We start from the raw sequence: 71354 nt of genomic DNA on the forward strand, positions 1-71354 counted from the left end.
AGTCCATTTGGACCAGCCAAAAGTGCCCCCAAAGGAAGGCTTTGGGTATAAGGGAACTCCCCAGGGGAGCCTTTACGCAGCCCCACATGCAACTGGACCCTCCGTATTCGCTGTTCATGAGCAAACCTAAACGTAGCCCTAGCCGGCATCGCTGACGACTGAAAAATCAGGCCCCAGGAAATGCGTTGCGAGCCCTTTTCGCCCATCCAAAAGTGCCCCCAAAGGAAGGCTTTGGGTACAAGTGAACTCCCCAGGGGAGCCTTTACGCAGCCCCACATGCAACTGGACCCTTCGTGTTCGATTTTTCCAAGCAACCCTAAATATATCCCTAGCAGGCATGGGAGAAGACTGAAAACCTGTGCCACAGAAAATGCGTTACAAGCCCCTTTGGACCATCCCAAAGTGTCACCAAAGGAAGGCTTTTGGTACACGTGAACTCCCCAGGGGAGCCTTTACGCAGCCTTACATGCAACTGGACCCTTCGGGTTCGATTTTTCTGAGCAACCCTAAATATATCCCTAGCCGGCATGGGAGAAGACTGAAAAATCAGGCCCCAGAAAACGCGTTGCGAGCCCCTTTGGACCATCCAAAAGTGCCCCCAAAGGAAGGCTTTGGGTACAAGTGAACTCCCCAGGGGAGCCTTTACGCAGCCCCACATGCAACTAGACCCTCCGGGTTCGATTTTTCCGAGCAACGCTAAATATATCACTAGCCGGCATGGGAGAAGACTGAAAAATCAGGCCCCAGAAAACGCGTTGCAAGCCCCTTTGGACCATTCCAAAGTGTCACCAAAGGAAGGCTTTTGGTACACGTGAACTCCCCAGGAGAGCCTTTACGCAGCCACACATGCAACTGGACCCTCCGGGTTCGCTGTTTCCGAGTATCCCTAAACATAGCCCTAGCCGGCATCGATGACGACTGAAAAATCAGGCCCCAGGAAATGCGTTAGAAGCCCCATTCGCGCATTCAAAAGTGCCCCCAAAGGAAGGCTTTTGGTACAAGTGAACTCCCCAGGGGAGCCTTTACGCAGCCCCACATGCAACTGGACCCTCCAGGTTTGATTTTTCCGAGCAACGCTAAATATATCACTAGCCGGCATGGGAGAAGACTGAAAACGCGGGCCCGAGAAAACGCGTTGCAAGCCCCTTTGGACCATCCAAAAGTGCCCCCAAAGGAAGGCTTTGGGTACATCTGAAGTTCCCAGGGGAGCCTTTACGCAGCCCCACATGCAACTGGACCCTCCGGGTTCGCTGTTTCTGAGCATCCCTAAACATAGCCCTAGCCGGCATCGAAGACGACTGAAAAATCAGGCCCCAGGAAATGCGTAGCGAGCCCCTTTTCGCCCATCCAAAAGTGCCCCCAAAGGAAGGCTTTGGGTACAAGTGAACTCCCCAGGGGAGCCTTTACGCAGCCCCACATGCAACTGGACCCTCCGGGTTCGCTGTTTCCGAGCATCACTAAACAGAGCCCTAGCTGGCATCGATGACGACTGAAAAATCAGGCCTCAGGAAATGCGTTGCGAGCCCTTTTCGGCCATCCAAAAGTGCCCCCAAAGGAAGGCTTTGGGTACAAGTGAACTCCCCAGGGGAGCCTTTACGCAGCCCCACATGCAACTGGACCCTCCGGGTTCGCTGTTTCCGAGCATCCCTAAACATAGCGCTAACCGGTATCGATGACGACTGAAAAATCAGGCCCCAGGAAATGCGTTGCGAGCCCTTTTCGGCCATCCAAAAGTGCCCCCAAAGGAAGGCTTTGGGTACAAGTGAACTCCCCAGGGAAGCCTTTACGCAGCCCCACATGCAACTGGACCCTCCGGGTTCGATTTTTCCGAGCAACCCTAAATATATCCCTAGCCGGCATGGGAGAAGACTGAAAACCCGGGCCCCAGAAAACGCGTTACGAGCCCTTTTCACCCATCGAAAAGTGCCCCCAAAGGAAGTCTTTGGGTACAAGTGAACTCCCCAGGGGAGCCTTTACGCATCCCCACATGCAACTGGACCCTCCGGGATCGCTGTTTCCGAGCAACCATAAACGTAGCCCTAGCCGTCATCGGAGACGAGTGAAAAATCAGGCCCCAGGAAATGCGTTACGAGCCCTTTTCACCCATCCAAAAGTGCCCCCAAAGGAAGGCTTTGGGTACAAGTGAACTCCCCAGGGGAGCCTTTACGCATCCCCATATGCAACTGGACCCTCAGGGTTCGCTGTTTCCGAGCAACCATAAACGTAGCCCTAGCAGTCATCGGAGACGAGTGAAAAATCAGGCCCCAGGAAATGCGTTGCGAGTCCCTTTGGACCATCCAAAAGTGCCCCCAAAGGAAGGCTTTGGGTACAAGTGAACTCCCCAGGGGAGCCTTTACGCAGCCCCACATGCAACTGGACCCTTCGTGTTCGATTTTTCCAAGCAACCCTAAATATATCCCTAGCAGGCATGGGAGAAGACTGAAAACCTGTGCCACAGAAAATGCGTTACAAGCCCCTTTGGACCATCCCAAAGTGTCACCAAAGGAAGGCTTTTGGTACAAGTGAACTCCCCAGGGGAGCCTTTACCCAGCCCCACATGCAACTGGACCCTCCGTGTTCGCTGTTTCTGAGCATCTCTAAACATCGTCCTAGCCGGCATCGAAGACGACTGAAAAATCAGGCCCCAGGAAATGAGTTGCAAGCCCTTTTCGCCAAACCAAAAGGGCCCCAAAGGAAGGCTTTGGGTACAAGTGAACTCCCCAGGGGAGCCTTTACGCAGCCCCACATGCAACTGGACCCTCCGGGTTCGCTGTTTCCGAGCATCCCTAAACATATCCCTTGACGGCATTGAAGACGACTGAAAAATCAGGCCCCAGGAAATGCGTTGCGAGCCCTTTTCGCCCATCCAAAAGTGCCCCCAAAGGAAGGCTTTGGGTACAAGTGAACTCCCCAGGGGAGCCTTTACGCAGCCCCACATGCAACTGGACCCTCCGGGTTCACTGTTTTCGAGCATCCCTAAACGTAGCCCTAGCCGACATCGAAGACGAGTGAAAAATCAGGCCCCAGGAAATGCGTTGCGAGCCCCTTTGGACCATCCAAAAGTGCCCCCAAAGGAAGGCTTTGTGTACATCTGAAGTTCCCAGGGGAGCCTTTACGCAGCCCCACATGCAACTGGACCCTCCGCGTTCGCTGTTTCCGAGCAACCATAAACGTAGCCCTACCCGGCATCAATGACGACTGAAAAATCAGGCCCCAGGAAATGCGTTACAAGCCCTTTTCGCCCATCCAAAAGTGCCCCCAAAGGAAGGCTTTGGGTACAAGTGAATTCCCCAGGGGAGCCTTTATGCAGCCCCACATGCAACTGGACCCACCGGGTTCGCTGTTTCCGAGCATCCCTAAACGTAGCCCTACCCGGCATCGAGGACGAGTGAAAAATCAGGCCCCAGGAAATGCGTTGCGAGTCCATTTGGACCAGCCAAAAGTGCCCCCAAAGGAAGGCTTTGGGTATAAGGGAACTCCCCAGGGGAGCCTTTACGCAGCCCCACATGCAACTGGACCCTCCGTATTCGCTGTTCATGAGCAAACCTAAACGTAGCCCTAGCCGGCATCGCTGACGACTGAAAAATCAGGCCCCAGGAAATGCGTTGCGAGCCCTTTTCGCCCATCCAAAAGTGCCCCCAAAGGAAGGCTTTGGGTACAAGTGAACTCCCCAGGGGAGCCTTTACGCAGCCCCACATGCAACTGGACCCTTCGTGTTCGATTTTTCCAAGCAACCCTAAATATATCCCTAGCAGGCATGGGAGAAGACTGAAAACCTGTGCCACAGAAAATGCGTTACAAGCCCCTTTGGACCATCCCAAAGTGTCACCAAAGGAAGGCTTTTGGTACAAGTGAACTCCCCAGGGGAGCCTTTACGCAGCCCCACATGCAACTGGACCCTCCGGGTTCACTGTTCATGAGCAAACCTAAACGTATCCCTAGCCGTCATCGGAGACGAGTGAAAAATCAGGCCCCAGGAAATGCGTTACGAGCCCTTTTCACCCATCCAAAATTGCCCCCAAAGGAAGGCTTTGGGTACAAGTGAACTCCCCAGGGGAGCCTTTACGCATCCCCACATGCAACTGGACCCTCCGGGTTCGCTGTTTCCGAGCAACCATAAACGTAGCCCTAGCAGTCATCGGAGACGAGTGAAAAATCAGACCCCAGGAAATGCGTTACGAGCCCTTTTCGCCCATCCAAAAGTGTCACCAAAGGAAGGCTTTGGGTACAAGTGAACTCCCCAGGGGAGCCTTTACGCAGCCCCACATGCAACTGGACCCTCCGGGTTCGCTGTTTCCGAGCATCCCTAAACATAGCCCTACCCGGCATCGCTGACGAGTGAAAAATCAGGCCCCAGGAAATGCGTTGCGAGCCCTTTTCGCCCATCCAAAAGTGCCCCCAAAGGAATGCTTTGGGTACAAGAGAACTCCCCAGGGGAGCCTTTACGCAGCCCCACATGCAACTGGACCCTCCGGGTTTGATTTTTCCGAGCAACGCTAAATATATCACTAGCCGGCATGGGAGAAGACTGAAAACGCGGGCCCGAGAAAACGCGTTGCAAGCCCCTTTGGACCATCCAAAAGTGCCCCCAAAGGAAGGCTTTGGGTACATCTGAAGTTCCCAGGGGAGCCTTTACGCAGCCCCACATGCAACTGGACCCTCCGGGTTCGCTGTTCCTGAGCATCCCTAAACATAGCCCTAGCCGGCATCGAAGACGACTGAAAAATCAGGCCCCAGGAAATGCGTAGCGAGCCCCTTTTCGCCCATCCAAAAGTGCCCCCAAAGGAAGGCTTTGGGTACAAGTGAACTCCCCAGGGGAGCCTTTACGCAGCCCCACATGCAACTGGACCCTCCGGGTTCGCTGTTTCCGAGCATCACTAAACAGAGCCCTAGCTGGCATCGATGACGACTGAAAAATCAGGCCTCAGGAAATGCGTTGCGAGCCCTTTTCGCCCATCCAAAAGTGCCCCCAAAGGAAGGCTTTGGGTACAAGTGAACTCCCCAGGGGAGCCTTTACGCAGCCCCACATGCAACTGGACCCTCCGGGTTCGCTGTTTCCGAGCATCCCTAAACATAGCGCTAACCGGTATCGATGACGACTGAAAAATCAGGCCCCAGGAAATGCGTTGCGAGCCCTTTTCGGCCATCCAAAAGTGCCCCCAAAGGAAGGCTTTGGGTACAAGTGAACTCCCCAGGGAAGCCTTTACGCAGCCCCACATGCAACTGGACCCTCCGGGTTCGATTTTTCCGAGCAACCCTAAATATATCCCTAGCCGGCATGGGAGAAGACTGAAAACCCGGGCCCCAGAAAACGCGTTACGAGCCCTTTTCACCCATCGAAAAGTGCCCCCAAAGGAAGGCTTTGGGTACAAGTGAACTCCCCAGGGGAGCCTTTACGCAGCCCCACATGCAACTGGACCCTTCGTGTTCGATTTTTCCAAGCAACCCTAAATATATCCCTAGCAGGCATGGGAGAAGACTGAAAACCTGTGCCACAGAAAATGCGTTACAAGCCCCTTTGGACCATCCCAAAGTGTCACCAAAGGAAGGCTTTTGGTACAAGTGAACTCCCCAGGGGAGCCTTTACGCAGCCCCACATGCAACTGGACCCTCCGGGTTCACTGTTCATGAGCAAACCTAAACGTATCCCTAGCCGTCATCGGAGACGAGTGAAAAATCAGGCCCCAGGAAATGCGTTACGAGCCCTTTTCACCCATCCAAAATTGCCCCCAAAGGAAGGCTTTGGGTACAAGTGAACTCCCCAGGGGAGCCTTTACGCATCCCCACATGCAACTGGACCCTCCGGGTTCGCTGTTTCCGAGCAACCATAAACGTAGCCCTAGCAGTCATCGGAGACGAGTGAAAAATCAGACCCCAGGAAATGCGTTACGAGCCCTTTTCGCCCATCCAAAAGTGTCACCAAAGGAAGGCTTTGGGTACAAGTGAACTCCTCAGGGGAGCCTTTACGCAGCCCCACATGCAACTGGACCCTCCGGGTTCGCTTTTTTCTGAGCATCCCTAAACATAGCCCTACCCGGCATCGCTGACGAGTGAAAAATCAGGCCCCAGGAAATGCGTTGCGAGCCCTTTTCGCCCATCCAAAAGTGCCCCCAAAGGAATGCTTTGGGTACAAGAGAACTCCCCAGGGGAGCCTTTACGCAGCCCCACATGCAACTGGACCCTCCGGGTTTGATTTTTCCGAGCAACGCTAAATATATCACTAGCCGGCATGGGAGAAGACTGAAAACCCGGGCCCTAGAAAACGCGTTTCAAGCCCCTTTGGACCATCGAAAAGTGCCCCCAAAGGAAGGCTTTGGGTACATCAGAAGTTCCCAGGGGAGCCTTTACGCAGCCCCACATGCAACGGGACCCTCCGGGTTCGCTGTTCCTGAGCAAACCTAAACGTAGCACTAGCCGTCATTGGAGACGAGTGAAAAATCAGGCCCCAGGAAATGCGTTACGAGCCCTTTTCGCCCATCCAAAAGTGCCCCCAAAGGAAGGCTTTGGGTACAAGTGAACTCCCCAGGGGAGCCTTTACGCAGCCCCACATGCAACTGGACCCTCCGGGTTCTCTGTTTCTGAGCATCCCTAAACATAGCCCTAGCAGTCATCGGAGACGACTGAAAAATCAGGCCCCAGGAAATGCGTTAGAAGCCCCATTCGCGCATCCAAAAGTGCCCCCAAAGGAAGGCTTTGGGTACAAGTGAACTCCCTGGGGGAGCCTTTACGCAGCCCCACATGCAACTGGACCCTCCGGGTTTGATTTTTCCGAGCAACGCTAAATATATCACTAGCCGGCATGGGAGAAGACTGAAAACGCGGGCCCGAGAAAACGCGTTGCAAGCCCCTTTGGACCATCCAAAAGTGCCCCCAAAGGAAGGCTTTGGGTACATCTGAAGTTCCCAGGGGAGCCTTTACGCAGCCCCACATGCAACTGGACCCTCCGGGTTCGCTGTTCCTGAGCATCCCTAAACATAGCCCTAGCCGGCATCGAAGACGACTGAAAAATCAGGCCCCAGGAAATGCGTAGCGAGCCCCTTTTCGCCCATCCAAAAGTGCCCCCAAAGGAAGGCTTTGGGTACAAGTGAACTCCCCAGGGGAGCCTTTACGCAGCCCCACATGCAACTGGACCCTCCGGGTTCGCTGTTTCCGAGCATCACTAAACAGAGCCCTAGCTGGCATCGATGACGACTGAAAAATCAGGCCTCAGGAAATGCGTTGCGAGCCCTTTTCGCCCATCCAAAAGTGCCCCCAAAGGAAGGCTTTGGGTACAAGTGAACTCCCCAGGGGAGCCTTTACGCAGCCCCACATGCAACTGGACCCTCCGGGTTTGCTGTTCATGAGCAAACCTAAACGTAGCCCTAGCCGTCATCGGAGACGAGTGAAAAATCAGGCCCCAGGAAATGCGTTGCGAGCCCTTTTCGCCCATCCAAAAGTGCCCCCAAAGGAAGGCTTTGGGTACATCTGAAGTTCCCAGGGGAGCCTTTACGCAGCCCCATATGCAACTGGACCCTCCGGGTTCGCTGTTTCCAAGCAACCCTAAACATAGCCCTAGCAGTCCTCGGAGACGAGTGAAAAATCAGACCCAGGAAATGCGTTACGAGCCCCTTTGGACCATCCAAAAGAGTCACCAAAGGAAGGCTTTGGGTACAAGAGAACTCCCCAGGGGAGCCTTTACGCAGCCCCACATGCAACTGGACCGTCCGGGTTCGCTGTTACCGAGCAACCCTAAACATAGACCTAGCAGTCATCGGAGACGAGTGAAAAATCAGGCCCCAGGAAACACGTTGCAAACTCCTTTGGACCATCCAAAAGTGTCACCAAACGAAGGCTTTGGGTACAAGTGAACTCCCCAGGGGAGCCTTTACGCAGCCCCACATGCAACTGGACTCTCCGGGTTCGCTGTTTCCGAGCATCCCTAAACATAGCCCTAGCCGGCACCGAATACGACTGGAAAATCAGGCCCCAGGAAATGCGTTCCGAACCCTTTTCGCCCATTCAAAAGTGCCCCCAAAGGAAGGCTTTGGGTACAAGTGAACTCCCCAGGGGAGCCTTTACGCAGCCCCACATGCAACTGGACCCTCCGGGTTCGCTGTTTCCGAGCATCCCTAAACATAGCCCTAGCCGGCATCGAAGACGACTGAAAAATCAGGCCCCAGGAAATGCGTTGCAAGCCCCTTTGGACAATTCCAAAGTGTCACCAAAGGAAGGCTTTTGGTACACGTGAACTCCCCAGGGGAGTCTTTACGCAGCCCCACATGCAACTGGACCCTCCGGGTTCGCTGTTTCCGAGCATCCCTAAACGTAACGCTATCCGGCATCGATGACGACTGAAAAATCAGGCCCCAGGAAATGCGTTCCGAACCCTTTTCGCCCATCCAAAAGTGCCCCCAAAGGAAGGCTTTGGGTACAAGTGAACTCCCCAGGGGAGCCTTTACGCAGCCCCACATGCAACTGGACCCTCCGGGTTCGATTTTTTCGAGCAACGCTAAATATATCACTAGCCGGCATGGGAGAAGACTGAAAACCCGGGCCCCAGAAAACACGTTGCAAGCCCCTTTGGACCATCCCAAAGTGTCACCAAAGGAAGGCTTTCGGTACAAGTGAACTCCCCAGGGGAGCCTTTACGCAGCCCCACATGCAACTGGACCCTCCGGGTTCGCTGTTCATGAGCAAACCTAAACGTAGCCCTAGCCGTCTTCGGAGACGAATGAAAAATCCGGCCCGACGAAAGGCGTTGCGAGCCCCTTTGGACCATCCAAAAGTGCCCCCAAAGGAATGCTTTGGGTACATCTGAAGTTCCCAGGGGAGCCTTAACGCAGCCCCATATGCAACTGTACCCTCCGGATTCATTTTTTCCGAGCAACGCTAAATATATCACTAGCCGGCATGGGAGAAGTTTGAAAACCCGGGCCCAGAAAACGCGTTGCAAGCCCCTTTGGACCATCCCAAAGTGTCACCAAAGGAAGGCTTTGGGTACAAGTGAACTCCCCAGGGGAGCCTTTACGCAGCCCCACATGCAACTGGACCCTCCGGGTTTGCTGTTCATGAGCAAACCTAAACGTAGCCCTAGCCGTCATCGGAGACGAGTGAAAAATCAGGCCCCAGGAAATGCGTTGCGAGCCCTTTTCGCCCATCCAAAAGTGCCCCCAAAGGAAGGCTTTGGGTACATCTGAAGTTCCCAGGGGAGCCTTTACGCAGCCCCATATGCAACTGGACCCTCCGGGTTCGCTGTTTCCAAGCAACCCTAAACATAGCCCTAGCAGTCCTCGGAGACGAGTGAAAAATCAGACCCAGGAAATGCGTTACGAGCCCCTTTGGACCATCCAAAAGAGTCACCAAAGGAAGGCTTTGGGTACAAGTGAACTGCCCAGGGGAGCCTTTACGCAGCCCCACATGCAACTGGACCCTCCGGGTTCGCTGTTACCGAGCAACCCTAAACATAGCCCTAGCAGTCATCGGAGACGAGTGAAAAATCAGGCCCCAGGAAACACGTTTCAAACTCCTTTGGACCATCCAAAAGTGTCACCAAAGGAAGGCTTTGGGTACAACTGAACTCCCCAGGGGAGCCTTTACGCAGCCCCACATGCAACTGGACCCTCCGGGTTCGCTGTTTCCGACCATCCCTAAACATAGCCCTAGCCGGCACCGAATACGACTGGAAAATCAGGCCCCAGGAAATGCGTTCCGAACCCTTTTCGCCCATCCAAAAGTGCCCCCAAAGGAAGGCTTTGGGTACAAGTGAACTCCCTGGGGGAGCCTTTACGCAGCCCCACATGCAACTGGACCCTCCGGGTTTGATTTTTCCGAGCAACGCTAAATATATCACTAGCCGGCATGGGAGAAGACTGAAAACGCGGGCCCGAGAAAACGCGTTGCAAGCCCCTTTGGACCATCCAAAAGTGCCCCCAAAGGAAGGCTTTGGGTACATCTGAAGTTCCCAGGGGAGCCTTTACGCAGCCCCACATGCAACTGGACCCTCCGGGTTCGCTGTTCCTGAGCATCCCTAAACATAGCCCTAGCCGGCATCGAAGACGACTGAAAAATCAGGCCCCAGGAAATGCGTAGCGAGCCCCTTTTCGCCCATCCAAAAGTGCCCCCAAAGGAAGGCTTTGGGTACAAGTGAACTCCCCAGGGGAGCCTTTACGCAGCCCCACATGCAACTGGACCCTCCGGGTTCGCTGTTTCCGAGCATCACTAAACAGAGCCCTAGCTGGCATCGATGACGACTGAAAAATCAGGCCTCAGGAAATGCGTTGCGAGCCCTTTTCGCCCATCCAAAAGTGCCCCCAAAGGAAGGCTTTGGGTACAAGTGAACTCCCCAGGGGAGCCTTTACGCAGCCCCACATGCAACTGGACCCTCCGGGTTTGCTGTTCATGAGCAAACCTAAACGTAGCCCTAGCCGTCATCGGAGACGAGTGAAAAATCAGGCCCCAGGAAATGCGTTGCGAGCCCTTTTCGCCCATCCAAAAGTGCCCCCAAAGGAAGGCTTTGGGTACATCTGAAGTTCCCAGGGGAGCCTTTACGCAGCCCCATATGCAACTGGACCCTCCGGGTTCGCTGTTTCCAAGCAACCCTAAACATAGCCCTAGCAGTCCTCGGAGACGAGTGAAAAATCAGACCCAGGAAATGCGTTACGAGCCCCTTTGGACCATCCAAAAGAGTCACCAAAGGAAGGCTTTGGGTACAAGAGAACTCCCCAGGGGAGCCTTTACGCAGCCCCACATGCAACTGGACCGTCCGGGTTCGCTGTTACCGAGCAACCCTAAACATAGACCTAGCAGTCATCGGAGACGAGTGAAAAATCAGGCCCCAGGAAACACGTTGCAAACTCCTTTGGACCATCCAAAAGTGTCACCAAACGAAGGCTTTGGGTACAAGTGAACTCCCCAGGGGAGCCTTTACGCAGCCCCACATGCAACTGGACTCTCCGGGTTCGCTGTTTCCGAGCATCCCTAAACATAGCCCTAGCCGGCACCGAATACGACTGGAAAATCAGGCCCCAGGAAATGCGTTCCGAACCCTTTTCGCCCATTCAAAAGTGCCCCCAAAGGAAGGCTTTGGGTACAAGTGAACTCCCCAGGGGAGCCTTTACGCAGCCCCACATGCAACTGGACCCTCCGGGTTCGCTGTTTCCGAGCATCCCTAAACATAGCCCTAGCCGGCATCGAAGACGACTGAAAAATCAGGCCCCAGGAAATGCGTTGCAAGCCCCTTTGGACAATTCCAAAGTGTCACCAAAGGAAGGCTTTTGGTACACGTGAACTCCCCAGGGGAGTCTTTACGCAGCCCCACATGCAACTGGACCCTCCGGGTTCGCTGTTTCCGAGCATCCCTAAACGTAACGCTATCCGGCATCGATGACGACTGAAAAATCAGGCCCCAGGAAATGCGTTCCGAACCCTTTTCGCCCATCCAAAAGTGCCCCCAAAGGAAGGCTTTGGGTACAAGTGAACTCCCCAGGGGAGCCTTTACGCAGCCCCACATGCAACTGGACCCTCCGGGTTCGATTTTTTCGAGCAACGCTAAATATATCACTAGCCGGCATGGGAGAAGACTGAAAACCCGGGCCCCAGAAAACACGTTGCAAGCCCCTTTGGACCATCCCAAAGTGTCACCAAAGGAAGGCTTTCGGTACAAGTGAACTCCCCAGGGGAGCCTTTACGCAGCCCCACATGCAACTGGACCCTCCGGGTTCGCTGTTCATGAGCAAACCTAAACGTAGCCCTAGCCGTCTTCGGAGACGAATGAAAAATCCGGCCCGACGAAAGGCGTTGCGAGCCCCTTTGGACCATCCAAAAGTGCCCCCAAAGGAATGCTTTGGGTACATCTGAAGTTCCCAGGGGAGCCTTAACGCAGCCCCATATGCAACTGTACCCTCCGGATTCATTTTTTCCGAGCAACGCTAAATATATCACTAGCCGGCATGGGAGAAGTTTGAAAACCCGGGCCCAGAAAACGCGTTGCAAGCCCCTTTGGACCATCCCAAAGTGTCACCAAAGGAAGGCTTTGGGTACAAGTGAACTCCCCAGGGGAGCCTTTACGCAGCCCCACATGCAACTGGACCCTCCGGGTTTGCTGTTCATGAGCAAACCTAAACGTAGCCCTAGCCGTCATCGGAGACGAGTGAAAAATCAGGCCCCAGGAAATGCGTTGCGAGCCCTTTTCGCCCATCCAAAAGTGCCCCCAAAGGAAGGCTTTGGGTACATCTGAAGTTCCCAGGGGAGCCTTTACGCAGCCCCATATGCAACTGGACCCTCCGGGTTCGCTGTTTCCAAGCAACCCTAAACATAGCCCTAGCAGTCCTCGGAGACGAGTGAAAAATCAGACCCAGGAAATGCGTTACGAGCCCCTTTGGACCATCCAAAAGAGTCACCAAAGGAAGGCTTTGGGTACAAGTGAACTGCCCAGGGGAGCCTTTACGCAGCCCCACATGCAACTGGACCCTCCGGGTTCGCTGTTACCGAGCAACCCTAAACATAGCCCTAGCAGTCATCGGAGACGAGTGAAAAATCAGGCCCCAGGAAACACGTTTCAAACTCCTTTGGACCATCCAAAAGTGTCACCAAAGGAAGGCTTTGGGTACAACTGAACTCCCCAGGGGAGCCTTTACGCAGCCCCACATGCAACTGGACCCTCCGGGTTCGCTGTTTCCGACCATCCCTAAACATAGCCCTAGCCGGCACCGAATACGACTGGAAAATCAGGCCCCAGGAAATGCGTTCCGAACCCTTTTCGCCCATCCAAAAGTGCCCCCAAAGGAAGGCTTTGGGTACAAGTGAACTCCCCAGGGGAGCCTTTACGCAGCCCCACATGCAACTGGACCCTCCGGGTTCGCTGTTTCCTAGCATCCCTAAACATAGCCCTAGCCGGCATCGAAGACGACTGAAAAATCAGGCCCCAGGAAATGCGTTACAAGCCCCATTCGCCCATCCAAAATTGCCCCAAAAGGAAGGTTTTGCATACAAGTGAACTCCCCAGGGGAGCCTTTACGCAGCGCCACATGCTACTGGACCCTCCGGGTTCGCTGTTCATGAGCATCCCTAAACATAGCCCTAGCCGGCATAGAAGACGACTGAAAAATCAGGCCCCAGGAAATGCGTTGCAAGCCCCTTTGGACCATTCCAAAGTGTCACCAAAGGAAGGCTTTTGGTACACGTGAACTCCCCAGGGGAGCCTTTACGCAGCCCCACATGCAACTGGACCCTCCGCGTTCGCTGTTTCCGAGCATCCCTAAACATAGCGCTATCCGGCATCGATGACGACTGAAAAATAAGGCCCCAGGAAATGCGTTCCGAACCCTTTTCGCCCATCCAAAAGTGCCCCCAAAGGAAGGCTTTGGGTACAGGTGAACTCCCCAGGGGAGCCTTTACGCAGCCCCACATGCAACTGGACCCTCCGGGTTCGCTGTTCCTGAGCAAACCTAAACGTAGCCCTAGCCGTCCTTGGAGACGAGTGAAAAATCAGGCCCCACGAAAGGCGTTGCGAGCCCCTTTGGACCATCCAAAAGTGCCCCCAAAGGAAGGCTTTGGGTACAAGTGAACTCCCCAGGGGAGCCTTTACGCAGCCCCACATGCAACTGGACCCTTCGGGTTCGATTTTTCTGAGCAACCCTAAATATATCCCTAGCCGGCATGGGAGAAGACTGAAAAATCAGGCCCCAGAAAACGCGTTGCAAGCCCCTTTGGACCATTCCAAAGTGTCACCAAAGGAAGGCTTTTGGTACACGTGAACTCCCCAGGGGAGCCTTTACGCAGCCTTACATGCAACTGGACCCTTCGGGTTCGATTTTTCTGAGCAACCCTAAATATATCCCTAGCCGGCATGGGAGAAGACTGAAAAATCAGGCCCCAGAAAATGCGTTGCGAGCCACTTTGGACCATCCAAAAGTGCCCCCAAAGGAAGGCTTTGGGTACAAGTGAACTCCCCAGGGGAGCCTTTACGCAGCCCCACATGCAACTAGACCCTCCGGGTTCGATTTTTCCGAGTAACGCTAAATATATCACTAGCCGGCATGGGAGAAGACTGAAAAATCAGGCCCCAGAAAACGCGTTGCAAGCCCCTTTGGACCATTCCAAAGTGTCACCAAAGGAAGGCTTTTGGTACACGTGAACTCCCCAGGAGAGCCTTTACGCAGCCACACATGCAACTGGACCCTCCGGGTTCGCTGTTTCCGAGCATCCCTAAACATAGCCCTAGCCGGCATCGATGACGACTGAAAAATCAGGCCCCAGGAAATGCGTTAGAAGCCCCATTCGCGCATTCAAAAGTGCCCCCAAAGGAAGGCTTTTGGTACAAGTGAACTCCCCAGGGGAGCCTTTACGCAGCCCCACATGCAACTGGACCCTTCGGGTTCGATTTTTCTGAGCAACCCTAAATATATCCCTAGCCGGCATGGGAGAAGACTGAAAAATCAGGCCCCAGAAAACGCGTTGCAAGCCCCTTTGGACCATTCCAAAGTGTCACCAAAGGAAGGCTTTTGGTACACGTGAACTCCCCAGGGGAGCCTTTACGCAGCCCCACATGCAACTGGACCCTCCGCGTTCGCTGTTTCCGAGCATCCCTAAACATAGCGCTATCCGGCATCGATGACGACTGAAAAATAAGGCCCCAGGAAATGCGTTCCGAACCCTTTTCGCCCATCCAAAAGTGCCCCCAAAGGAAGGCTTTGGGTACAGGTGAACTCCCCAGGGGAGCCTTTACGCAGCCCCACATGCAACTGGACCCTCCGGGTTCGCTGTTCCTGAGCAAACCTAAACGTAGCCCTAGCCGTCCTTGGAGACGAGTGAAAAATCAGGCCCCACGAAAGGCGTTGCGAGCCCCTTTGGACCATCCAAAAGTGCCCCCAAAGGAAGGCTTTGGGTACAAGTGAACTCCCCAGGGGAGCCTTTACGCAGCCCCACATGCAACTGGACCCTTCGGGTTCGATTTTTCTGAGCAACCCTAAATATATCCCTAGCCGGCATGGGAGAAGACTGAAAAATCAGGCCCCAGAAAACGCGTTGCAAGCCCCTTTGGACCATTCCAAAGTGTCACCAAAGGAAGGCTTTTGGTACACGTGAACTCCCCAGGGGAGCCTTTACGCAGCCTTACATGCAACTGGACCCTTCGGGTTCGATTTTTCTGAGCAACCCTAAACATAGCCCTAGCCGGCATCGATGACGACTGAAAAATCAGGCCCCAGGAAATGCGTTAGAAGCCCCATTCGCGCATTCAAAAGTGCCCCCAAAGGAAGGCTTTTGGTACAAGTGAACTCCCCAGGGGAGCCTTTACGCAGCCCCACATGCAACTGGACCCTTCGGGTTCGATTTTTCTGAGCAACCCTAAATATATCCCTAGCCGGCATGGGAGAAGACTGAAAAATCAGGCCCCAGAAAACGCGTTGCAAGCCCCTTTGGACCATTCCAAAGTTTCACCAAAGGAAGGCTTTTGGTACACGTGAACTCCCCAGGAGAGCCTTTACGCAGCCCCACATGCAACTGGACCCTCCGGGTTCGCTGTTTCCGAGCATCCCTAAACATAGCCCTAGCCGGCATCGATGACGACTGAAAAATCAGGCCACAGGAAATGCGTTAGAAGCCCCATTCGCGCATCCAAAAGAGCCCCCAAAGGAAGGCTTTGGGTACAAGTGAACTCCCTGGGGGAGCCTTTACGCAGCCACACATTCAACTGGACCCTCCGGGTTCGATTTTTTCGAGCAACGCTAAATATATCACTAGCCGGTATGGGAGAAGACTGAAAACCCGGGCCCCAGAAAACACGTTGCAAGCCCCTTTGGACCATCCCAAAGTGTCACCAAAGGAAGGCTTTGGGTACAAGTGAACTCCCCAGGGGAGCCTTTACGCAGTCCCACATGCAACTGGACCCTCCGGGTTCGCTGTTCATGAGCAAACCTAAACGTAGCCCTAGCCGTCTTCGGAGACGAATGAAAAATCCGGCCCCACGAAAGGCGTTGCGAGCCCCTTTGGACCATCCAAAAGTGCCCCCAAAGGAATGCTTTGGGTACATCTGAAGTTCCCAGGGGAGCCTTTACGCAGCCCCATATGCAACTGGACCCTCCGAGTGCGCTGTTTCCAAGCAACCCTAGACATAGCCCTAGCAGTCATCGGAGACGAGTGAAAAATCAGGCCCCAGGAAATGCGTTCCGAACCCTTTTCACCCATCCAAAAGTGCCCCCAAAGGAAGGCTTTGGGTACAAGTGAACTCCCCAGGGGAGCCTTTACGCAGCCCCACATGCAACTGGACCCTCCGGGTTCGCTGTTTCCGAGCATCCCTAAACATATCCCTAGCCGGCATCGAAGACGACTGAAAAATCAGGCCCCAGGAAATGCGTTACAAGCCCCATTCGCCCATCCAAAATTGCCCCCAAAGGAAGGCTTTGCATACAAGTGAACTCCCCATGGGAGCCTTTACGCAGCGCCACATGCTACTGGACCCTCTGGGTTCGCTGTTCATGAGCATCCCTCAACATAGCCCTAGCCGGCATCGAAGACGACTGAAAAATCAGGCCCCAGGAAATGCGTTGCAAGCCCCATTGGACCATTCCAAAGTGTCACCAAAGGAAGGCTTTTGGTACAAGTGAACTCCCCAGGGGAGCCTTTACGCAGCCCCACATGCAACTGGACCCTCCGCGTTCGCTGTTTCCGAGCATCCCTAAACATAGCGCTATCCGGCATCGATGACGACTGAAAAATAAGGCCCCAGGAAATGCGTTCCGAACCCTTTTCGCCCATCCAAAACTGCCCCCAAAGGAAGGCTTTGGGTACAAGTGAACTCCCCAGGGGAGCCTTTACGCAGCCCCACATGCAACTGGACCCTTCGGGTTCGATTTTTCCGAGCAACGCTAAATATATCACTAGCCGGCATGGGAGAAGACTGAAAACCCGGGCCCAAGAAAACGCGTTGCAAGCCCCTTTGGACCATCCAAAAGTGTCACCAAAGGAAGGCTTTGGGTACATCAGAAGTTCCCAGGGGAGCCTTTACGCAGCCCCATATGCAACTGGACCCTCCGGGTTCGCTGTTTCCGAGCAACCCTAAACATAGCCCTAGCAGTCCTCGGAGACGAGTGAAAAATCAGGCCCCAGGAAATGCGTTGCGAGCCCTTTTCGCCCATCCAAAAGTGCCCCCAAAGGAAGGCTTTGGGTACAAGTGAACTCCCCAGGGGAGCCTTTACGCAGCCACACATGCAACTGGACCCTTCGGGTTCGATTTTTCTGAACAACCCTAAATATATCCCTAGCCGGCATGGGAGAAGACTGAAAAATCAGGCCCCAGAAAACGCGTTGCAAGCCCCTTTGGACCATTCCAAAGTTTCACCAAAGGAAGGCTTTTGGTACAAGTGAACTCCCCAGGGGAGCCTTTACGCAGCACCACATGCAACTGGACCCTCCGGGTTCGCTGTTTCCGAGCATCCCTAAACATAGCCCTAGCCAGCATCGATGACGACTGAAAAATCAGGCCCCAGGAAATGCGTTCCGAACCCTTTTCACCCATCCAAAAGTGCCCCCAAAGGAAGGCTTTGGGTACAAGTGAACTCCCCAGGGGAGCCTTTACGCAGCCCCACATGCAACTGGACCCTCCGGGTTCGCTGTTCCTGAGGAAACCTAAACGTAGCCCTGGCGGTCATTGGAGACGAGTGAAAAATCAGGCCCCAGGAAATGCGTTACGAGCCCTTTTCGCCCATCCAAAAGTGCCCCCAAAGGAAGGCTTTGGGTACAAGTGAACTCCACAAGGGAGCCTTTACGCAGCCCCTCATGCAACTGCACCCTCCGCGTTCGCTGTTTCCGAGCATCCCTAAACATAGCCCTAGCCGGCATCGATGACGACTGAAAAATCAGGCCCCAGGAAATGCGTTGCGAGCCCTTTTGGACCATCCCGAAGTGTCACCAAAGGAAGGCTTTGGGTACAAGTGAACTGCCCAGGGGAGCCTTTACGCAGCCCCACATGCAACTGGACCCTCCGGGTTCGCTGTTTCCGAGCATCCCTAAACATAGCCCTAGCCGGCATCGAAGACGACTGAAAAATCAGGCCATAGGAAATGCGTTGCGAGCCATTTTCGCCCATCTAAAAGCGCCCCCAAAGGAAGGCTTTGGGTACAAGAGAACTCCCCAGGGGATCATTTACGCAGCCCCACATGCAACTGGACCCTTCGGGTTCGATTTTTCCGAGCAACCCTAAATATATCCCTAGCCGGCATGGGAGAAGACTGAAAAATCAGGCCCCAGAAAACGCGTTGCAAGCCCCTTTCGACCATCCCGAAGTGTAACCAAAGGAAGGCTTTGGGTACAAGTGAACTCCCCAGGGGAGCCTTTACGCAGCCCCACATGCAACTGGACCCTCCGGGTTTGCTGTTCATGAGCAACCCTAAACGTAGCCCTAGCCGTCATTGGAGACGACTGAAAAATCAGGCCCCAGGAAATGCGTTGCGAGCCCTTTTCGCCCATCCAAAAGTGCCCCCAAAGGAAGGCTTTGGGTACAAGTGAACTCCCCAGGGGAGCCTTTACGCAGCCCCACATGCAACTGGACCGTCCGCTTTCGCTGTTCCTGAGCAAACCTAAACGTAGCCCTAGCCGTCATCGGAGACGAGTGAAAAATCAGGCCCCAGGAAATGCGTTACAAGCCCTTTTCGCCCATCGAAAAGTGCCCCCAAAGGAAGGCTTTGGGTACAAGAGAACTTCCCAGGGGAGCCTTTACGCAGCCCCACATGCAACTGGACCCTCCGGGTTCACTGTTCATGAGCAAACCTGAACGTAGCCCTAGCAGTCATCGGAGACGAGTGAAAAATCAGGCCCCAGGAAATGCGTTGCGAGCCCCTTTGGACCATCCAAAAGTGCCCCCAAAGGAAGGCTTTGGGTACATCTGAAGTTCCCAGGGGAGCCTTTACGCAGCCCCACATGCAACTGGACCCTCCGGGTTCGCTGTTTCCGAGCATCCCTAAATATAGCCCTAGCCGGCATTGAAGACAACTGAAAAATCAGGTCCCAGGAAATGCGTTGTAAGCCCTTTTCCCCCATCCAAAAGTGCCCCCAAAGGAAGGCTTTGGGTACATCTGAAGTTCCCAGGGGAGCCTTAACGCAGCCCCATATGCAACTGGACCCTCCGGGTTCGCTGTTTCCAAGCAACCCTAAACATAGCCCTAGCAGTCATCGGAGACGAGTGAAAAATGAGGCCCCAGGAAATGCGTTCCGAGCCCCTTTGGACCATCCAAAAGTGTCACCAAAGGAAGGCTTTGGGTACAAGTGAACTGCCCAGGGGAGCCTTTACGCAGCCCCACATGCAACTGGACCCTCCGGGTTCGCTGTTTCTGAGCATCCCTAAACATAGCCCTAGCCGGCATCGAAGACGACTGAAAAATCAGGCCCCAGGAAATGCGTTGCGAGCACTTTTCGCCCATCCAAAAGTGCCCCCAAAGGAAGGCTTTGGGTACAAGTGAACTCCCCAGGGGAGCCTTTACGCAGCCCCACATGCAACTGGACCCTCCGGGTTCGCTGTTTCCGAGCATCCCTAAACATAGCCCTAGCCGGCATCGGAGACGAGTGAAAAATCAGGCCCCAGGAAATGCGTTGCGAGCCCTTTTCGCCCATCCAAAAGTGCCCTCAAATGAAGGCTTTGGGTACAAGAGAACTCCCCAGGGGAGCCTTTACGCAGCCCCACATGCAACTGGACCCTCCGGGTTCGCTGTTTCCGAGCATCCCTAAATATAGCCCTAGCCGGCATCGAAGACAACTGAAAAATCAGGTCCCAGGAAATGCGTTGTAAGCCCTTTTCGCCCATCCAAAAGTGCCCCCAAAGGAAGGCTTTGGGTACATCTGAAGTTCCCAGGGGAGCCTTTACGCAGCCCCATATGCAACTGGACCCTCCGGGTTCACTGTTTCCAAGCAACCCTAAACATAGCCCTAGCAGTCATCGGAGACGAGTGAAAAATGAGGCCCCAGGAAATGCGTTCCGAGCCCCTTTGGACCATCCAAAAGTGTCACCAAAGGAAGGCTTTGGGTACAAGTGAACTGCCCAGGGGAGCCTTTACGCAGCCCCACATGCAACTGGACCCTCCGGGTTCGCTGTTTCTGAGCATCCCTAAACATAGCCCTAGCCGGCATCGAAGACGACTGAAAAATCAGGCCCCAGGAAATGCGTTGCAAGCCCTTTTCGCCCATCCAAAAGTGCCCCCAAAGGAAGGCTTTGGGTACAAGTGAACTCCCCAGGGGAGCCTTTACGCAGCCCCACATGCAACTGGACCCTCCGGGTTCGCTGTTTCCGAGCATCCCTAAACATAGCCCTAGCCGGCATCGGAGACGAGTGAAAAATCAGGCCCCAGGAAATGCGTTGCGAGCCCTTTTCGCCCATCCAAAAGTGCCCTCAAATGAAGGCTTTGGGTACAAGAGAACTCCCCAGGGGAGCCTTTACGCAGCCCCACATGCAACTGGACCCTCCGGGTTCGCTGTTTCCGAGCATCCCTAAACATATCCCTAGCCATCATTGGAGACGACTGAAAAATCAGGCCCCAGGAAATGCGTTCCGAGCCCCTTTGGACCATCCAAAAGTGTCACCAAAGGAAGGCTTTGGGTACAAGAGAACTCCCCAGGGGAGCCTTTACGCAGCCCCACATGCAACTGGACCCTCCGGGTTCGCTGTTTCCGAGCATCCCTAAACATAGCCCTGGCCGGCATCGAAGACGTGTGAAAAATCAGGCCCCAGTAAATGCGTTGCGAGCCATTTTCGCCCATCTAAAGCACCCCCAAAGGAAGGCTTTGGGTACAAGAGAACTCCCCAGGGGATCATTTACGCAGCCCCACATGCAACTGGACCCTTCGGGTTCGATTTTTCCGAGCAACCCTAAATATATCCCTAGCCGGCATGGGAGAAGACTGAAAAATCAGGCCCCAGAAAACGCGTTGCAAGCCCCTTTCGACCATCCCGAAGTGTAACCAAAGGAAGGCTTTGGGTACAAGAGAACTCCCCAGGGGAGCCTTTACGCAGCCCCACATGCAACTGGACCCTCCGGGTTCGCTGTTTCCGAGCATCCCTAAACATAACACTAGCCGGCATCGAAGACGACTGAAAAATCAGGCCCCAGGAAATGCGTTGCGAGCCCTTTTCGCCCATCCAAAAGTGCCCCCAAAGGAAGGCTTTGGGTACAAGTGAACTCCCCAGGGGAGCCTTTACGCAGCCCCATATGCAACTGGACCCTCCGGGTTCGCTGTTTCCAAGCAACCCTAAACATAGCCCTAGCAGTCATCGGAGACGAGTGAAAAATGAGGCCCCAGGAAATGCGTTCCGAGCCCCTTTGGACCATCCAAAAGTGTCACCAAAGGAAGGCTTTGGGTACAAGTGAACTGCCCAGGGGAGCCTTTACGCAGCCCCACATGCAACTGGACCCTCCGGGTTCGCTGTTTCTGAGCATCCCTAAACATAGCCCTAGCCGGCATCGAAGACGACTGAAAAATCAGGCCCCAGGAAATGCGTTGCAAGCCCTTTTCGCCCATCCAAAAGTGCCCCCAAAGGAAGGCTTTGGGTACAAGTGAACTCCCCAGGGGAGCCTTTACGCAGCCCCACATGCAACTGGACCCTCCGGGTTCGCTGTTTCCGAGCATCCCTAAACATAGCCCTAGCCGGCATCGGAGACGAGTGAAAAATCAGGCCCCAGGAAATGCGTTGCGAGCCCTTTTCGCCCATCCAAAAGTGCCCTCAAATGAAGGCTTTGGGTACAAGAGAACTCCCCAGGGGAGCCTTTACGCAGCCCCACATGCAACTGGACCCTCCGGGTTCGCTGTTTCCGAGCATCCCTAAACATATCCCTAGCCATCATTGGAGACGACTGAAAAATCAGGCCCCAGGAAATGCGTTCCGAGCCCCTTTGGACCATCCCGAAGTGTCACCAAAGGAAGGCTTTGGGTACAAGAGAACTCCCCAGGGGAGCCTTTACGCAGCCCCACATGCAACTGGACCCTCCGGGTTCGCTGTTTCCGAGCATCCCTAAACATAGCCCTGGCCGGCATCGAAGACGTGTGAAAAATCAGGCCCCAGTAAATGCGTTGCGAGCCATTTTCGCCCATCTAAAGCACCCCCAAAGGAAGGCTTTGGGTACAAGAGAACTCCCCAGGGGATCATTTACGCAGCCCCACATGCAACTGGACCCTTCGGGTTCGATTTTTCCGAGCAACCCTAAATATATCCCTAGCCGGCATGGGAGAAGACTGAAAAATCAGGCCCCAGAAAACGCGTTGCAAGCCCCTTTCGACCATCCCGAAGTGTAACCAAAGGAAGGCTTTGGGTACAAGAGAACTCCCCAGGGGAGCCTTTACGCAGCCCCACATGCAACTGGACCCTCCGGGTTCGCTGTTTCCGAGCATCCCTAAACATAACACTAGCCGGCATCGAAGACGACTGAAAAATCAGGCCCCAGGAAATGCGTTGCGAGCCCTTTTCGCCCATCCAAAAGTGCCCCCAAAGGAAGGCTTTGGGTACAAGTGAACTCCCCAGGGGAGCCTTTACGCAGCCCCATATGCAACTGGACCCTCCGGGTTCGCTGTTTCCAAGCAACCCTAAACATAGCCCTAGCAGTCATCGGAGACGAGTGAAAAATGAGGCCCCAGGAAATGCGTTCCGAGCCCCTTTGGACCATCCAAAAGTGTCACCAAAGGAAGGCTTTGGGTACAAGTGAACTGCCCAGGGGAGCCTTTACGCAGCCCCACATGCAACTGGACCCTCCGGGTTCGCTGTTTCTGAGCATCCCTAAACATAGCCCTAGCCGGCATCGAAGACGACTGAAAAATCAGGCCCCAGGAAATGCGTTGCAAGCCCTTTTCGCCCATCCAAAAGTGCCCCCAAAGGAAGGCTTTGGGTACAAGTGAACTCCCCAGGGGAGCCTTTACGCAGCCCCACATGCAACTGGACCCTCCGGGTTCGCTGTTTCCGAGCATCCCTAAACATAGCCCTAGCCGGCATCGGAGACGAGTGAAAAATCAGGCCCCAGGAAATGCGTTGCGAGCCCTTTTCGCCCATCCAAAAGTGCCCTCAAATGAAGGCTTTGGGTACAAGAGAACTCCCCAGGGGAGCCTTTACGCAGCCCCACATGCAACTGGACCCTCCGGGTTCGCTGTTTCCGAGCATCCCTAAACATATCCCTAGCCATCATTGGAGACGACTGAAAAATCAGGCCCCAGGAAATGCGTTCCGAGCCCCTTTGGACCATCCCGAAGTGTAACCAAAGGAAGGCTTTGGGTACAAGTGAACTCCCCAGGGGAGCCTTTACGCAGCCCCACATGCAACTGGACCCTCCGGGTTCGATTTTTCCGAGCAACGCTAAATATATCACTAGCCGGCATGGGAGAAGACTGATAAAGCGAGCCCCAGAAAACGAGATGCAAGACCCTTTGGACCATCCAAAAGTGTCACCAAAGGAAGGCTTTGGGTACAAGTGAACTCCCCAGGGGAGCCTTTACGCAGCCCAACATGCAACTGGACCCTCCGGGTTCGCTGTTTCCGAGCATCCCTAAACATAGCGCTAGCCGGCATCGATGACGACTGAAAAATCAGGCCCCAGGAAATGTGTTGCGAGCCCTTTTCGCCCATCCAAAAATGCCCCCAAAGGAAGGCTTTGGGTACAAGTGAACTCCCCAGGGGAGCCTTTACGCAGCCCCACATGCAACTGGACCCTCCGGGTTCGCTGTTTCTGAGCATCCCTAAATATAACCCTACCCGGCATCGAAGATGACTGAAAAATCAGGCCCCAGGAAATGCGTTGCGAGCCCTTTTCGCCCATCCAAAAGTGCCCCCAAAGGAAGGCTTTGGGTACAAGTGAACTCCCCAGGGGAGCCTTTACGCAGCCCCATATGGAACTGGACCGTCCAAGTTCGCTGTTTCCGAGCAACGCTAAATATATCACTAGTCGGCATAGGAGAAGACTGAAAACCCTGGCCCCAGAAAACGCGTTGCAAGCCCCTTTGGACCATCCCAAAGTGTCACCAAAGGAAGGCTTTGGGTACAAGTGAACTCCCCAGGGGAGCCTTTACGCAGCCCCACATGCAACTGGACCCTCCGGGTTCGCTGTTTCTGAGCATCCCTAAACATAACCCTAGCCGGCATCGAAGAAGACTGAAAAATCAGGCCCCAGGAAATGCGTTTCGAGCCCTTTTCGCCCATCCAAAAGTGCCCCCAAAGGAAGGCTTTGGGTACAAGTGAACTCCCCAGGGGAGCCTTTACGCAGCCCCACATGCAACTGGACCCTCCGGGTTCGCTGTTTCCGAGTAACGCTAAATATATCACTAGCCGGCATTGGAGAAGACTGAAAACCCGGGCCCCAGAAAACGCGTTGCAAGCCCCTTTGGACCGTCCAAAAGTGTCACGAAAGGAAGGCTTTGGGTACATCAGAAGTTCCCAGGGGAGCCTTTACGCAGCCCCACATGCAACTGGACCCTCCGGGTTCGCTGTTTCCGAGCATCCCTAAACATAGCCCTAGCCGGCATCGAAGACGACTGAAAAATCAGGCCCCAGGAAACACGTTCCGAGCCCTTTTCGCCCATCCAAAAGTGCCCCCAAAGGAAGGCTTTGGGTACAAGTGAACTCCCCAGGGGAGCCTTTACGCAGCCCCACATGCAACTGGACCCTCCGGGTTCGCTGTTTCCGAGCATCCCTAAACATAGTCCTTGCCGGCATCGAAGACGAGTGAAAAATCAGGCCGTAGGAAATGCGTTACGAGCCCTTTTCGCCCATCCAAAAGTGCCCACAAAGGAAGACTATGGATACAAGTGAATTCCCCAGGGGAGCCTTTACGCAGCCCCACATGCAACTGGACCCTCCGGGTTCGATTTTTTCGAGCAACGCAAAATATATCACTAGCCGGAATGGGAGAAGACTGAAAACCCGGGCCCCAGAAAACGCGTTGCAAGCCCCTTTGGACCATCCAAAATTGTCACCATAGGAAGGTTTTGGGTACAAGTGAACTCCCCATGGGAGTGTTTACACTGCCCCACATGCAACTGGACCCTCCGGGTTCGCTGTTCCTGAGCAAACCTAAACGTAGCCCTAGCCGTCATTGGAGACGAGTGAAAAATCAGGCCCCAGGAATTGCGTTGCGAGCCCCTTTGGACCATCCAAAAGTGCCCCCAAAGGAAGGCTTTGGATACAAGTGAACTCCCCAGGGGAGCCTTTACGCAGCCCCACATTCAACTAGACCCTCCGGGTTCGATTTTTCCGAGCAACGCTAAATATATCACTAGCCGGTATGGGAGAAGACTGAAAACCCGGGCCCCAGAAAACGCGTTGCAAGCCCCTTTGGACCATCCCAAAGTGTCACCAAAGGAAGGCTTTCGGTACAAGTGAACTCCCCAGGGGAGCCTTTACACTGCCCCACATGCACCTGGACCCTCCGGGTTCGCTGTTCATGAGCAAACCTAAACGTAGCCCTAGCCGTCATTGGAGACGAGTGAAAAATCAGGCCCCAGGAAATGCGTTGCGAGCCCTTTTCGCCCATCCAAAAGTGCCCCCAAAGGAAGGCTTTGGGTACATCTGAAGTTCCCAGGGGAGCCTTTACGCAGCCCCATATGCAACTGGACCCTCCGGGTTCGCTGTTTCCAAGCAACCCTAAACATAGCCCTAGCAGTCATCGGAGACGAGTGAAAAATCAGGCCCCAGGAAATGCGTTCCGAGCCCCTTTGGACCATCCAAAAGTGTCACCAAAGGAAGGCTTTGGGTACAAGTGAACTCCCCAGGGGAGCCTTTACGCAGCCCCACATGCAACTGGACCCTTCGGGTTCGCTGTTTCCGAGCATCCCTAAACATAGTCCTTGCCGGCATCGAAGACGACTGAAAAATCAGGCCCCAGGAAATGCGTTGCGAGCCCTTTTGGCCCATCCAAAAGTGCCCCCAAAGGAAGGCTTTGGGTACAAGTGAACTCCCCTGGGGAGCCTTTACGCAGCCCCACGTGCAACTGGACCCTCCGGGTTCGATTTTTCTGAGCAACCTTAAATATATCCCTAGCCGGCATGGGAGAAGACTGAAAAATCAGGCACCAGAAAACGCGTTGCAAGCCCCTTTGGACCATCCCAAAGTGTCACCAAAGGAAGGCTTTTGGTACAACTGAACTCCCCAGGGGAGCCTTTACGCAGCCCCATATGCAACTGGACCGTCCGGGTTCGCTGTTTCCGAGCAACGCTAAATATATCACTAGTCGGCATCGGAGAAGACTGAAAACGCGGGCCCCAGAAAAGGCGTTGCAAGCCCATTTGGACCATCCAAAAGTGTCACCAAAGGAAGGCTTTGGGTACATCAGAAGTTCCCAGGGGAGCCTTTACGCAGCCCCACATGCAACTGGACCCTCCGGGTTCGCTGTTTCCGAGCATCCCTAAACATAGCGCTAGCCGGCATTGATGAGGACTGAAAAATCAGGCCCCAGGAAATGCGTTACGAGCCCTTTTAGCCCATCCAAAAGTGCCCCCAAAGGAAGGCTTTGGGTACAAATGAACTCCCCAGGGGAGCCTTTACGCAGCCCCACATGCAACTGGACCCTCCGGGTTCGCTGTTCCTAAGCAAACCTAAACATAGCCCTAGCCGTCATTGGAGACGAGTGAAAAATCAGGCCCCAGGAAATGCGTTGCGAGCCCTTTTCGCCCATCCAAAAGTGCCCCCAAAGGAAGGCTTTGGGTACATCTGAAGTTCCCCAGTGGAGCCTTTACGCAGCCCCATATGCAACTGGACCCTCCAAATTCGATTATTCCGAGCAACGCTAAATATATCACTAGCCTGCATAGGAGAAGACTGAAAACCAGGGCCCCAGAAAACGCGTTGCGAGCCCCTTTGGACCATCCAAAAGTGTCACCAAAGGAAGGCTTTCGGTACAAGTGAACTCCCCAGGGGAGCCTTTACGCAGCCCCACATGCAACTGGACCCTCCGGGTTCGCTGTTTCCAAGCAACCCTAAACATAGCCCTAGCAGTCATCGGAGACGAGTGAAAAATCAGACCCAGGAAATGCGTTCCGAGCCCTTTTCGCCCATCCAAAAGTGCCCCCAAAGGAAGGCTTTGGGTACAAGTGAACTCCCCAGGGGAGCCTTTACGCAGCCCCACATGCAACTGGACCCTCCGGGTTCGCTGTTTACGAGCATCCCTAAACATAGCCCTAGCCGGCATCGATGACGACTGAAAAATCAGGCCACAGGAAATGCGTTAGAAGCCCCATTCGCGCATCCAAAAGAGCCCCCAAAGGAAGGCTTTGGGTACAAGTGAACTCCCTGGGGGAGCCTTTACGCAGCCCCACATGCAACTGGACCCTCCGGGTTCGATTTTTTCGAGCAACGCTAAATATATCACTAGCCGGTATGGGAGAAGACTGAAAACCCGGGCCCCAGAAAACACGTTGCAAGCCACTTTGGACCATCCCAAAGTGTCACCAAAGGAAGGCTTTGGGTACAAGTGAACTCCCCAGGGGAGCCTTTACGCAGTCCCACATGCAACTGGACCCTCCGGGTTCGCTGTTCATGAGCAAACCTAAACGTAGCCCTAGCCGTCTTCGGAGACGAATGAAAAATCCGGCCCCACGAAAGGCGTTGCGAGCCCCTTTGGACCATCCAAAAGTGCCCCCAAAGGAATGCTTTGGGTACATCTGAAGTTCCCAGGGGAGCCTTTACGCAGCCCCATATGCAACTGGACCCTCCGAGTGTGCTGTTTCCAAGCAACCCTAGACATAGCCCTAGCAGTCATCGGAGACGAGTGAAAAATCAGACCCAGGAAATGCGTTCCGAGCCCCTTTGGACCATCCAAAAGTGTCACCAAAGGAAGGCTTTGGCTACAAGTGAACTCCCCAGGGGAGCCTTTACGCAGCCCCACATGCAACTGGACCGTCCGGGTTCGCTGTTACCGAGCAACCCTAAACATAGCCCTAGCAGTCATCGGAGATGAGTGAAAAATCAGGCCCCAGGAAACACGTTGCAAACTCCTTTGGACCATCCAAAAGTGTCACCAAAGGAAGGCTTTGGGTACATCTGAAGTTCCCAGGGAATCATTTACGCAGCCCCACATGCAACTGGACCCTCCGGGTTCGCTGTTTCCGAGCATCCCTAAACATAGCGCTAGCCGGCATCGATGACGACTGAAAAATCAGGCCCCAGGAAATGCGTTGCGAGCCCTTTTCACCCATCCAAAAGTGCCCCGAAAGGAAGGCTTTGGGTACAAGTGAACTCCCCAGGGGAGACTTTACGCAGCCCCACATGCAACTGGACCCTCCGGGTTCGCTGTTTCTGAGCATCCCTAAACATAGCCCTACCCGGCATCGAAGACGACTGAAAAATCAGGCCCCAGGAAATGCGTTGCGAGCCCTTTTCGCCCATCCAAAAGTGCCCCCAAAGGAAGGGTTTGGGTACAAGTGAACTCCCCAGGGGAGCCTTTACGCAGCCCCATATGCAACTGGAACGTCCGGGTTCGCTGTTTCCGAGCAACGCTAAATATATCACTAGTCGGCATGGGAGAAGACTGAAAACCCGGGCCCTAGAAAACGCGTTTCAAGCCCCTTTGGACCATCGAAAAGTGCCCCCAAAGGAAGGCTTTGGGTACATCAGAAGTTCCCAGGGGAGCCTTTACGCAGCCCCACATGCAACGGGACCCTCCGGGTTCGCTGTTCCTGAGCAAACCTAAACGTAGCACTAGCCGTCATCGGAGACGAGTGAAAAATCAGGCCCCAGGAAATGCGTTACGAGCCCTTTTCGCCCATCCAAAAGTGCCCCCAAAGGAAGGCTTTGGGTACAAGTGAACTCCCCAGGGGAGCCTTTACGCAGCCCCACATGCAACTGGACCCTCCGGGTTCTCTGTTTCTGAGCATCCCTAAACATAGCCCTAGCAGTCATCGGAGACGACTGAAAAATCAGGCCCCAGGAAATGCGTTAGAAGCCCCATTCGCGCATCCAAAAGTGCCCCCAAAGGAAGGCTTTGGGTACAAGTGAACTCCCTGGGGGAGCCTTTACGCAGCCCCACATGCAACTGGACCCTCCGGGTTCGATTTTTTCGAGCAACGCTAAATATATCACTAGCCGGCATGGGAGAAGACTGAAAACCCGGGCCCCAGAAAACACGTTGCAAGCCCCTTTGGACCATCCCAAAGTGTCACCAAAGGAAGGCTTTCGGTACAAGTGAACTCCCCAGGGGAGCCTTTACGCAGCCCCACATGCAACTGGACCCTCCGGGTTCGCTGTTCATTAGCAAACCTAAACGTAGCCCTAGCCGTCTTCGGAGACGAATGAAAAATCCGGCCCCACGAAAGGCGTTGCGAGCCCCTTTGGACCATCCAAAAGTGCCCCCAAAGGAATGCTTTGGGTACATCTGAAGTTCCCAGGGGAGCCTTTACGCAGCCCCATATGCAACTGGACCCTCCGGATTCGATTTTTCCGAGCAACGCTAAATATATCACTAGCCGGCATGGGAGAAGACTGAAAACCCGGGCCCAGAAAACGCGTTGCAAGCCCCTTTGGACCATCCCAAAGTGTCACCAAAGGAAGGCTTTGGGTACAAGTGAACTCCCCAGGGGAGCCTTTACGCATCCCCACATGCAACTGGACCCTCCGGGTTTGCTGTTCATGAGCAAACCTAAACGTAGCCCTAGCCGTCATCGGAGACGAGTGAAAAATCAGGCCCCAGGAAATGCGTTGCGAGCCCTTTTCGCCCATCCAAAAGTGCCCCCAAAGGAAGGCTTTGGGTACATCTGAAGTTCCCAGGGGAGCCTTTACGCAGCCCCATATGCAACTGGACCCTCCGGGTTCGCTGTTTCCAAGCAACCCTAAACATAGCCCTAGCAGTCCTCGGAGACGAGTGAAAAATCAGACCCAGGAAATGCGTTACGAGCCCCTTTGGACCATCCAAAAGAGTCACCAAAGGAAGGCTTTGGGTACAAGAGAACTCCCCAGGGGAGCCTTTACGCAGCCCCACATGCAACTGGACCCTCCGGGTTCGCTGTTACCGAGCAACCCTAAACATAGCCCTAGCAGTCATCGGAGACGAGTGAAAAATCAGGCCCCAGGAAACACGTTGCAAACTCCTTTGGACCATCCAAAAGTGTCACCAAACGAAGGCTTTGGGTACAAGTGAACTCCCCAGGGGAGCCTTTACGCAGCCCCACATGCAACTGGACCCTCCGGGTTCGCTGTTTCCGAGCATCCCTAAACATAGCCCTAGCCGGCACCGAATACGACTGGAAAATCAGGCCCCAGGAAATGCGTTGCAAGCCCCTTTGGACCATTCCAAAGTGTCACCAAAGGAAGGCTTTTGGTACACGTGAACTCCCCAGGGGAGCCTTTACGCAGCCCCACATGCAACTGGACCCTCCGGGTTCGCTGTTTCCGAGCATCCCTAAACATAGCGCTATCCGGCATCGATGACGACTGAAAAATCAGGCCCCAGGAAATGCGTTCCGAACCCTTTTCGCCCATCCAAAAGTGCCCCCAAAGGAAGGCTTTGGGTACAAGTGAACTCCCCAGGGGAGCCTTTACGCAGCCCCACATGCAACTGGACCCTCCGGGTTCGATTTTTTCGAGCAACGCTAAATATATCACTAGCCGGCATGGGAGAAGACTGAAAACCCGGGCCCCAGAAAACACGTTGCAAGCCCCTTTGGACCATCCCAAAGTGTCACCAAAGGAAGGCTTTCGGTACAAGTGAACTCCCCAGGGGAGCCTTTACGCAGCCCCACATGCAACTGGACCCTCCGGGTTCGCTGTTCATGAGCAAACCTAAACGTAGCCCTAGCCGTCTTCGGAGACGAATGAAAAATCCGGCCCGACGAAAGGCGTTGCGAGCCCCTTTGGACCATCCAAAAGTGCCCCCAAAGGAATGCTTTGGGTACATCTGAAGTTCCCAGGGGAGCCTTAACGCAGCCCCATATGCAACTGGACCCTCCGGATTCATTTTTTCCGAGCAACGCTAAATATATCACTAGCCGGCATGGGAGAAGTTTGAAAACCCGGGCCCAGAAAACGCGTTGCAAGCCCCTTTGGACCATCCCAAAGTGTCACCAAAGGAAGGGTTTGGGTACAAGTGAACTCCCCAGGGGAGCCTTTACGCAGCCCCACATGCAACTGGACCCTCCGGGTTTGCTGTTCATGAGCAAACCTAAACGTAGCCCTAGCCGTCATCGGAGACGAGTGAAAAATCAGGCCCCAGGAAATGCGTTGCGAGCCCTTTTCGCCCATCCAAAAGTGCCCACAAAGGAAGGCTTTGGGTACATCTGAAGTTCCCAGGGGAGCCTTTACGCAGCCCCATATGCAACTGGACCCTCCGGGTTCGCTGTTTCCAAGCAACCCTAAACATAGCCCTAGCAGTCCTCGGAGACGAGTGAAAAATCAGACCCAGGAAATGCGTTACGAGCCCCTTTGGACCATCCAAAAGAGTCACCAAAGGAAGGCTTTGGGTACAAGTGAACTGCCCAGGGGAGCCTTTACGCAGCCCCACATGCAACTGGACCCTCCGGGTTCGCTGTTACCGAGCAACCCTAAACATAGCCCTAGCAGTCATCGGAGACGAGTGAAAAATCAGGCCCCAGGAAACACGTTTCAAACTCCTTTGGACCATCCAAAAGTGTCACCAAAGGAAGGCTTTGGGTACAACTGAACTCCCCAGGGGAGCCTTTACGCAGCCCCACATGCAACTGGACCCTCCGGGTTCGCTGTTTCCGACCATCCCTAAACATAGCCCTAGCCGGCACCGAATACGACTGGAAAATCAGGCCCCAGGAAATGCGTTCCGAACCCTTTTCACCCATCCAAAAGTGCCCCCAAAGGAAGGCTTTGGGTACAAGTGAACTCCCCAGGGGAGCCTTTACGCAGCCCCACATGCAACTGGACCCTCCGGGTTCGCTGTTTCCTAGCATCCCTAAAAATAGCCCTAGCCGGCATCGAAGACGACTGAAAAATCAGGCCCCAGGAAATGCGTTACAAGCCCCATTCGCCCATCCAAAATTGCCCCAAAAGGAAGGTTTTGCATACAAGTGAACTCCCCAGGGGAGACTTTACGCAGCGCCACATGCTACTGGACCCTCCGGGTTCGCTGTTCATGAGCATCCCTAAACATAGCCCTAGCCGGCATAGAAGACGACTGAAAAATCAGGCCCCAGGAAATGCGTTGCAAGCCCCTTTGGACCATTCCAAAGTGTCACCAAAGGAAGGCTTTTGGTACACGTGAACTCCCCAGGGGAGCCTTTACGCAGCCCCACATGCAACTGGACCCTCCGCGTTCGCTGTTTCCGAGCATCCCTAAACATAGCGCTATCCGGCATCGATGACGACTGAAAAATAAGGCCCCAGGAAATGCGTTCCGAACCCTTTTCGCCCATCCAAAAGTGCCCCCAAAGGAAGGCTTTGGGTACAGGTGAACTCCCCAGGGGAGCCTTTACGCAGCCCCACATGCAACTGGACCCTCCGGGTTCGCTGTTCCTGAGCAAACCTAAACGTAGCCCTAGCCGTCCTTGGAGACGAGTGAAAAATCAGGCCCCACGAAAGGCGTTGCGAGCCCCTTTGGACCATCCAAAAGTGCCCCCAAAGGAAGGCTTTGGGTACAAGTGAACTCCCCAGGGGAGCCTTTACGCAGCCCCACATGCAACTGGACCCTTCGGGTTCGATTTTTCTGAGCAACCCTAAATATATCCCTAGCCGGCATGGGAGAAGACTGAAAAATCAGGCCCCAGAAAACGCGTTGCAAGCCCCTTTGGACCATTCCAAAGTGTCACCAAAGGAAGGCTTTTGGTACACGTGAACTCCCCAGGGGAGCCTTTACGCAGCCTTACATGCAACTGGACCCTTCGGGTTCGATTTTTCTGAGCAACCCTAAATATATCCCTAGCCGGCATGGGAGAAGACTGAAAAATCAGGCCCCAGAAAACGCGTTGCGAGCCCCTTTGGACCATCCAAAAGTGCCCCCAAAGGAAGGCTTTGGGTACAAGTGAACTCCCCAGGGGAGCCTTTACGCAGCCCCACATGCAACTAGACCCTCCGGGTTCGATTTTTCCGAGCAACGCTAAATATATCACTAGCCGGCATGGGAGAAGACTGAAAAATCAGGCCCCAGAAAACGCGTTGCAAGCCCCTTTGGACCATTCCAAAGTGTCACCAAAGGAAGGCTTTTGGTACACGTGAACTCCCCAGGAGAGCCTTTACGCAGCCACACATGCAACTGGACCCTCCGGGTTCGCTGTTTCCGAGTATCCCTAAACATAGCCCTAGCCGGCATCGATGACGACTGAAAAATCAGGCCCCAGGAAATGCGTTAGAAGCCCCATTCGCGCATTCAAAAGTGCCCCCAAAGGAAGGCTTTTGGTACAAGTGAACTCCCCAGGGGAGCCTTTACGCAGCCCCACATGCAACTGGACCCTCCAGGTTTGATTTTTCCGAGCAACGCTAAATATATCACTAGCCGGCATGGGAGAAGACTGAAAACGCGGGCCCGAGAAAACGCGTTGCAAGCCCCTTTGGACCATCCAAAAGTGCCCCCAAAGGAAGGCTTTGGGTACATCTGAAGTTCCCAGGGGAGCCTTTACGCAGCCCCACATGCAACTGGACCCTCCGGGTTCGCTGTTTCTGAGCATCCCTAAACATAGCCCTAGCCGGCATCGAAGACGACTGAAAAATCAGGCCCCAGGAAATGCGTAGCGAGCCCCTTTTCGCCCATCCAAAAGTGCCCCCAAAGGAAGGCTTTGGGTACAAGTGAACTCCCCAGGGGAGCCTTTACGCAGCCCCACATGCAACTGGACCCTCCGGGTTCGCTGTTTCCGAGCATCACTAAACAGAGCCCTAGCTGGCATCGATGACGACTGAAAAATCAGGCCTCAGGAAATGCGTTGCGAGCCCTTTTCGGCCATCCAAAAGTGCCCCCAAAGGAAGGCTTTGGGTACAAGTGAACTCCCCAGGGGAGCCTTTACGCAGCCCCACATGCAACTGGACCCTCCGGGTTCGCTGTTTCCGAGCATCCCTAAACATAGCGCTAACCGGTATCGATGACGACTGAAAAATCAGGCCCCAGGAAATGCGTTGCGAGCCCTTTTCGGCCATCCAAAAGTGCCCCCAAAGGAAGGCTTTGGGTACAAGTGAACTCCCCAGGGAAGCCTTTACGCAGCCCCACATGCAACTGGACCCTCCGGGTTCGATTTTTCCGAGCAACCCTAAATATATCCCTAGCCGGCATGGGAGAAGACTGAAAACCCGGGCCCCAGAAAACGCGTTACGAGCCCTTTTCACCCATCGAAAAGTGCCCCCAAAGGAAGTCTTTGGGTACAAGTGAACTCCCCAGGGGAGCCTTTACGCATCCCCACATGCAACTGGACCCTCCGGGATCGCTGTTTCCGAGCAACCATAAACGTAGCCCTAGCCGTCATCGGAGACGAGTGAAAAATCAGGCCCCAGGAAATGCGTTACGAGCCCTTTTCACCCATCCAAAAGTGCCCCCAAAGGAAGGCTTTGGGTACAAGTGAACTCCCCAGGGGAGCCTTTACGCATCCCCATATGCAACTGGACCCTCAGGGTTCGCTGTTTCCGAGCAACCATAAACGTAGCCCTAGCAGTCATCGGAGACGAGTGAAAAATCAGGCCCCAGGAAATGCGTTGCGAGTCCCTTTGGACCATCCAAAAGTGCCCCCAAAGGAAGGCTTTGGGTACAAGTGAACTCCCCAGGGGAGCCTTTACGCAGCCCCACATGCAACTGGACCCTTCGTGTTCGATTTTTCCAAGCAACCCTAAATATATCCCTAGCAGGCATGGGAGAAGACTGAAAACCTGTGCCACAGAAAATGCGTTACAAGCCCCTTTGGACCATCCCAAAGTGTCACCAAAGGAAGGCTTTTGGTACAAGTGAACTCCCCAGGGGAGCCTTTACCCAGCCCCACATGCAACTGGACCCTCCGTGTTCGCTGTTTCTGAGCATCTCTAAACATCGTCCTAGCCGGCATCGAAGACGACTGAAAAATCAGGCCCCAGGAAATGAGTTGCAAGCCCTTTTCGCCAAACCAAAAGGGCCCCAAAGGAAGGCTTTGGGTACAAGTGAACTCCCCAGGGGAGCCTTTACGCAGCCCCACATGCAACTGGACCCTCCGGGTTCGCTGTTTCCGAGCATCCCTAAACATATCCCTTGACGGCATTGAAGACGACTGAAAAATCAGGCCCCAGGAAATGCGTTGCGAGCCCTTTTCGCCCATCCAAAAGTGCCCCCAAAGGAAGGCTTTGGGTACAAGTGAACTCCCCAGGGGAGCCTTTACGCAGCCCCACATGCAACTGGACCCTCCGGGTTCACTGTTTTCGAGCATCCCTAAACGTAGCCCTAGCCGACATCGAAGACGAGTGAAAAATCAGGCCCCAGGAAATGCGTTGCGAGCCCCTTTGGACCATCCAAAAGTGCCCCCAAAGGAAGGCTTTGTGTACATCTGAAGTTCCCAGGGGAGCCTTTACGCAGCCCCACATGCAACTGGACCCTCCGCGTTCGCTGTTTCCGAGCAACCATAAACGTAGCCCTACCCGGCATCAATGACGACTGAAAAATCAGGCCCCAGGAAATGCGTTACAAGCCCTTTTCGCCCATCCAAAAGTGCCCCCAAAGGAAGGCTTTGGGTACAAGTGAATTCCCCAGGGGAGCCTTTATGCAGCCCCACATGCAACTGGACCCACCGGGTTCGCTGTTTCCGAGCATCCCTAAACGTAGCCCTACCCGGCATCGAGGACGAGTGAAAAATCAGGCCCCAGGAAATGCGTTGCGAGTCCATTTGGACCAGCCAAAAGTGCCCCCAAAGGAAGGCTTTGGGTATAAGGGAACTCCCCAGGGGAGCCTTTACGCAGCCCCACATGCAACTGGACCCTCCGTATTCGCTGTTCATGAGCAAACCTAAACGTAGCCCTAGCCGGCATCGCTGACGACTGAAAAATCAGGCCCCAGGAAATGCGTTGCGAGCCCTTTTCGCCCATCCAAAAGTGCCCCCAAAGGAAGGCTTTGGGTACAAGTGAACTCCCCAGGGGAGCCTTTACGCAGCCCCACATGCAACTGGACCCTTCGTGTTCGATTTTTCCAAGCAACCCTAAATATATCCCTAGCAGGCATGGGAGAAGACTGAAAACCTGTGCCACAGAAAATGCGTTACAAGCCCCTTTGGACCATCCCAAAGTGTCACCAAAGGAAGGCTTTTGGTACACGTGAACTCCCCAGGGGAGCCTTTACGCAGCCTTACATGCAACTGGACCCTTCGGGTTCGATTTTTCTGAGCAACCCTAAATATATCCCTAGCCGGCATGGGAGAAGACTGAAAAATCAGGCCCCAGAAAACGCGTTGCGAGCCCCTTTGGACCATCCAAAAGTGCCCCCAAAGGAAGGCTTTGGGTACAAGTGAACTCCCCAGGGGAGCCTTTACGCAGCCCCACATGCAACTAGACCCTCCGGGTTCGATTTTTCCGAGCAACGCTAAATATATCACTAGCCGGCATGGGAGAAGACTGAAAAATCAGGCCCCAGAAAACGCGTTGCAAGCCCCTTTGGACCATTCCAAAGTGTCACCAAAGGAAGGCTTTTGGTACACGTGAACTCCCCAGGAGAGCCTTTACGCAGCCACACATGCAACTGGACCCTCCGGGTTCGCTGTTTCCGAGTATCCCTAAACATAGCCCTAGCCGGCATCGATGACGACTGAAAAATCAGGCCCCAGGAAATGCGTTAGAAGCCCCATTCGCGCATTCAAAAGTGCCCCCAAAGGAAGGCTTTTGGTACAAGTGAACTCCCCAGGGGAGCCTTTACGCAGCCCCACATGCAACTGGACCCTCCAGGTTTGATTTTTCCGAGCAACGCTAAATATATCACTAGCCGGCATGGGAGAAGACTGAAAACGCGGGCCCGAGAAAACGCGTTGCAAGCCCCTTTGGACCATCCAAAAGTGCCCCCAAAGGAAGGCTTTGGGTACATCTGAAGTTCCCAGGGGAGCCTTTACGCAGCCCCACATGCAACTGGACCCTCCGGGTTCGCTGTTTCTGAGCATCCCTAAACATAGCCCTAGCCGGCATCGAAGACGACTGAAAAATCAGGCCCCAGGAAATGCGTAGCGAGCCCCTTTTCGCCCATCCAAAAGTGCCCCCAAAGGAAGGCTTTGGGTACAAGTGAACTCCCCAGGGGAGCCTTTACGCAGCCCCACATGCAACTGGACCCTCCGGGTTCGCTGTTTCCGAGCATCACTAAACAGAGCCCTAGCTGGCATCGATGACGACTGAAAAATCAGGCCTCAGGAAATGCGTTGCGAGCCCTTTTCGGCCATCCAAAAGTGCCCCCAAAGGAAGGCTTTGGGTACAAGTGAACTCCCCAGGGGAGCCTTTACGCAGCCCCACATGCAACTGGACCCTCCGGGTTCGCTGTTTCCGAGCATCCCTAAACATAGCGCTAACCGGTATCGATGACGACTGAAAAATCAGGCCCCAGGAAATGCGTTGCGAGCCCTTTTCGGCCATCCAAAAGTGCCCCCAAAGGAAGGCTTTGGGTACAAGTGAACTCCCCAGGGAAGCCTTTACGCAGCCCCACATGCAACTGGACCCTCCGGGTTCGATTTTTCCGAGCAACCCTAAATATATCCCTAGCCGGCATGGGAGAAGACTGAAAACCCGGGCCCCAGAAAACGCGTTACGAGCCCTTTTCACCCATCGAAAAGTGCCCCCAAAGGAAGTCTTTGGGTACAAGTGAACTCCCCAGGGGAGCCTTTACGCATCCCCACATGCAACTGGACCCTCCGGGATCGCTGTTTCCGAGCAACCATAAACGTAGCCCTAGCCGTCATCGGAGACGAGTGAAAAATCAGGCCCCAGGAAATGCGTTACGAGCCCTTTTCACCCATCCAAAAGTGCCCCCAAAGGAAGGCTTTGGGTACAAGTGAACTCCCCAGGGGAGCCTTTACGCATCCCCATATGCAACTGGACCCTCAGGGTTCGCTGTTTCCAAGCAACCATAAACGTAGCCCTAGCAGTCATCGGAGACGAGTGAAAAATCAGGCCCCAGGAAATGCGTTGCGAGTCCCTTTGGACCATCCAAAAGTGCCCCCAAAGGAAGGCTTTGGGTACAAGTGAACTCCCCAGGGGAGCCTTTACGCAGCCCCACATGCAACTGGACCCTTCGTGTTCGATTTTTCCAAGCAACCCTAAATATATCCCTAGCAGGCATGGGAGAAGACTGAAAACCTGTGCCACAGAAAATGCGTTACAAGCCCCTTTGGACCATCCCAAAGTGTCACCAAAGGAAGGCTTTTGGTACAAGTGAACTCCCCAGGGGAGCCTTTACCCAGCCCCACATGCAACTGGACCCTCCGTGTTCGCTGTTTCTGAGCATCTCTAAACATCGTCCTAGCCGGCATCGAAGACGACTGAAAAATCAGGCCCCAGGAAATGAGTTGCAAGCCCTTTTCGCCAAACCAAAAGGGCCCCAAAGGAAGGCTTTGGGTACAAGTGAACTCCCCAGGGGAGCCTTTACGCAGCCCCACATGCAACTGGACCCTCCGGGTTCGCTGTTTCCGAGCATCCCTAAACATATCCCTTGACGGCATTGAAGACGACTGAAAAATCAGGCCCCAGGAAATGCGTTGCGAGCCCTTTTCGCCCATCCAAAAGTGCCCCCAAAGGAAGGCTTTGGGTACAAGTGAACTCCCCAGGGGAGCCTTTACGCAGCCCCACATGCAACTGGACCCTCCGGGTTCACTGTTTTCGAGCATCCCTAAACGTAGCCCTAGCCGACATCGAAGACGAGTGAAAAATCAGGCCCCAGGAAATGCGTTGCGAGCCCCTTTGGACCATCCAAAAGTGCCCCCAAAGGAAGGCTTTGTGTACATCTGAAGTTCCCAGGGGAGCCTTTACGCAGCCCCACATGCAACTGGACCCTCCGCGTTCGCTGTTTCCGAGCAACCATAAACGTAGCCCTACCCGGCATCAATGACGACTGAAAAATCAGGCCCCAGGAAATGCGTTACAAGCCCTTTTCGCCCATCCAAAAGTGCCCCCAAAGGAAGGCTTTGGGTACAAGTGAATTCCCCAGGGGAGCCTTTATGCAGCCCCACATGCAACTGGACCCACCGGGTTCGCTGTTTCCGAGCATCCCTAAACGTAGCCCTACCCGGCATCGAGGACGAGTGAAAAATCAGGCCCCAGGAAATGCGTTGCGAGTCCATTTGGACCAGCCAAAAGTGCCCCCAAAGGAAGGCTTTGGGTATAAGGGAACTCCCCAGGGGAGCCTTTACGCAGCCCCACATGCAACTGGACCCTCCGTATTCGCTGTTCATGAGCAAACCTAAACGTAGCCCTAGCCGGCATCGCTGACGACTGAAAAATCAGGCCCCAGGAAATGCGTTGCGAGCCCTTTTCGCCCATCCAAAAGTGCCCCCAAAGGAAGGCTTTGGGTACAAGTGAACTCCCCAGGGGAGCCTTTACGCAGCCCCACATGCAACTGGACCCTTCGTGTTCGATTTTTCCAAGCAACCCTAAATATATCCCTAGCAGGCATGGGAGAAGACTGAAAACCTGTGCCACAGAAAATGCGTTACAAGCCCCTTTGGACCATCCCAAAGTGTCACCAAAGGAAGGCTTTTGGTACAAGTGAACTCCCCAGGGGAGCCTTTACGCAGCCCCACATGCAACTGGACCCTCCGGGTTCACTGTTCATGAGCAAACCTAAACGTATCCCTAGCCGTCATCGGAGACGAGTGAAAAATCAGGCCCCAGGAAATGCGTTACGAGCCCTTTTCACCCATCCAAAATTGCCCCCAAAGGAAGGCTTTGGGTACAAGTGAACTCCCCAGGGGAGCCTTTACGCATCCCCACATGCAACTGGACCCTCCGGGTTCGCTGTTTCCGAGCAACCATAAACGTAGCCCTAGCAGTCATCGGAGACGAGTGAAAAATCAGACCCCAGGAAATGCGTTACGAGCCCTTTTCGCCCATCCAAAAGTGTCACCAAAGGAAGGCTTTGGGTACAAGTGAACTCCCCAGGGGAGCCTTTACGCAGCCCCACATGCAACTGGACCCTCCGGGTTCGCTGTTTCCGAGCATCCCTAAACATAGCCCTACCCGGCATCGCTGACGAGTGAAAAATCAGGCCCCAGGAAATGCGTTGCGAGCCCTTTTCGCCCATCCAAAAGTGCCCCCAAAGGAATGCTTTGGGTACAAGAGAACTCCCCAGGGGAGCCTTTACGCAGCCCCACATGCAACTGGACCCTCCGGGTTTGATTTTTCCGAGCAACGCTAAATATATCACTAGCCGGCATGGGAGAAGACTGAAAACGCGGGCCCGAGAAAACGCGTTGCAAGCCCCTTTGGACCATCCAAAAGTGCCCCCAAAGGAAGGCTTTGGGTACATCTGAAGTTCCCAGGGGAGCCTTTACGCAGCCCCACATGCAACTGGACCCTCCGGGTTCGCTGTTCCTGAGCATCCCTAAACATAGCCCTAGCCGGCATCGAAGACGACTGAAAAATCAGGCCCCAGGAAATGCGTAGCGAGCCCCTTTTCGCCCATCCAAAAGTGCCCCCAAAGGAAGGCTTTGGGTACAAGTGAACTCCCCAGGGGAGCCTTTACGCAGCCCCACATGCAACTGGACCCTCCGGGTTCGCTGTTTCCGAGCATCACTAAACAGAGCCCTAGCTGGCATCGATGACGACTGAAAAATCAGGCCTCAGGAAATGCGTTGCGAGCCCTTTTCGCCCATCCAAAAGTGCCCCCAAAGGAAGGCTTTGGGTACAAGTGAACTCCCCAGGGGAGCCTTTACGCAGCCCCACATGCAACTGGACCCTCCGGGTTCGCTGTTTCCGAGCATCCCTAAACATAGCGCTAACCGGTATCGATGACGACTGAAAAATCAGGCCCCAGGAAATGCGTTGCGAGCCCTTTTCGGCCATCCAAAAGTGCCCCCAAAGGAAGGCTTTGGGTACAAGTGAACTCCCCAGGGAAGCCTTTACGCAGCCCCACATGCAACTGGACCCTCCGGGTTCGATTTTTCCGAGCAACCCTAAATATATCCCTAGCCGGCATGGGAGAAGACTGAAAACCCGGGCCCCAGAAAACGCGTTACGAGCCCTTTTCACCCATCGAAAAGTGCCCCCAAAGGAAGGCTTTGGGTACAAGTGAACTCCCCAGGGGAGCCTTTACGCAGCCCCACATGCAACTGGACCCTTCGTGTTCGATTTTTCCAAGCAACCCTAAATATATCCCTAGCAGGCATGGGAGAAGACTGAAAACCTGTGCCACAGAAAATGCGTTACAAGCCCCTTTGGACCATCCCAAAGTGTCACCAAAGGAAGGCTTTTGGTACAAGTGAACTCCCCAGGGGAGCCTTTACGCAGCCCCACATGCAACTGGACCCTCCGGGTTCACTGTTCATGAGCAAACCTAAACGTATCCCTAGCCGTCATCGGAGACGAGTGAAAAATCAGGCCCCAGGAAATGCGTTACGAGCCCTTTTCACCCATCCAAAATTGCCCCCAAAGGAAGGCTTTGGGTACAAGTGAACTCCCCAGGGGAGCCTTTACGCATCCCCACATGCAACTGGACCCTCCGGGTTCGCTGTTTCCGAGCAACCATAAACGTAGCCCTAGCAGTCATCGGAGACGAGTGAAAAATCAGACCCCAGGAAATGCGTTACGAGCCCTTTTCGCCCATCCAAAAGTGTCACCAAAGGAAGGCTTTGGGTACAAGTGAACTCCTCAGGGGAGCCTTTACGCAGCCCCACATGCAACTGGACCCTCCGGGTTCGCTTTTTTCTGAGCATCCCTAAACATAGCCCTACCCGGCATCGCTGACGAGTGAAAAATCAGGCCCCAGGAAATGCGTTGCGAGCCCTTTTCGCCCATCCAAAAGTGCCCCCAAAGGAATGCTTTGGGTACAAGAGAACTCCCCAGGGGAGCCTTTACGCAGCCCCACATGCAACTGGACCCTCCGGGTTTGATTTTTCCGAGCAACGCTAAATATATCACTAGCCGGCATGGGAGAAGACTGAAAACCCGGGCCCTAGAAAACGCGTTTCAAGCCCCTTTGGACCATCGAAAAGTGCCCCCAAAGGAAGGCTTTGGGTACATCAGAAGTTCCCAGGGGAGCCTTTACGCAGCCCCACATGCAACGGGACCCTCCGGGTTCGCTGTTCCTGAGCAAACCTAAACGTAGCACTAGCCGTCATTGGAGACGAGTGAAAAATCAGGCCCCAGGAAATGCGTTACGAGCCCTTTTCGCCCATCCAAAAGTGCCCCCAAAGGAAGGCTTTGGGTACAAGTGAACTCCCCAGGGGAGCCTTTACGCAGCCCCACATGCAACTGGACCCTCCGGGTTCTCTGTTTCTGAGCATCCCTAAACATAGCCCTAGCAGTCATCGGAGACGACTGAAAAATCAGGCCCCAGGAAATGCGTTAGAAGCCCCATTCGCGCATCCAAAAGTGCCCCCAAAGGAAGGCTTTGGGTACAAGTGAACTCCCTGGGGGAGCCTTTACGCAGCCCCACATGCAACTGGACCCTCCGGGTTCGATTTTTTCGAGCAACGCTAAATATATCACTAGCCGGCATGGGAGAAGACTGAAAACCCGGGCCCCAGAAAACACGTTGCAAGCCCCTTTGGACCATCCCAAAGTGTCACCAAAGGAAGGCTTTCGGTACAAGTGAACTCCCCACGGGAGCCTTTACGCAGCCCCACATGCAACTGGACCCTCCGGGTTCGCTGTTCATTAGCAAACCTAAACGTAGCCCTAGCCGTCTTCGGAGACGAATGAAAAATCCGGCCCCACGAAAGGCGTTGCGAGCCCCTTTGGACCATCCAAAAGTGCCCCCAAAGGAATGCTTTGGGTACATCTGAAGTTCCCAGGGGAGCCTTTACGCAGCCCCATATGCAACTGGACCCTCCGGATTCGATTTTTCCGAGCAACGCTAAATATATCACTAGCCGGCATGGGAGAAGACTGAAAACCCGGGCCCAGAAAACGCGTTGCAAGCCCCTTTGGACCATCCCAAAGTGTCACCAAAGGAAGGCTTTGGGTACAAGTGAACTCCCCAGGGGAGCCTTTACGCATCCCCACATGCAACTGGACCCTCCGGGTTTGCTGTTCATGAGCAAACCTAAACGTAGCCCTAGCCGTCATCGGAGACGAGTGAAAAATCAGGCCCCAGGAAATGCGTTGCGAGCCCTTTTCGCCCATCCAAAAGTGCCCCCAAAGGAAGGCTTTGGGTACATCTGAAGTTCCCAGGGGAGCCTTTACGCAGCCCCATATGCAACTGGACCCTCCGGGTTCGCTGTTTCCAAGCAACCCTAAACATAGCCCTAGCAGTCCTCGGAGACGAGTGAAAAATCAGACCCAGGAAATGCGTTACGAGCCCCTTTGGACCATCCAAAAGAGTCACCAAAGGAAGGCTTTGGGTACAAGAGAACTCCCCAGGGGAGCCTTTACGCAGCCCCACATGCAACTGGACCGTCCGGGTTCGCTGTTACCGAGCAACCCTAAACATAGACCTAGCAGTCATCGGAGACGAGTGAAAAATCAGGCCCCAGGAAACACGTTGCAAACTCCTTTGGACCATCCAAAAGTGTCACCAAACGAAGGCTTTGGGTACAAGTGAACTCCCCAGGGGAGCCTTTACGCAGCCCCACATGCAACTGGACTCTCCGGGTTCGCTGTTTCCGAGCATCCCTAAACATAGCCCTAGCCGGCACCGAATACGACTGGAAAATCAGGCCCCAGGAAATGCGTTCCGAACCCTTTTCGCCCATTCAAAAGTGCCCCCAAAGGAAGGCTTTGGGTACAAGTGAACTCCCCAGGGGAGCCTTTACGCAGCCCCACATGCAACTGGACCCTCCGGGTTCGCTGTTTCCGAGCATCCCTAAACATAGCCCTAGCCGGCATCGAAGACGACTGAAAAATCAGGCCCCAGGAAATGCGTTGCAAGCCCCTTTGGACAATTCCAAAGTGTCACCAAAGGAAGGCTTTTGGTACACGTGAACTCCCCAGGGGAGTCTTTACGCAGCCCCACATGCAACTGGACCCTCCGGGTTCGCTGTTTCCGAGCATCCCTAAACGTAACGCTATCCGGCATCGATGACGACTGAAAAATCAGGCCCCAGGAAATGCGTTCCGAACCCTTTTCGCCCATCCAAAAGTGCCCCCAAAGGAAGGCTTTGGGTACAAGTGAACTCCCCAGGGGAGCCTTTACGCAGCCCCACATGCAACTGGACCCTCCGGGTTCGATTTTTTCGAGCAACGCTAAATATATCACTAGCCGGCATGGGAGAAGACTGAAAACCCGGGCCCCAGAAAACACGTTGCAAGCCCCTTTGGACCATCCCAAAGTGTCACCAAAGGAAGGCTTTCGGTACAAGTGAACTCCCCAGGGGAGCCTTTACGCAGCCCCACATGCAACTGGACCCTCCGGGTTCGCTGTTCATGAGCAAACCTAAACGTAGCCCTAGCCGTCTTCGGAGACGAATGAAAAATCCGGCCCGACGAAAGGCGTTGCGAGCCCCTTTGGACCATCCAAAAGTGCCCCCAAAGGAATGCTTTGGGTACATCTGAAGTTCCCAGGGGAGCCTTAACGCAGCCCCATATGCAACTGTACCCTCCGGATTCATTTTTTCCGAGCAACGCTAAATATATCACTAGCCGGCATGGGAGAAGTTTGAAAACCCGGGCCCAGAAAACGCGTTGCAAGCCCCTTTGGACCATCCCAAAGTGTCACCAAAGGAAGGCTTTGGGTACAAGTGAACTCCCCAGGGGAGCCTTTACGCAGCCCCACATGCAACTGGACCCTCCGGGTTTGCTGTTCATGAGCAAACCTAAACGTAGCCCTAGCCGTCATCGGAGACGAGTGAAAAATCAGGCCCCAGGAAATGCGTTGCGAGCCCTTTTCGCCCATCCAAAAGTGCCCCCAAAGGAAGGCTTTGGGTACATCTGAAGTTCCCAGGGGAGCCTTTACGCAGCCCCATATGCAACTGGACCCTCCGGGTTCGCTGTTTCCAAGCAACCCTAAACATAGCCCTAGCAGTCCTCGGAGACGAGTGAAAAATCAGACCCAGGAAATGCGTTACGAGCCCCTTTGGACCATCCAAAAGAGTCACCAAAGGAAGGCTTTGGGTACAAGTGAACTGCCCAGGGGAGCCTTTACGCAGCCCCACATGCAACTGGACCCTCCGGGTTCGCTGTTACCGAGCAACCCTAAACATAGCCCTAGCAGTCATCGGAGACGAGTGAAAAATCAGGCCCCAGGAAACACGTTTCAAACTCCTTTGGACCATCCAAAAGTGTCACCAAAGGAAGGCTTTGGGTACAACTGAACTCCCCAGGGGAGCCTTTACGCAGCCCCACATGCAACTGGACCCTCCGGGTTCGCTGTTTCCGACCATCCCTAAACATAGCCCTAGCCGGCACCGAATACGACTGGAAAATCAGGCCCCAGGAAATGCGTTCCGAACCCTTTTCGCCCATCCAAAAGTGCCCCCAAAGGAAGGCTTTGGGTACAAGTGAACTCCCCAGGGGAGCCTTTACGCAGCCCCACATGCAACTGGACCCTCCGGGTTCGCTGTTTCCTAGCATCCCTAAACATAGCCCTAGCCGGCATCGAAGACGACTGAAAAATCAGGCCCCAGGAAATGCGTTACAAGCCCCATTCGCCCATCCAAAATTGCCCCAAAAGGAAGGTTTTGCATACAAGTGAACTCCCCAGGGGAGCCTTTACGCAGCGCCACATGCTACTGGACCCTCCGGGTTCGCTGTTCATGAGCATCCCTAAACATAGCCCTAGCCGGCATAGAAGACGACTGAAAAATCAGGCCCCAGGAAATGCGTTGCAAGCCCCTTTGGACCATTCCAAAGTGTCACCAAAGGAAGGCTTTTGGTACACGTGAACTCCCCAGGGGAGCCTTTACGCAGCCCCACATGCAACTGGACCCTCCGCGTTCGCTGTTTCCGAGCATCCCTAAACATAGCGCTATCCGGCATCGATGACGACTGAAAAATAAGGCCCCAGGAAATGCGTTCCGAACCCTTTTCGCCCATCCAAAAGTGCCCCCAAAGGAAGGCTTTGGGTACAGGTGAACTCCCCAGGGGAGCCTTTACGCAGCCCCACATGCAACTGGACCCTCCGGGTTCGCTGTTCCTGAGCAAACCTAAACGTAGCCCTAGCCGTCCTTGGAGACGAGTGAAAAATCAGGCCCCACGAAAGGCGTTGCGAGCCCCTTTGGACCATCCAAAAGTGCCCCCAAAGGAAGGCTTTGGGTACAAGTGAACTCCCCAGGGGAGCCTTTACGCAGCCCCACATGCAACTGGACCCTTCGGGTTCGATTTTTCTGAGCAACCCTAAATATATCCCTAGCCGGCATGGGAGAAGACTGAAAAATCAGGCCCCAGAAAACGCGTTGCAAGCCCCTTTGGACCATTCCAAAGTGTCACCAAAGGAAGGCTTTTGGTACACGTGAACTCCCCAGGGGAGCCTTTACGCAGCCTTACATGCAACTGGACCCTTCGGGTTCGATTTTTCTGAGCAACCCTAAATATATCCCTAGCCGGCATGGGAGAAGACTGAAAAATCAGGCCCCAGAAAATGCGTTGCGAGCCACTTTGGACCATCCAAAAGTGCCCCCAAAGGAAGGCTTTGGGTACAAGTGAACTCCCCAGGGGAGCCTTTACGCAGCCCCACATGCAACTAGACCCTCCGGGTTCGATTTTTCCGAGTAACGCTAAATATATCACTAGCCGGCATGGGAGAAGACTGAAAAATCAGGCCCCAGAAAACGCGTTGCAAGCCCCTTTGGACCATTCCAAAGTGTCACCAAAGGAAGGCTTTTGGTACACGTGAACTCCCCAGGAGAGCCTTTACGCAGCCACACATGCAACTGGACCCTCCGGGTTCGCTGTTTCCGAGCATCCCTAAACATAGCCCTAGCCGGCATCGATGACGACTGAAAAATCAGGCCCCAGGAAATGCGTTAGAAGCCCCATTCGCGCATTCAAAAGTGCCCCCAAAGGAAGGCTTTTGGTACAAGTGAACTCCCCAGGGGAGCCTTTACGCAGCCCCACATGCAACTGGACCCTTCGGGTTCGATTTTTCTGAGCAACCCTAAATATATCCCTAGCCGGCATGGGAGAAGACTGAAAAATCAGGCCCCAGAAAACGCGTTGCAAGCCCCTTTGGACCATTCCAAAGTGTCACCAAAGGAAGGCTTTTGGTACACGTGAACTCCCCAGGGGAGCCTTTACGCAGCCCCACATGCAACTGGACCCTCCGCGTTCGCTGTTTCCGAGCATCCCTAAACATAGCGCTATCCGGCATCGATGACGACTGAAAAATAAGGCCCCAGGAAATGCGTTCCGAACCCTTTTCGCCCATCCAAAAGTGCCCCCAAAGGAAGGCTTTGGGTACAGGTGAACTCCCCAGGGGAGCCTTTACGCAGCCCCACATGCAACTGGACCCTCCGGGTTCGCTGTTCCTGAGCAAACCTAAACGTAGCCCTAGCCGTCCTTGGAGACGAGTGAAAAATCAGGCCCCACGAAAGGCGTTGCGAGCCCCTTTGGACCATCCAAAAGTGCCCCCAAAGGAAGGCTTTGGGTACAAGTGAACTCCCCAGGGGAGCCTTTACGCAGCCCCACATGCAACTGGACCCTTCGGGTTCGATTTTTCTGAGCAACCCTAAATATATCCCTAGCCGGCATGGGAGAAGACTGAAAAATCAGGCCCCAGAAAACGCGTTGCAAGCCCCTTTGGACCATTCCAAAGTGTCACCAAAGGAAGGCTTTTGGTACACGTGAACTCCCCAGGGGAGCCTTTACGCAGCCTTACATGCAACTGGACCCTTCGGGTTCGATTTTTCTGAGCAACCCTAAACATAGCCCTAGCCGGCATCGATGACGACTGAAAAATCAGGCCCCAGGAAATGCGTTAGAAGCCCCATTCGCGCATTCAAAAGTGCCCCCAAAGGAAGGCTTTTGGTACAAGTGAACTCCCCAGGGGAGCCTTTACGCAGCCCCACATGCAACTGGACCCTTCGGGTTCGATTTTTCTGAGCAACCCTAAATATATCCCTAGCCGGCATGGGAGAAGACTGAAAAATCAGGCCCCAGAAAACGCGTTGCAAGCCCCTTTGGACCATTCCAAAGTTTCACCAAAGGAAGGCTTTTGGTACACGTGAACTCCCCAGGAGAGCCTTTACGCAGCCCCACATGCAACTGGACCCTCCGGGTTCGCTGTTTCCGAGCATCCCTAAACATAGCCCTAGCCGGCATCGATGACGACTGAAAAATCAGGCCACAGGAAATGCGTTAGAAGCCCCATTCGCGCATCCAAAAGAGCCCCCAAAGGAAGGCTTTGGGTACAAGTGAACTCCCTGGGGGAGCCTTTACGCAGCCACACATTCAACTGGACCCTCCGGGTTCGATTTTTTCGAGCAACGCTAAATATATCACTAGCCGGTATGGGAGAAGACTGAAAACCCGGGCCCCAGAAAACACGTTGCAAGCCCCTTTGGACCATCCCAAAGTGTCACCAAAGGAAGGCTTTGGGTACAAGTGAACTCCCCAGGGGAGCCTTTACGCAGTCCCACATGCAACTGGACCCTCCGGGTTCGCTGTTCATGAGCAAACCTAAACGTAGCCCTAGCCGTCTTCGGAGACGAATGAAAAATCCGGCCCCACGAAAGGCGTTGCGAGCCCCTTTGGACCATCCAAAAGTGCCCCCAAAGGAATGCTTTGGGTACATCTGAAGTTCCCAGGGGAGCCTTTACGCAGCCCCATATGCAACTGGACCCTCCGAGTGCGCTGTTTCCAAGCAACCCTAGACATAGCCCTAGCAGTCATCGGAGACGAGTGAAAAATCAGGCCCCAGGAAATGCGTTCCGAACCCTTTTCACCCATCCAAAAGTGCCCCCAAAGGAAGGCTTTGGGTACAAGTGAACTCCCCAGGGGAGCCTTTACGCAGCCCCACATGCAACTGGACCCTCCGGGTTCGCTGTTTCCGAGCATCCCTAAACATATCCCTAGCCGGCATCGAAGACGACTGAAAAATCAGGCCCCAGGAAATGCGTTACAAGCCCCATTCGCCCATCCAAAATTGCCCCCAAAGGAAGGCTTTGCATACAAGTGAACTCCCCATGGGAGCCTTTACGCAGCGCCACATGCTACTGGACCCTCTGGGTTCGCTGTTCATGAGCATCCCTCAACATAGCCCTAGCCGGCATCGAAGACGACTGAAAAATCAGGCCCCAGGAAATGCGTTGCAAGCCCCATTGGACCATTCCAAAGTGTCACCAAAGGAAGGCTTTTGGTACAAGTGAACTCCCCAGGGGAGCCTTTACGCAGCCCCACATGCAACTGGACCCTCCGCGTTCGCTGTTTCCGAGCATCCCTAAACATAGCGCTATCCGGCATCGATGACGACTGAAAAATAAGGCCCCAGGAAATGCGTTCCGAACCCTTTTCGCCCATCCAAAACTGCCCCCAAAGGAAGGCTTTGGGTACAAGTGAACTCCCCAGGGGAGCCTTTACGCAGCCCCACATGCAACTGGACCCTTCGGGTTCGATTTTTCCGAGCAACGCTAAATATATCACTAGCCGGCATGGGAGAAGACTGAAAACCCGGGCCCAAGAAAACGCGTTGCAAGCCCCTTTGGACCATCCAAAAGTGTCACCAAAGGAAGGCTTTGGGTACATCAGAAGTTCCCAGGGGAGCCTTTACGCAGCCCCATATGCAACTGGACCCTCCGGGTTCGCTGTTTCCGAGCAACCCTAAACATAGCCCTAGCAGTCCTCGGAGACGAGTGAAAAATCAGGCCCCAGGAAATGCGTTGCGAGCCCTTTTCGCCCATCCAAAAGTGCCCCCAAAGGAAGGCTTTGGGTACAAGTGAACTCCCCAGGGGAGCCTTTACGCAGCCACACATGCAACTGGACCCTTCGGGTTCGATTTTTCTGAACAACCCTAAATATATCCCTAGCCGGCATGGGAGAAGACTGAAAAATCAGGCCCCAGAAAACGCGTTGCAAGCCCCTTTGGACCATTCCAAAGTTTCACCAAAGGAAGGCTTTTGGTACAAGTGAACTCCCCAGGGGAGCCTTTACGCAGCACCACATGCAACTGGACCCTCCGGGTTCGCTGTTTCCGAGCATCCCTAAACATAGCCCTAGCCAGCATCGATGACGACTGAAAAATCAGGCCCCAGGAAATGCGTTCCGAACCCTTTTCACCCATCCAAAAGTGCCCCCAAAGGAAGGCTTTGGGTACAAGTGAACTCCCCAGGGGAGCCTTTACGCAGCCCCACATGCAACTGGACCCTCCGGGTTCGCTGTTCCTGAGGAAACCTAAACGTAGCCCTGGCGGTCATTGGAGACGAGTGAAAAATCAGGCCCCAGGAAATGCGTTACGAGCCCTTTTCGCCCATCCAAAAGTGCCCCCAAAGGAAGGCTTTGGGTACAAGTGAACTCCACAAGGGAGCCTTTACGCAGCCCCTCATGCAACTGCACCCTCCGCGTTCGCTGTTTCCGAGCATCCCTAAACATAGCCCTAGCCGGCATCGATGACGACTGAAAAATCAGGCCCCAGGAAATGCGTTGCGAGCCCTTTTGGACCATCCCGAAGTGTCACCAAAGGAAGGCTTTGGGTACAAGTGAACTGCCCAGGGGAGCCTTTACGCAGCCCCACATGCAACTGGACCCTCCGGGTTCGCTGTTTCCGAGCATCCCTAAACATAGCCCTAGCCGGCATCGAAGACGACTGAAAAATCAGGCCATAGGAAATGCGTTGCGAGCCATTTTCGCCCATCTAAAAGCGCCCCCAAAGGAAGGCTTTGGGTACAAGAGAACTCCCCAGGGGATCATTTACGCAGCCCCACATGCAACTGGACCCTTCGGGTTCGATTTTTCCGAGCAACCCTAAATATATCCCTAGCCGGCATGGGAGAAGACTGAAAAATCAGGCCCCAGAAAACGCGTTGCAAGCCCCTTTCGACCATCCCGAAGTGTAACCAAAGGAAGGCTTTGGGTACAAGTGAACTCCCCAGGGGAGCCTTTACGCAGCCCCACATGCAACTGGACCCTCCGGGTTTGCTGTTCATGAGCAACCCTAAACGTAGCCCTAGCCGTCATTGGAGACGACTGAAAAATCAGGCCCCAGGAAATGCGTTGCAAGCCCTTTTCGCCCATCCAAAAGTGCCCCCAAAGGAAGGCTTTGGGTACAAGTGAACTCCCCAGGGGAGCCTTTACGCAGCCCCACATGCAACTGGACCGTCCGCTTTCGCTGTTCCTGAGCAAACCTAAACGTAGCCCTAGCCGTCATCGGAGACGAGTGAAAAATCAGGCCCCAGGAAATGCGTTACAAGCCCTTTTCGCCCATCGAAAAGTGCCCCCAAAGGAAGGCTTTGGGTACAAGAGAACTTCCCAGGGGAGCCTTTACGCAGCCCCACATGCAACTGGACCCTCCGGGTTCACTGTTCATGAGCAAACCTGAACGTAGCCCTAGCAGTCATCGGAGACGAGTGAAAAATCAGGCCCCAGGAAATGCGTTGCGAGCCCCTTTGGACCATCCAAAAGTGCCCCCAAAGGAAGGCTTTGGGTACATCTGAAGTTCCCAGGGGAGCCTTTACGCAGCCCCACATGCAACTGGACCCTCCGGGTTCGCTGTTTCCGAGCATCCCTAAATATAGCCCTAGCCGGCATTGAAGACAACTGAAAAATCAGGTCCCAGGAAATGCGTTGTAAGCCCTTTTCCCCCATCCAAAAGTGCCCCCAAAGGAAGGCTTTGGGTACATCTGAAGTTCCCAGGGGAGCCTTAACGCAGCCCCATATGCAACTGGACCCTCCGGGTTCGCTGTTTCCAAGCAACCCTAAACATAGCCCTAGCAGTCATCGGAGACGAGTGAAAAATGAGGCCCCAGGAAATGCGTTCCGAGCCCCTTTGGACCATCCAAAAGTGTCACCAAAGGAAGGCTTTGGGTACAAGTGAACTGCCCAGGGGAGCCTTTACGCAGCCCCACATGCAACTGGACCCTCCGGGTTCGCTGTTTCTGAGCATCCCTAAACATAGCCCTAGCCGGCATCGAAGACGACTGAAAAATCAGGCCCCAGGAAATGCGTTGCGAGCACTTTTCGCCCATCCAAAAGTGCCCCCAAAGGAAGGCTTTGGGTACAAGTGAACTCCCCAGGGGAGCCTTTACGCAGCCCCACATGCAACTGGACCCTCCGGGTTCGCTGTTTCCGAGCATCCCTAAACATAGCCCTAGCCGGCATCGGAGACGAGTGAAAAATCAGGCCCCAGGAAATGCGTTGCGAGCCCTTTTCGCCCATCCAAAAGTGCCCTCAAATGAAGGCTTTGGGTACAAGAGAACTCCCCAGGGGAGCCTTTACGCAGCCCCACATGCAACTGGACCCTCCGGGTTCGCTGTTTCCGAGCATCCCTAAATATAGCCCTAGCCGGCATCGAAGACAACTGAAAAATCAGGTCCCAGGAAATGCGTTGTAAGCCCTTTTCGCCCATCCAAAAGTGCCCCCAAAGGAAGGCTTTGGGTACATCTGAAGTTCCCAGGGGAGCCTTTACGCAGCCCCATATGCAACTGGACCCTCCGGGTTCACTGTTTCCAAGCAACCCTAAACATAGCCCTAGCAGTCATCGGAGACGAGTGAAAAATGAGGCCCCAGGAAATGCGTTCCGAGCCCCTTTGGACCATCCAAAAGTGTCACCAAAGGAAGGCTTTGGGTACAAGTGAACTGCCCAGGGGAGCCTTTACGCAGCCCCACATGCAACTGGACCCTCCGGGTTCGCTGTTTCTGAGCATCCCTAAACATAGCCCTAGCCGGCATCGAAGACGACTGAAAAATCAGGCCCCAGGAAATGCGTTGCAAGCCCTTTTCGCCCATCCAAAAGTGCCCCCAAAGGAAGGCTTTGGGTACAAGTGAACTCCCCAGGGGAGCCTTTACGCAGCCCCACATGCAACTGGACCCTCCGGGTTCGCTGTTTCCGAGCATCCCTAAACATAGCCCTAGCCGGCATCGGAGACGAGTGAAAAATCAGGCCCCAGGAAATGCGTTGCGAGCCCTTTTCGCCCATCCAAAAGTGCCCTCAAATGAAGGCTTTGGGTACAAGAGAACTCCCCAGGGGAGCCTTTACGCAGCCCCACATGCAACTGGACCCTCCGGGTTCGCTGTTTCCGAGCATCCCTAAACATATCCCTAGCCATCATTGGAGACGACTGAAAAATCAGGCCCCAGGAAATGCGTTCCGAGCCCCTTTGGACCATCCCGAAGTGTCACCAAAGGAAGGCTTTGGGTACAAGAGAACTCCCCAGGGGAGCCTTTACGCAGCCCCACATGCAACTGGACCCTCCGGGTTCGCTGTTTCCGAGCATCCCTAAACATAGCCCTGGCCGGCATCGAAGACGTGTGAAAAATCAGGCCCCAGTAAATGCGTTGCGAGCCATTTTCGCCCATCTAAAGCACCCCCAAAGGAAGGCTTTGGGTACAAGAGAACTCCCCAGGGGATCATTTACGCAGCCCCACATGCAACTGGACCCTTCGGGTTCGATTTTTCCGAGCAACCCTAAATATATCCCTAGCCGGCATGGGAGAAGACTGAAAAATCAGGCCCCAGAAAACGCGTTGCAAGCCCCTTTCGACCATCCCGAAGTGTAACCAAAGGAAGGCTTTGGGTACAAGAGAACTCCCCAGGGGAGCCTTTACGCAGCCCCACATGCAACTGGACCCTCCGGGTTCGCTGTTTCCGAGCATCCCTAAACATAACACTAGCCGGCATCGAAGACGACTGAAAAATCAGGCCCCAGGAAATGCGTTGCGAGCCCTTTTCGCCCATCCAAAAGTGCCCCCAAAGGAAGGCTTTGGGTACAAGTGAACTCCCCAGGGGAGCCTTTACGCAGCCCCATATGCAACTGGACCCTCCGGGTTCGCTGTTTCCAAGCAACCCTAAACATAGCCCTAGCAGTCATCGGAGACGAGTGAAAAATGAGGCCCCAGGAAATGCGTTCCGAGCCCCTTTGGACCATCCAAAAGTGTCACCAAAGGAAGGCTTTGGGTACAAGTGAACTGCCCAGGGGAGCCTTTACGCAGCCCCACATGCAACTGGACCCTCCGGGTTCGCTGTTTCTGAGCATCCCTAAACATAGCCCTAGCCGGCATCGAAGACGACTGAAAAATCAGGCCCCAGGAAATGCGTTGCAAGCCCTTTTCGCCCATCCAAAAGTGCCCCCAAAGGAAGGCTTTGGGTACAAGTGAACTCCCCAGGGGAGCCTTTACGCAGCCCCACATGCAACTGGACCCTCCGGGTTCGCTGTTTCCGAGCATCCCTAAACATAGCCCTAGCCGGCATCGGAGACGAGTGAAAAATCAGGCCCCAGGAAATGCGTTGCGAGCCCTTTTCGCCCATCCAAAAGTGCCCTCAAATGAAGGCTTTGGGTACAAGAGAACTCCCCAGGGGAGCCTTTACGCAGCCCCACATGCAACTGGACCCTCCGGGTTCGCTGTTTCCGAGCATCCCTAAACATATCCCTAGCCATCATTGGAGACGACTGAAAAATCAGGCCCCAGGAAATGCGTTCCGAGCCCCTTTGGACCATCCCGAAGTGTCACCAAAGGAAGGCTTTGGGTACAAGAGAACTCCCCAGGGGAGCCTTTACGCAGCCCCACATGCAACTGGACCCTCCGGGTTCGCTGTTTCCGAGCATCCCTAAACATAGCCCTGGCCGGCATCGAAGACGTGTGAAAAATCAGGCCCCAGTAAATGCGTTGCGAGCCATTTTCGCCCATCTAAAGCACCCCCAAAGGAAGGCTTTGGGTACAAGAGAACTCCCCAGGGGATCATTTACGCAGCCCCACATGCAACTGGACCCTTCGGGTTCGATTTTTCCGAGCAACCCTAAATATATCCCTAGCCGGCATGGGAGAAGACTGAAAAATCAGGCCCCAGAAAACGCGTTGCAAGCCCCTTTCGACCATCCCGAAGTGTAACCAAAGGAAGGCTTTGGGTACAAGAGAACTCCCCAGGGGAGCCTTTACGCAGCCCCACATGCAACTGGACCCTCCGGGTTCGCTGTTTCCGAGCATCCCTAAACATAACACTAGCCGGCATCGAAGACGACTGAAAAATCAGGCCCCAGGAAATGCGTTGCGAGCCCTTTTCGCCCATCCAAAAGTGCCCCCAAAGGAAGGCTTTGGGTACAAGTGAACTCCCCAGGGGAGCCTTTACGCAGCCCCATATGCAACTGGACCCTCCGGGTTCGCTGTTTCCAAGCAACCCTAAACATAGCCCTAGCAGTCATCGGAGACGAGTGAAAAATGAGGCCCCAGGAAATGCGTTCCGAGCCCCTTTGGACCATCCAAAAGTGTCACCAAAGGAAGGCTTTGGGTACAAGTGAACTGCCCAGGGGAGCCTTTACGCAGCCCCACATGCAACTGGACCCTCCGGGTTCGCTGTTTCTGAGCATCCCTAAACATAGCCCTAGCCGGCATCGAAGACGACTGAAAAATCAGGCCCCAGGAAATGCGTTGCAAGCCCTTTTCGCCCATCCAAAAGTGCCCCCAAAGGAAGGCTTTGGGTACAAGTGAACTCCCCAGGGGAGCCTTTACGCAGCCCCACATGCAACTGGACCCTCCGGGTTCGCTGTTTCCGAGCATCCCTAAACATAGCCCTAGCCGGCATCGGAGACGAGTGAAAAATCAGGCCCCAGGAAATGCGTTGCGAGCCCTTTTCGCCCATCCAAAAGTGCCCTCAAATGAAGGCTTTGGGTACAAGAGAACTCCCCAGGGGAGCCTTTACGCAGCCCCACATGCAACTGGACCCTCCGGGTTCGCTGTTTCCGAGCATCCCTAAACATATCCCTAGCCATCATTGGAGACGACTGAAAAATCAGGCCCCAGGAAATGCGTTCCGAGCCCCTTTGGACCATCCCGAAGTGTAACCAAAGGAAGGCTTTGGGTACAAGTGAACTCCCCAGGGGAGCCTTTACGCAGCCCCACATGCAACTGGACCCTCCGGGTTCGATTTTTCCGAGCAACGCTAAATATATCACTAGCCGGCATGGGAGAAGACTGATAAAGCGAGCCCCAGAAAACGAGATGCAAGACCCTTTGGACCATCCAAAAGTGTCACCAAAGGAAGGCTTTGGGTACAAGTGAACTCCCCAGGGGAGCCTTTACGCAGCCCAACATGCAACTGGACCCTCCGGGTTCGCTGTTTCCGAGCATCCCTAAACATAGCGCTAGCCGGCATCGATGACGACTGAAAAATCAGGCCCCAGGAAATGTGTTGCGAGCCCTTTTCGCCCATCCAAAAATGCCCCCAAAGGAAGGCTTTGGGTACAAGTGAACTCCCCAGGGGAGCCTTTACGCAGCCCCACATGCAACTGGACCCTCCGGGTTCTCTGTTTCTGAGCATCCCTAAATATAACCCTACCCGGCATCGAAGATGACTGAAAAATCAGGCCCCAGGAAATGCGTTGCGAGCCCTTTTCGCCCATCCAAAAGTGCCCCCAAAGGAAGGCTTTGGGTACAAGTGAACTCCCCAGGGGAGCCTTTACGCAGCCCCATATGGAACTGGACCGTCCAAGTTCGCTGTTTCCGAGCAACGCTAAATATATCACTAGTCGGCATAGGAGAAGACTGAAAACCCTGGCCCCAGAAAACGCGTTGCAAGCCCCTTTGGACCATCCCAAAGTGTCACCAAAGGAAGGCTTTGGGTACAAGTGAACTCCCCAGGGGAGCCTTTACGCAGCCCCACATGCAACTGGACCCTCCGGGTTCGCTGTTTCTGAGCATCCCTAAACATAACCCTAGCCGGCATCGAAGAAGACTGAAAAATCAGGCCCCAGGAAATGCGTTTCGAGCCCTTTTCGCCCATCCAAAAGTGCCCCCAAAGGAAGGCTTTGGGTACAAGTGAACTCCCCAGGGGAGCCTTTACGCAGCCCCACATGCAACTGGACCCTCCGGGTTCGCTGTTTCCGAGTAACGCTAAATATATCACTAGCCGGCATTGGAGAAGACTGAAAACCCGGGCCCCAGAAAACGCGTTGCAAGCCCCTTTGGACCGTCCAAAAGTGTCACGAAAGGAAGGCTTTGGGTACATCAGAAGTTCCCAGGGGAGCCTTTACGCAGCCCCACATGCAACTGGACCCTCCGGGTTCGCTGTTTCCGAGCATCCCTAAACATAGCCCTAGCCGGCATCGAAGACGACTGAAAAATCAGGCCCCAGGAAACACGTTCCGAGCCCTTTTCGCCCATCCAAAAGTGCCCCCAAAGGAAGGCTTTGGGTACAAGTGAACTCCCCAGGGGAGCCTTTACGCAGCCCCACATGCAACTGGACCCTCCGGGTTCGCTGTTTCCGAGCATCCCTAAACATAGTCCTTGCCGGCATCGAAGACGAGTGAAAAATCAGGCCGTAGGAAATGCGTTACGAGCCCTTTTCGCCCATCCAAAAGTGCCCACAAAGGAAGACTATGGATACAAGTGAATTCCCCAGGGGAGCCTTTACGCAGCCCCACATGCAACTGGACCCTCCGGGTTCGATTTTTTCGAGCAACGCAAAATATATCACTAGCCGGAATGGGAGAAGACTGAAAACCCGGGCCCCAGAAAACGCGTTGCAAGCCCCTTTGGACCATCCAAAATTGTCACCATAGGAAGGTTTTGGGTACAAGTGAACTCCCCATGGGAGTGTTTACACTGCCCCACATGCAACTGGACCCTCCGGGTTCGCTGTTCCTGAGCAAACCTAAACGTAGCCCTAGCCGTCATTGGAGACGAGTGAAAAATCAGGCCCCAGGAATTGCGTTGCGAGCCCCTTTGGACCATCCAAAAGTGCCCCCAAAGGAAGGCTTTGGATACAAGTGAACTCCCCAGGGGAGCCTTTACGCAGCCCCACATTCAACTAGACCCTCCGGGTTCGATTTTTCCGAGCAACGCTAAATATATCACTAGCCGGTATGGGAGAAGACTGAAAACCCGGGCCCCAGAAAACGCGTTGCAAGCCCCTTTGGACCATCCCAAAGTGTCACCAAAGGAAGGCTTTCGGTACAAGTGAACTCCCCAGGGGAGCCTTTACACTGCCCCACATGCACCTGGACCCTCCGGGTTCGCTGTTCATGAGCAAACCTAAACGTAGCCCTAGCCGTCATTGGAGACGAGTGAAAAATCAGGCCCCAGGAAATGCGTTGCGAGCCCTTTTCGCCCATCCAAAAGTGCCCCCAAAGGAAGGCTTTGGGTACATCTGAAGTTCCCAGGGGAGCCTTTACGCAGCCCCATATGCAACTGGACCCTCCGGGTTCGCTGTTTCCAAGCAACCCTAAACATAGCCCTAGCAGTCATCGGAGACGAGTGAAAAATCAGGCCCCAGGAAATGCGTTCCGAGCCCCTTTGGAACATCCAAAAGTGTCACCAAAGGAAGGCTTTGGGTACAAGTGAACTCCCCAGGGGAGCCTTTACGCAGCCCCACATGCAACTGGACCCTTCGGGTTCGCTGTTTCCGAGCATCCCTAAACATAGTCCTTGCCGGCATCGAAGACGACTGAAAAATCAGGCCCCAGGAAATGCGTTGCGAGCCCTTTTGGCCCATCCAAAAGTGCCCCCAAAGGAAGGCTTTGGGTACAAGTGAACTCCCCTGGGGAGCCTTTACGCAGCCCCACGTGCAACTGGACCCTCCGGGTTCGATTTTTCTGAGCAACCTTAAATATATCCCTAGCCGGCATGGGAGAAGACTGAAAAATCAGGCACCAGAAAACGCGTTGCAAGCCCCTTTGGACCATCCCAAAGTGTCACCAAAGGAAGGCTTTTGGTACAACTGAACTCCCCAGGGGAGCCTTTACGCAGCCCCATATGCAACTGGACCGTCCGGGTTCGCTGTTTCCGAGCAACGCTAAATATATCACTAGTCGGCATCGGAGAAGACTGAAAACGCGGGCCCCAGAAAAGGCGTTGCAAGCCCATTTGGACCATCCAAAAGTGTCACCAAAGGAAGGCTTTGGGTACATCAGAAGTTCCCAGGGGAGCCTTTACGCAGCCCCACATGCAACTGGACCCTCCGGGTTCGCTGTTTCCGAGCATCCCTAAACATAGCGCTAGCCGGCATTGATGAGGACTGAAAAATCAGGCCCCAGGAAATGCGTTACGAGCCCTTTTAGCCCATCCAAAAGTGCCCCCAAAGGAAGGCTTTGGGTACAAATGAACTCCCCAGGGGAGCCTTTACGCAGCCCCACATGCAACTGGACCCTCCGGGTTCGCTGTTCCTAAGCAAACCTAAACATAGCCCTAGCCGTCATTGGAGACGAGTGAAAAATCAGGCCCCAGGAAATGCGTTGCGAGCCCTTTTCGCCCATCCAAAAGTGCCCCCAAAGGAAGGCTTTGGGTACATCTGAAGTTCCCCAGTGGAGCCTTTACGCAGCCCCATATGCAACTGGACCCTCCAAATTCGATTATTCCGAGCAACGCTAAATATATCACTAGCCTGCATAGGAGAAGACTGAAAACCAGGGCCCCAGAAAACGCGTTGCGAGCCCCTTTGGACCATCCAAAAGTGTCACCAAAGGAAGGCTTTCGGTACAAGTGAACTCCCCAGGGGAGCCTTTACGCAGCCCCACATGCAACTGGACCCTCCGGGTTCGCTGTTTCCAAGCAACCCTAAACATAGCCCTAGCAGTCATCGGAGACGAGTGAAAAATCAGACCCAGGAAATGCGTTCCGAGCCCTTTTCGCCCATCCAAAAGTGCCCCCAAAGGAAGGCTTTGGGTACAAGTGAACTCCCCAGGGGAGCCTTTACGCAGCCCCACATGCAACTGGACCCTCCGGGTTCGCTGTTTACGAGCATCCCTAAACATAGCCCTAGCCGGCATCGATGACGACTGAAAAATCAGGCCACAGGAAATGCGTTAGAAGCCCCATTCGCGCATCCAAAAGAGCCCCCAAAGGAAGGCTTTGGGTACAAGTGAACTCCCTGGGGGAGCCTTTACGCAGCCCCACATGCAACTGGACCCTCCGGGTTCGATTTTTTCGAGCAACGCTAAATATATCACTAGCCGGTATGGGAGAAGACTGAAAACCCGGGCCCCAGAAAACACGTTGCAAGCCACTTTGGACCATCCCAAAGTGTCACCAAAGGAAGGCTTTGGGTACAAGTGAACTCCCCAGGGGAGCCTTTACGCAGTCCCACATGCAACTGGACCCTCCGGGTTCGCTGTTCATGAGCAAACCTAAACGTAGCCCTAGCCGTCTTCGGAGACGAATGAAAAATCCGGCCCCACGAAAGGCGTTGCGAGCCCCTTTGGACCATCCAAAAGTGCCCCCAAAGGAATGCTTTGGGTACATCTGAAGTTCCCAGGGGAGCCTTTACGCAGCCCCATATGCAACTGGACCCTCCGAGTGTGCTGTTTCCAAGCAACCCTAGACATAGCCCTAGCAGTCATCGGAGACGAGTGAAAAATCAGACCCAGGAAATGCGTTCCGAGCCCCTTTGGACCATCCAAAAGTGTCACCAAAGGAAGGCTTTGGCTACAAGTGAACTCCCCAGGGGAGCCTTTACGCAGCCCCACATGCAACTGGACCGTCCGGGTTCGCTGTTACCGAGCAACCCTAAACATAGCCCTAGCAGTCATCGGAGATGAGTGAAAAATCAGGCCCCAGGAAACACGTTGCAAACTCCTTTGGACCATCCAAAAGTGTCACCAAAGGAAGGCTTTGGGTACACGTGAACTCCCCAGGGGAGCCTTTACGCAGCCCCACATGCAACTGGACCCTCCGGGTTCGCTGTTTCCGAGCATCCCTAAACATAGCCCTAGCCGGCACCGAATACGACTGGAAAATCAGGCCCCCGGAAATGCGTTCCGAACCCTTTTCACCCATCCAAAAGTGCCCCCAAAGGAAGGCTTTGGGTACAAGTGAACTCCCCAGGGGAGCCTTTACGCAGCCCCACATGCAACTGGACCCTCCGGGTTCGCTGTTTCCGAGCATCCCTAAACATATCCCTAGCCGGCATCGAAGACGACTGAAAAATCAGGCCCCAGGAAATGCGTTACAAGCCCCATTCGCCCATCCAAAATTGCCCCCAAAGGAAGGCTTTGGGTACAAGTGAACTCCCCAGGGGAGCCTTTACGCAGCGCCACATTCTACTGGACCCTCCGGGTTCGCTGTTCATGAGCATCCCTAAACATAGCCCTAGCCGGCATCGAAGACGACTGAAAAATCAGGCCCCAGGAAATGCGTTGCAAGCCCCTTTGGACCATTCCAAAGTGTCACCAAAGGAAGGCTTTTGGTACAAGTGAACTCCCCAGGGGAGCCTTTACGCAGCCCCACATGCAACTGGACCCTCCGCGTTCGCTGTTTCCGAGCATCCCTAAACATAGCGCTATCCGGCATCGATGACGACTGAAAAATAAGGCCCCAGGAAATGCGTTCCGAACCCTTTTCGCCCATCCAAAACTGCCCCCAAAGGAAGGCTTTGGGTACAAGTGAACTCCCCAGGGGAGCCTTTACGCAGCCCCACATGCAACTAGACCCTCCGGGTTCGATTTTTCCGAGCAACACTATATATATCACTAGCCGGCATGGGAGAAGACTGAAAACCCGGGCCCAAGAAAACGCGTTGCAAGCCCCTTTGGACCATCCAAAAGTGTCACCAAAGGAAGGCTTTGGGTACATCAGAAGTTCCCAGGGGAGCCTTTACGCAGCCCCATATGCAACTGGACCCTCCGGGTTCGCTGTTTCCGAGCAACCCTAAACATAGCCCTAGCAGTCCTCGGAGACGAGTGAAAAATCAGGCCCCAGGAAATGCGTTGCGAGCCCTTTTCGCCCATCCAAAAGTGCCCCCAAAGGAAGGCTTTGGGTACAAGTGAACTTGCCAGGGGAGCCTTTACGCAGCCACACATGCAACTGGACCCTTCGGGTTCGATTTTTCTGAGCAACCCTAAATATATCCCTAGCCGGCATGGGAGAAGACTGAAAAATCAGGCCCCAGAAAACGCGTTGCAAGCCCCTTTGGACCATTCCAAAGTTTCACCAAAGGAAGGCTTTTGGTAAATTGAACTCCCCAGGGGAGCCTTTACGCAGCACCACATGCAACTGGACCCTCTGGGTTCGCTGTTTCCGAGCATCCCTAAACATAGCCCTAGCCAGCATCGATGACGACTGAAAAATCAGGCCCCAGGAAATGCGTTCCGAACCCTTTTCACCCATCCAAAAGTGCCCCCAAAGGAAGGCTTTGGGTACAAGTGAACTCCCCAGGGGAGCCTTTACGCAGCCCCACATGCAACTGGACCCTCCGGGTTCGCTGTTCCTGTGGAAACCTAAACGTAACCCTGGCCGTCATTGGAGACGAGTGAAAAATCAGGCCCCAGGAAATGCGTTACGAGCCCTTTTCGCCCATCCAAAAGTGCCCCCAAAGGAAGGCTTTGGGTACAAGTGAACTCCACAAGGGAGCCTTTACGCAGCCCCTCATGCAACTGCACCCTCCGGGTTCGCTGTTTCCGAGCATCCCTAAACATAGCCCTAGCCGGCATCGATGACGACTGAAAAATCAGGCCCCAGGAAATGCGTTGCGAGCCCTTTTGGACCATCCCGAAGTGTCACCAAAGGAAGGCTTTGGGTACAAGTGAACTGCCCAGGGGAGCCTTTACGCAGCCCCACATGCAACTGGACCCTCCGGGTTCGCTGTTTCCGAGCATCCCTAAACATAGCACTAGCCGGCATTGAAGACGACTGAAAAATCAGGCCATAGGAAATGCGTTGCGAGCCATTTTCGCCCATCTAAAAGCGCCCCCAAAGGAAGGCTTTGGGTACAAGAGAACTCCCCAGGGGATCATTTACGCAGCCCCACATGCAACTGGACCCTTCGGGTTCGATTTTTCCGAGCAACCCTAAATATATCCCTAGCCGGCATGGGAGAAGACTGAAAAATCAGGCCCCAGAAAACGCGTTGCAAGCCCCTTTGGACCATCCCGAAGTGTAACCAAAGGAAGGCTTTGGGTACAAGTGAACTCCCCAGGGGAGCCTTTACGCAGCCCCACATGCAACTGGACCCTCCGGGTTTGCTGTTCATGAGCAAACCTAAACTTATCCCTAGCCGTCATCGGAGACGACTGAAAAATCAGGCCCCAGGAAATGCGTTGCGAGCCCTTTTCGCCCATCCAAAAGTGCCCCCAAAGGAAGGCTTTGGGTACAAGTGAACTCCCCAGGGGAGCCTTTACGCAGCCCCACATGCAACTGGACCGTCCGCTTTCGCTGTTCCTGAGCAAACCTAAACGTAGCCCTAGCCGTCATCGGAGACGAGTGAAAAATCAGGCCCCAGGAAATGCGTTACAAGCCCCATTCGCCCATCCAAAATTGCCCCAAAAGGAAGGCTTTGCATACAAGTGAACTCCCCAGGGGAGCCTTTACGCAGCGCCACATGCTACTGGACCCTCCGGGTTCGCTGTTCATGAGCATCCCTAAACATAGCCCTAGCCGGCACAGAAGACGACTGAAAAATCAGGCCCCAGGAAATGCGTTGCAAGCCCCTTTGGACCATTCCAAAGTGTCACCAAAGGAAGGCTTTTGGTACACGTGAACTCCCCAGGGGAGCCTTTACGCAGCCCCACATGCAACTGGACCCTCCGGGTTCTCTGTTTCCGAGCATCCCTAAACATAGCGCTATCCGGCATCGATGACGACTGAAAAATCAGGCCCCAGGAAATGCGTTCCGAACCCTTTTCGCCCATCCAAAAGTGCCCCCAAAGGAAGGCTTTGGGTACAAGTGAACTCCCCAGGGGAGCCTTTACGCAGCCCCACATGCAACTGGACCATCCGGGTTCGCTGTTCATGAGCAAACCTAAACGTAGCCCTAGCCGTCTTCGGAGACGAATGAAAAATCCGGCCCGACGAAAGGCGTTGCGAGCCCCTTTGGACCATCCAAAAGTGCCCCCAAAGGAATGCTTTGGGTACATCTGAAGTTCCCAGGGGAGCCTTAACGCAGCCCCATATGCAACTGTACCCTCCGGATTCATTTTTTCCGAGCAACGCTAAATATATCACTAGCCGGCATGGGAGAAGACTGAAAACCCGGGCCCAGAAAACGCGTTGCAAGCCCCTTTGGACCATCCCAAAGTGTCACCAAAGGAAGGCTTTGGGTACAAGTGAACTGCCCAGGGGAGCCTTTACGCAGCCCCACATGCAACTGGACCCTCCGGGTTTGCTGTTCATGAGCAAACCTAAACGTAGCCCTAGCCGTCATCGGAGACGAGTGAAAAATCAGGCCCCAGGAAATGCGTTGCGAGCCCTTTTCGCCCATCCAAAAGTGCCCCCAAAGGAAGGCTTTGGGTACAAGTGAACTCCACAAGGGAGCCTTTACGCAGCCCCTCATGCAACTGCACCCTCCGCGTTCGCTGTTTCCGAGCATCCCTAAACATAGCCCTAGCCGGCATCGATGACGACTGAAAAATCAGGCCCCAGGAAATGCGTTGCGAGCCCTTTTGGACCATCCCGAAGTGTCACCAAAGGAAGGCTTTGGGTACAAGTGAACTGCCCAGGGGAGCCTTTACGCAGCCCCACATGCAACTGGACCCTCCGGGTTCGCTGTTTCCGAGCATCCCTAAACATAGCCCTAGCCGGCATCGAAGACGACTGAAAAATCAGGCCATAGGAAATGCGTTGCGAGCCATTTTCGCCCATCTAAAAGCGCCCCCAAAGGAAGGCTTTGGGTACAAGAGAACTCCCCAGGGGATCATTTACGCAGCCCCACATGCAACTGGACCCTTCGGGTTCGATTTTTCCGAGCAACCCTAAATATATCCCTAGCCGGCATGGGAGAAGACTGAAAAATCAGGCCCCAGAAAACGCGTTGCAAGCCCCTTTGGACCATCCCGAAGTGTAACCAAAGGAAGGCTTTGGGTACAAGTGAACTCCCCAGGGGAGCCTTTACGCAGCCCCACATGCAACTGGACCCTCCGGGTTTGCTGTTCATGAGCAACCCTAAACGTAGCCCTAGCCGTCATTGGAGACGACTGAAAAATCAGGCCCCAGGAAATGCGTTGCGAGCCCTTTTCGCCCATCCAAAAGTGCCCCCAAAGGAAGGCTTTGGGTACAAGTGAACTCCCCAGGGGAGCCTTTACGCAGCCCCACATGCAACTGGACCGTCCGCTTTCGCTGTTCCTGAGCAAACCTAAACGTAGCCCTAGCCGTCATCGGAGACGAGTGAAAAATCAGGCCCCAGGAAATGCGTTACAAGCCCTTTTCGCCCATCGAAAAGTGCCCCCAAAGGAAGGCTTTGGGTACAAGAGAACTTCCCAGGGGAGCCTTTACGCAGCCCCACATGCAACTGGACCCTCCGGGTTCACTGTTCATGAGCAAACCTGAACGTAGCCCTAGCAGTCATCGGAGACGAGTGAAAAATCAGGCCCCAGGAAATGCGTTGCGAGCCCCTTTGGACCATCCAAAAGTGCCCCCAAAGGAAGGCTTTGGGTACATCTGAAGTTCCCAGGGGAGCCTTTACGCAGCCCCACATGCAACTGGACCCTCCGGGTTCGCTGTTTCCGAGCATCCCTAAATATAGCCCTAGCCGGCATTGAAGACAACTGAAAAATCAGGTCCCAGGAAATGCGTTGTAAGCCCTTTTCGCCCATCCAAAAGTGCCCCCAAAGGAAGGCTTTGGGTACATCTGAAGTTCCCAGGGGAGCCTTAACGCAGCCCCATATGCAACTGGACCCTCCGGGTTCGCTGTTTCCAAGCAACCCTAAACATAGCCCTAGCAGTCATCGGAGACGAGTGAAAAATGAGGCCCCAGGAAATGCGTTCCGAGCCCCTTTGGACCATCCAAAAGTGTCACCAAAGGAAGGCTTTGGGTACAAGTGAACTGCCCAGGGGAGCCTTTACGCAGCCCCACATGCAACTGGACCCTCCGGGTTCGCTGTTTCTGAGCATCCCTAAACATAGCCCTAGCCGGCATCGAAGACGACTGAAAAATCAGGCCCCAGGAAATGCGTTGCGAGCACTTTTCGCCCATCCAAAAGTGCCCCCAAAGGAAGGCTTTGGGTACAAGTGAACTCCCCAGGGGAGCCTTTACGCAGCCCCACATGCAACTGGACCCTCCGGGTTCGCTGTTTCCGAGCATCCCTAAACATAGCCCTAGCCGGCATCGGAGACGAGTGAAAAATCAGGCCCCAGGAAATGCGTTGCGAGCCCTTTTCGCCCATCCAAAAGTGCCCTCAAATGAAGGCTTTGGGTACAAGAGAACTCCCCAGGGGAGCCTTTACGCAGCCCCACATGCAACTGGACCCTCCGGGTTCGCTGTTTCCGAGCATCCCTAAATATAGCCCTAGCCGGCATCGAAGACAACTGAAAAATCAGGTCCCAGGAAATGCGTTGTAAGCCCTTTTCGCCCATCCAAAAGTGCCCCCAAAGGAAGGCTTTGGGTACATCTGAAGTTCCCAGGGGAGCCTTTACGCAGCCCCATATGCAACTGGACCCTCCGGGTTCACTGTTTCCAAGCAACCCTAAACATAGCCCTAGCAGTCATCGGAGACGAGTGAAAAATGAGGCCCCAGGAAATGCGTTCCGAGCCCCTTTGGACCATCCAAAAGTGTCACCAAAGGAAGGCTTTGGGTACAAGTGAACTGCCCAGGGGAGCCTTTACGCAGCCCCACATGCAACTGGACCCTCCGGGTTCGCTGTTTCTGAGCATCCCTAAACATAGCCCTAGCCGGCATCGAAGACGACTGAAAAATCAGGCCCCAGGAAATGCGTTGCAAGCCCTTTTCGCCCATCCAAAAGTGCCCCCAAAGGAAGGCTTTGGGTACAAGTGAACTCCCCAGGGGAGCCTTTACGCAGCCCCACATGCAACTGGACCCTCCGGGTTCGCTGTTTCCGAGCATCCCTAAACATAGCCCTAGCCGGCATCGGAGACGAGTGAAAAATCAGGCCCCAGGAAATGCGTTGCGAGCCCTTTTCGCCCATCCAAAAGTGCCCTCAAATGAAGGCTTTGGGTACAAGAGAACTCCCCAGGGGAGCCTTTACGCAGCCACACATGCAACTGGACCCTCCGGGTTCGCTGTTTCCGAGCATCCCTAAACATATCCCTAGCCATCATTGGAGACGACTGAAAAATCAGGCCCCAGGAAATGCGTTCCGAGCCCCTTTGGACCATCCCGAAGTGTCACCAAAGGAAGGCTTTGGGTACAAGAGAACTCCCCAGGGGAGCCTTTACGCAGCCCCACATGCAACTGGACCCTCCGGGTTCGCTGTTTCCGAGCATCCCTAAACATAGCCCTGGCCGGCATCGAAGACGTGTGAAAAATCAGGCCCCAGTAAATGCGTTGCGAGCCATTTTCGCCCATCTAAAGCACCCCCAAAGGAAGGCTTTGGGTACAAGAGAACTCCCCAGGGGATCATTTACGCAGCCCCACATGCAACTGGACCCTTCGGGTTCGATTTTTCCGAGCAACCCTAAATATATCCCTAGCCGGCATGGGAGAAGACTGAAAAATCAGGCCCCAGAAAACGCGTTGCAAGCCCCTTTCGACCATCCCGAAGTGTAACCAAAGGAAGGCTTTGGGTACAAGAGAACTCCCCAGGGGAGCCTTTACGCAGCCCCACATGCAACTGGACCCTCCGGGTTCGCTGTTTCCGAGCATCCCTAAACATAACACTAGCCGGCATCGAAGACGACTGAAAAATCAGGCCCCAGGAAATGCGTTGCGAGCCCTTTTCGCCCATCCAAAAGTGCCCCCAAAGGAAGGCTTTGGGTACAAGTGAACTCCCCAGGGGAGCCTTTACGCAGCCCCATATGCAACTGGACCCTCCGGGTTCGCTGTTTCCAAGCAACCCTAAACATAGCCCTAGCAGTCATCGGAGACGAGTGAAAAATGAGGCCCCAGGAAATGCGTTCCGAGCCCCTTTGGACCATCCAAAAGTGTCACCAAAGGAAGGCTTTGGGTACAAGTGAACTGCCCAGGGGAGCCTTTACGCAGCCCCACATGCAACTGGACCCTCCGGGTTCGCTGTTTCTGAGCATCCCTAAACATAGCCCTAGCCGGCATCGAAGACGACTGAAAAATCAGGCCCCAGGAAATGCGTTGCAAGCCCTTTTCGCCCATCCAAAAGTGCCCCCAAAGGAAGGCTTTGGGTACAAGTGAACTCCCCAGGGGAGCCTTTACGCAGCCCCACATGCAACTGGACCCTCCGGGTTCGCTGTTTCCGAGCATCCCTAAACATAGCCCTAGCCGGCATCGGAGACGAGTGAAAAATCAGGCCCCAGGAAATGCGTTGCGAGCCCTTTTCGCCCATCCAAAAGTGCCCTCAAATGAAGGCTTTGGGTACAAGAGAACTCCCCAGGGGAGCCTTTACGCAGCCCCACATGCAACTGGACCCTCCGGGTTCGCTGTTTCCGAGCATCCCTAAACATATCCCTAGCCATCATTGGAGACGACTGAAAAATCAGGCCCCAGGAAATGCGTTCCGAGCCCCTTTGGACCATCCAAAAGTGTCACCAAAGGAAGGCTTTGGGTACAAGAGAACTCCCCAGGGGAGCCTTTACGCAGCCCCACATGCAACTGGACCCTCCGGGTTCGCTGTTTCCGAGCATCCCTAAACATAGCCCTGGCCGGCATCGAAGACGTGTGAAAAATCAGGCCCCAGTAAATGCGTTGCGAGCCATTTTCGCCCATCTAAAGCACCCCCAAAGGAAGGCTTTGGGTACAAGAGAACTCCCCAGGGGATCATTTACGCAGCCCCACATGCAACTGGACCCTTCGGGTTCGATTTTTCCGAGCAACCCTAAATATATCCCTAGCCGGCATGGGAGAAGACTGAAAAATCAGGCCCCAGAAAACGCGTTGCAAGCCCCTTTCGACCATCCCGAAGTGTAACCAAAGGAAGGCTTTGGGTACAAGAGAACTCCCCAGGGGAGCCTTTACGCAGCCCCACATGCAACTGGACCCTCCGGGTTCGCTGTTTCCGAGCATCCCTAAACATAACACTAGCCGGCATCGAAGACGACTGAAAAATCAGGCCCCAGGAAATGCGTTGCGAGCCCTTTTCGCCCATCCAAAAGTGCCCCCAAAGGAAGGCTTTGGGTACAAGTGAACTCCCCAGGGGAGCCTTTACGCAGCCCCATATGCAACTGGACCCTCCGGGTTCGCTGTTTCCAAGCAACCCTAAACATAGCCCTAGCAGTCATCGGAGACGAGTGAAAAATGAGGCCCCAGGAAATGCGTTCCGAGCCCCTTTGGACCATCCAAAAGTGTCACCAAAGGAAGGCTTTGGGTACAAGTGAACTGCCCAGGGGAGCCTTTACGCAGCCCCACATGCAACTGGACCCTCCGGGTTCGCTGTTTCTGAGCATCCCTAAACATAGCCCTAGCCGGCATCGAAGACGACTGAAAAATCAGGCCCCAGGAAATGCGTTGCAAGCCCTTTTCGCCCATCCAAAAGTGCCCCCAAAGGAAGGCTTTGGGTACAAGTGAACTCCCCAGGGGAGCCTTTACGCAGCCCCACATGCAACTGGACCCTCCGGGTTCGCTGTTTCCGAGCATCCCTAAACATAGCCCTAGCCGGCATCGGAGACGAGTGAAAAATCAGGCCCCAGGAAATGCGTTGCGAGCCCTTTTCGCCCATCCAAAAGTGCCCTCAAATGAAGGCTTTGGGTACAAGAGAACTCCCCAGGGGAGCCTTTACGCAGCCCCACATGCAACTGGACCCTCCGGGTTCGCTGTTTCCGAGCATCCCTAAACATATCCCTAGCCATCATTGGAGACGACTGAAAAATCAGGCCCCAGGAAATGCGTTCCGAGCCCCTTTGGACCATCCCGAAGTGTAACCAAAGGAAGGCTTTGGGTACAAGTGAACTCCCCAGGGGAGCCTTTACGCAGCCCCACATGCAACTGGACCCTCCGGGTTCGATTTTTCCGAGCAACGCTAAATATATCACTAGCCGGCATGGGAGAAGACTGATAAAGCGAGCCCCAGAAAACGAGATGCAAGACCCTTTGGACCATCCAAAAGTGTCACCAAAGGAAGGCTTTGGGTACAAGTGAACTCCCCAGGGGAGCCTTTACGCAGCCCAACATGCAACTGGACCCTCCGGGTTCGCTGTTTCCGAGCATCCCTAAACATAGCGCTAGCCGGCATCGATGACGACTGAAAAATCAGGCCCCAGGAAATGTGTTGCGAGCCCTTTTCGCCCATCCAAAAATGCCCCCAAAGGAAGGCTTTGGGTACAAGTGAACTCCCCAGGGGAGCCTTTACGCAGCCCCACATGCAACTGGACCCTCCGGGTTCGCTGTTTCTGAGCATCCCTAAATATAACCCTACCCGGCATCGAAGATGACTGAAAAATCAGGCCCCAGGAAATGCGTTGCGAGCCCTTTTCGCCCATCCAAAAGTGCCCCCAAAGGAAGGCTTTGGGTACAAGTGAACTCCCCAGGGGAGCCTTTACGCAGCCCCATATGGAACTGGACCGTCCAAGTTCGCTGTTTCCGAGCAACGCTAAATATATCACTAGTCGGCATAGGAGAAGACTGAAAACCCTGGCCCCAGAAAACGCGTTGCAAGCCCCTTTGGACCATCCCAAAGTGTCACCAAAGGAAGGCTTTGGGTACAAGTGAACTCCCCAGGGGAGCCTTTACGCAGCCCCACATGCAACTGGACCCTCCGGGTTCGCTGTTTCTGAGCATCCCTAAACATAACCCTAGCCGGCATCGAAGAAGACTGAAAAATCAGGCCCCAGGAAATGCGTTTCGAGCCCTTTTCGCCCATCCAAAAGTGCCCCCAAAGGAAGGCTTTGGGTACAAGTGAACTCCCCAGGGGAGCCTTTACGCAGCCCCACATGCAACTGGACCCTCCGGGTTCGCTGTTTCCGAGTAACGCTAAATATATCACTAGCCGGCATTGGAGAAGACTGAAAACCCGGGCCCCAGAAAACGCGTTGCAAGCCCCTTTGGACCGTCCAAAAGTGTCACGAAAGGAAGGCTTTGGGTACATCAGAAGTTCCCAGGGGAGCCTTTACGCAGCCCCACATGCAACTGGACCCTCCGGGTTCGCTGTTTCCGAGCATCCCTAAACATAGCCCTAGCCGGCATCGAAGACGACTGAAAAATCAGGCCCCAGGAAACACGTTCCGAGCCCTTTTCGCCCATCCAAAAGTGCCCCCAAAGGAAGGCTTTGGGTACAAGTGAACTCCCCAGGGGAGCCTTTACGCAGCCCCACATGCAACTGGACCCTCCGGGTTCGCTGTTTCCGAGCATCCCTAAACATAGCCCTTGCCGGCATCGAAGACGAGTGAAAAATCAGGCCGTAGGAAATGCGTTACGAGCCCTTTTCGCCCATCCAAAAGTGCCCACAAAGGAAGACTATGGATACAAGTGAATTCCCCAGGGGAGCCTTTACGCAGCCCCACATGCAACTGGACCCTCCGGGTTCGATTTTTTCGAGC

Source organism: Anas platyrhynchos, chromosome 20, assembly GCF_047663525.1.
Source record: "Anas platyrhynchos isolate ZD024472 breed Pekin duck chromosome 20, IASCAAS_PekinDuck_T2T, whole genome shotgun sequence".
In the NCBI taxonomy this organism is placed as follows: Eukaryota; Metazoa; Chordata; class Aves; order Anseriformes; family Anatidae; genus Anas; species Anas platyrhynchos.